The sequence below is a fragment of the Lissotriton vulgaris genome, chromosome 7 (genome assembly GCF_964263255.1).
Source record: "Lissotriton vulgaris chromosome 7, aLisVul1.2, whole genome shotgun sequence".
In the NCBI taxonomy this organism is placed as follows: domain Eukaryota; kingdom Metazoa; phylum Chordata; class Amphibia; order Caudata; family Salamandridae; genus Lissotriton; species Lissotriton vulgaris.
The window spans coordinates 658068661-658140749 of NC_141695.1; positions in this window are offsets into that span (position 1 = coordinate 658068661).

The window sequence follows — 72089 nt, forward strand, 5'->3', positions numbered from 1 at the left end:
TTACATTGGCTACTCTCCATGTTTTGATTTGCAGCTTTAAGTAATTTACTGAAAGACACTGATTTACAGTCCGGTAATGTCAAATATAGAAATCTTTCAGTATCTACATTAGTGCTACATGCATACATACAATTTTCACATTGATGTTCCCATTTATAACAAAGGCCAAAAATATTCCCTATGTCTACACCTTCATTTTCCAATACAGTAAGCATATACATTAGAAATTCCTGAGCATCTTGTTGGATATTTTGTGTAAATTGCGTAGTACCAGAACATACATCCAAAAGTTTACGAACATCAAAAACGCTTTGTATTTTACTTTTATCAGTTTTCGATTTTTCATGAACAGAAAACAACAAGGAACAAAATATTTTTTCCCGATTCTCCATAATTTGCTGTTGCAAACCTTCAAGAAAAAAAAACAACATTGACCACTACATTAGCATTGCAGTTGACACCAGAACTATTTTCAAACTGATAACCAACAATCTCTTCAAAAATCTCCTTTTTCTTTTTGTTGCAATTACAACATTATCTTTTTTCCATTCTCAACACCTTTAGTACAGATATTCTCATACCTTCTTTTTCGACCAAGCACACGCTTTTCAAATACTGTATATTGACCTGAATTAGGAGCATATGTTCTTCTTAACCTATTATACTCTTTGACACAGTTGGCATCTGCAGTAACCTTTGTATCATCAAAATCATTCAAAAACAAACCAGATAATGTTCTGACTCGTGACAAAGCAACATATGCCATACCCTCTTTAAACACAGTATTTCCAATATTCACCAAAGCACTGTCTACACTAAAACCTTGAGATTTATGAATAGTCACTGCCTACGCCAGAGAAACTGGAAACTGTTTTCTACGGACATTTAAATCTTTGACAAGCAAAAAACGAACAGAACAACGACCAATTCGTTTAACTTCTTCTATCTTATCAAATTTAGGGGGTTATTATGATCGCAGACGGACTTGAGTCCGTCCGCGACCATAAAGGAGGAGGGAACCTCCGCATGGCCTGCGGAGTTCCCTCCTGTGCAATTAGGATGTGACCACCACCCTGGCGGTCACATCCTCTATTTTTAACATTGCGGCGGGTGCTGCTTCACCCGTCGCAATGTTAAAAATGAAAGCTATGCATTTGCATGCACAAAGCGGCAGGCACCGCGCGGTGCCTGCCGCTCTGTGCACGCAAATGCAGGGGGGTACCCCACCCCCCCTGCACCCCTGGGGGCCCGCAACGGGCCCCCAAACAAGAATCCGTATGCCTTTGTACGGCGGGCATGCCACCGTGTAAATGCATTGAAAATCAGACATCCTAATATGCCTGGCGGTGTCTGAGAGACACCGCCACCATATTAGGCCTTTTCCGCAGCAGTTGTAACCCAACCACGGCGGAAAAGCAACGGACCTAAACCAGGACCCACCGGCCATCCTAATGTGGCGGTGGGTCTTTGGTGGGTCCACAGAGGATTTTCCGCATCCGCCGGGCCGGCGGTGGCTTCCGCCTGCCCAGCGGATGCGGAAAATCCTCCATCGTAATGTGCCCCTTAAACTTTAAGAATTTAATACCATCTTTATTTTGATAATTAACAAAATCCACAACTTTGCCCATTGCTCTGTTAACTAAAACTTTTTCCATGTCCAAATTACTCCTTAAAATGACTCGACAGTTTCTACATGCATATATTTTTTCTAAACCAGCAATTTTAGATATTGATGTTTCTAAAGAATCCAATTTTGTCTTCAATTTTTTGGCCAAAATAATAGTGATTTGTTCATGCTCTTTTTTATCATTGGCTTCCATTTTTATTATTTCTTCATTTTCCAGTTTCAAAAGTTGTTCATTGAATATAGAACACTCATGCAGTGTTGGCATTAAGCAGATTACATATTTCTTTTCTGCAATTTCTATGTATATTTTCTATGGAACTATATATTTATTTGGAAACAAACTGGAAAGTAATCGACTCCGCAAAGTTCGATGCCATAATCAGTCAGTAGTTCATTTCTCCTATCTTGGAGAACAGTTCCAGTACATCATTTGCCTGCCGCATATTTGTAATGAGTTCTTTGTATATAAAACATGACCAAATGTTCATGTTTCCAACACTACCCAGAGACTTACTGGTGTCTTTATGTGCAAGTGTTTTAACTACAGGTTGTCCTTTTAGAGGAGTCAGTTGCAGTAGATCTCCAAAAACTATGACGTGTTTCCCTCCAAATAACAAGTTGTGCTCTGTTAAAAGAATTTGCTGCATTTTTAAATGCACAAAGGCAAGCATTAAGTTTGATACCATGTTTACCTCAGCAATAATGAGAAGTTTAATTTTCTTCAAGACTCTTGAAACTTCATAACAAGCTTCTCCAGATAGCTTGTGGTATTCCAATTTGTTTTCATGCTCTACTGGTAGCATTAGAAAATGATGTAAAGTAATTCCTTTAATGTTGTGTGCTGCCAACCCAGTTGGCAGCACAAGGCAAATGCGACTCAGTTATTTTTGTAGATAACTTGTAATTACTTTAATTAAAAAACATTTTCCTGTTCCAGCTTGTCCACTCACGTACATTTGGATAGGTTGAAATGACGTGCATGAGCACTCTCTCTTCTCATGAAGTAATCCATGGTCAATCTGTTGTCTCAATTGCTCGTATATTTGTTTTTGCTCAATATTTAGCTGTTCTTCCAAGTTTGCTAAGTTTGTTACATCTTCTTGAGCTTGATGCATTGCTATTTCAACCTCATTCATTGCAACTACTGCTTCATTTTCAACAATTGGTTGTCCTAGTGGATCTTGACTCAGCGCAGCAGAACTTTGACTGCCTTGAGAACTGTCTCTAGCATTGTCAGCTGCAGTTGTAGCTTCTTGATCAATTTCATCGTTCAACATTTTCACATAATTTGCAAAAGCACTGCATTGTATGCTATCTTTACAAGCATTAAAGGAATCTTCATAGCTCTGGGAATCTCCAAGTAATTTCAGTTCTGAACGCCATGGTTTGAATAGTTGTAAAGGGCTAAATAGTAATATTCTCTTTTATCAGCAGTGTTGCAACTCAGCTTCCTGTGATTATTCAAATTTCTTTTTGTTTGTTTCACGAAACATCCTTCAGAACCAATGACTCAATATTTTCCATCATTGATCTTCTCTGTAGTATTCAGTTTAAAAGTGCAGTTTTGCAGCACTTCATAGAGACACATGTTCTCAAGATGATAACTTCTGTTTGGGTAATATGTGTCCAACATATTCGTTTTCAAAATATCTGTACTTTCTGGATCTTTTGCTGCTAAATATTCCATTTCTTGTACAGATTTCAGTACTCGATTTAGCATTGCTGCTAGACCTAGACTCACATAAATGATTGTTGTAGATTTGGAGTATTGACTTGCAGATGATAACCGATTTGAGCATTCATATGCTCCGATTTCTCAATGCAATACCATCTTCAAACTGAAACTGTATAATTTCTTACTTAGAGTCTTCTCATGAGAAATCTCTTCCCACATTTCTTTCAATTCCGTCTTTTCTGATTTTGTAATATAAGATGTTACATATCGAGCAACAGCAATGGAATTGTCCGCAACATATTGAATATCCTTGTTAGCATTCCACATGGACAAAAAAACTGGGTTGTAGTCATTTATGTATTTTGACTCTTCATTTCTTCTTAAGTTGTAGGTATTTTTTGGAGACTTTCTTGTGATAGTATGTCGCAAAGATGACATAAAACTGTTCACTATTCCTTTCGATACTACAAGACGTTGAAATCCAAAACGACATTTGGTGTATAACTTGTCCTTAGATTTGTACTTTCATCAACAGTATTTTCCACATCGGTGGCTTTGGGATCATAACACTTGTGCTCTTAAGCTGTTTTCTTCTGTGCTTTTGGGTACAGCACATGTTGCATATTGTTCAATAAAACTCAAACCAGTAGTATCTGCATCTTTTCTAAATTTGGGAGCATCCTAAATCCATAACAGCATATGTATATGAAGAGCACCTTTTGCTTGATACTCCTTTCTCCAAAAGAAATACACAACTTCTCCAATAGGAGGATTTTTTATTGCAGATAAAAGACATCATAGCCTCAAATCTATGATTGAAATACCAGCATACATTAACAGGATCCAAAGAGCACAATTCTCCAGGTGTCTTGTATTCAATTTTTTTTAGTTTCTAAGTTCCTTAGCAAACATTTCAGTTCTCCATGATGACGGTACCAATAGTCATTAGTCCACGCTGACATGCCATCAAATTAATGAGCTGAGAGTCTAGATTATCATCTCCCTGGTGCACTTTATCCATAAAATATTTTGCAGATACATTTTGCAGATGTATTTCACTTTTTAGAATATGATTGACTGCATATGAAAGTCCAGACAAGTCACTATCAAACAAAAGATGAAATATATATGGGATACATTGTCGAAATCTTGGATCTTCTGCATACAACCATTATGTCCGGTATTCAGATGCAGAAATCTGCACAGGACGTTCATCATATTGTCCTCCTTTTCCAGTTCGGAACAACTGTGGAAAACAACAAGCTTCCAAACTCTCTTCCCATACACTCATGGGACTTCCTTTTGCTTTTTTCATTCAGAACAAATCAATAGTGTTCCCCATTACTTCTTTTGAATGAAGTACATGCACACTGTAATGTTCATAGATTTCTTCACATCTTAACATATTCACATTTTCCACTTGATGTTTCAGTATCTTCCATTAAAACTATTTATTCTTCTCCTATATAAACATTCTTATAATATGTATTGTTTTTTTATCAAATACAATGTTGCCTTTTGCACTTTCCTAACATCCACTAACTCCTACCAGATTTTCTTATTCTTAGTCGGCACACCATTAACAAGAATAACTAGTGGTTCACTTTCTACACTCTCTACACCAATAGTTTCAATATTTTTCTTTAAATCTAATGGTAAATACACAACTCTTCCTTTAAATGCTCTTTGTAAATCTGAAGGAGGCAATTTACCTGTTTAAGGCTTCAAACAAACAATAGCCTGAACAATAAGCTGAAACGGGTGCACACATTGAATGAGAATAATAGACTCATAGGTGTTTAAATCTATCAGTTCTGGAGGTATAGCCACCAACTCTAGATTATTATGAACCCATACAAATGCCCCCACGGTCCCAGCCAGCTCCCTGCATCCTTCGGGAGCCGGCATTGCTTTTCCTCAGGGGGAGCAGCTAACACGCTGCTCCCCCTGAGGAAAAGAAATCTCCTTTTCTATTTGGAAGAGAGAGCCTCTCCACCCTTTTTAAACAAGCCCCCGGGGGTGGCGGTCTCTGGGGCTGCCGGAGGGTTACCGTGAACCCACACCCCGCATATATTAAGTTTCAGCCCCGGGGTGTGGTGGTCCCCTGGGCAGTATGGGGGGAATTGGGACCCTCCCCACACTATTGTTTTAGAAATGCCCCTGGGATTTGGCCCCACAGTGGCAAATTAAAATATTTAGTGGGGGAGACCACATTTCCTTTTATTTTTATCGGATGCGCAGATCCTACGCGCATCTCGTGATTTAAAAAAAATAAGTAAATAAAAAATAATTTGACCCTGGGAGTCCTTGTGGGACCCCCTGAGCAGGCCTAGGAGGTCAGGGTGTGTCTACCCTGCCCCCTTTTTGCGTTTTGCACACATATTTCAGACTTCTTCAACCTCGCTTCTACCGAGGCATAAAATGGCTGCCAACAGTTCCTGGTTTTGAATGTTTACAACCGCTTGACAGCCAATAAGAATTGTACGCTTATGCTACAATGCCAATCCTCGCATAATCCGCTGATCCACTGCGCCCATAGATATATATGCACTTTTAAATGTAATTTTCTCAAAAACTACTGAACAGATTAACACCAAATAACCAAATGCACAAGTCTGACCCAAGGAGTACATGTTTGCCAAATTTGGTGTAATTCCGTTCAGCCGTTCGGGCTGTAGCCGTGGCTAAAGGTCCTATGGGAAATTGCTTGGGGAAAACATGTTTTGGGACCCCCTTTTTTTCGCCCCGCTTGAAGAATCACCCCCAAACGATCGTAACCACTATTTCCTGCTTCCAGAAAGGTTAACAATCAGTCTCGACTAGGTTATTGATTATAGTTATTCTTTATTCCCTCTTCTCTTTACTCGATTAACCTGATGATAGCTTATACATTGTGTATCATTTGTACTGACTTGACTTTTCTTCACTTATACCCATCGGACTATTGATAAACGCTAAGAAAGATTCATTTAGGTGGGTCATGGTTCTTATTATCTTTAAACATTTTCTTTTCTACTGGGTCTCACCTTGATAAGGTATCTACCAATCAATAACTGGCATACTGTACATATTGTGAGTGGAGTAGAAAAGAATAAAAAGTACAAAAACAATACTCCATTCATTCTCTCAGGTTTTTGGTTCAATTCTATTCTATTCTTCTTGGCTCTATATTCTCTTTAGTTTGACTCTGATTGTAGCCCATACTATTGATCATACTTGAACTGTTTCACTTAATTTACTGTTTGGGCATTGTTGTCTTTAAGAGGCTTTTTTGAGAGAATATTCCTTTGGTGGTGGCATATTTTGTCTTTTACACAGAACTGTATTTGAGCACGTTTCTTTTTCAACTTTGCAGCATGTCTACTAATGACATGATGTTTGATGTCTTCAGTTAGAAATGTTTAGTACATTTCTTTGATTATATAAAAATATTATCTTTGCAAAATCACTGTATTTATGTATACACATTGTTCTTGCTTGCAGCCTTGAGAAAGTCATTGTACTTACTGGGTACATAGGAAACACATGTTGGCTGTTTAAGATTTGATATTTGTTGGAAGAAAAATAAAAACAACAACATACATTGAGGTGGTGTGGACTGTTCATCTCATCTTCTGGAACTTTTTGGATACCTTGCTTTGAATAAATGACAAAATAAATAAAAAACAGTTTTTCCTTTAGATAACTACCTTATTCCGCTCCAGTCTTCTCCTGGCTACCATTGCTCCTTCCCTTCAAATTGCTTAGAGTATAGATTATGGGACACATCTGTATCTATTGGGCTAAAGAGGCTGCAAAAATGAGGGGCAGTAACGGATATAGGTTTGCTAAATGTTGCGATTGCTTGGTTTGGCCAGAGAGGGTTAAAGTTTCAGCAGTTGCTGGCTTTGGTTAAATCCATTGAGGATTCCCAAGCTGCTAACCTCATGATTGTGCACTGTATCAGCAATGACCTATGCACATTGACTGAGGTAGAGCTGAAAATCCTAATAAAAGAAACATTTTGCAGAACTGATGTCACTTTTACCTCACACTGTCTTGGTGTACTTTAATATATGTCAAAGACAGAAATGGAAGTGGTCAAATCAATTATGTCCATAGACTGACAAAGCCAGGAAACATGTTAATAAAACTGGTTCTATTTTCCTCAGAGACCATTGTATTTATTGGCTGTATTTATAACAACAATCTGTGTTTTGACATGCATGAAATATATAGAACTGATTGAGTGCACTTTACAGATGATGGAAGCAGGGTTTTTTAAAGTAACCTGAAACTCTGCATCCAGTCTTATGTATAGCAGCCATATACATACAACCAACACAACGGCTCTTGTCAGAGCCACCCTAGTACCTAAAATATTGTGATTTTTCTTTCTAAAAGTAATTTTTTCTTTAGTTTTGGGGGATCGTTGCGATGATGTTCTGATCCTCGCAGAAACATCGTGAAAACAGAAAACAAAAGCAGACATTCAATGACCACCAACATACCCAAAAATAATATGTAAAAAAATCCATTCTGAGCATTGCACTACACATATTACTATGTACATACTTCTTTCAAAGCATGTTTGAATTCATATTCCTTCTTTCAGGCTTATTTTCTGTTTTTGCGGTTATTCGGGATGTCACGATTATGTTGTTAACTGCAACGATCGCAACTTTTTCATAAAGTCTAAAACACATATATCCACACATATTACAGTATTTTATACAGTAGGAGTTTCTTACAGTATTCCCTAAAGTCATATTTGTCTAGAGAATTTATATAAAAACCATCTCTATAACCTATTTTCTGTATTTGCTGTGATGACAGAGATTGCAATGACATCGGTAATTGCGATTCCCATGGCCACATTGCAAAAACGGAAAACAACGGCAGACTTTCAAGAGCCACCAACACATCCAAAAATATTATGTAAAAAATCGATTATGAACATTGTCCTACACATATTACTGTATACATACTTCTTTCAAAGCATAATTAAACTTATATTTTTCTATTAAGTTTCTTTCAAAACCATCTTTTAGACCTATTTTTCGTTTGCAAGGTTATTCAGGATGTTATGATGATGTTGTTAACCGCGACGATCACGCCTTTACCATAAAGTGAAAATACATATGTGCACATATATTACAGTATTTTACACACTTGGGGTTTAGAACTGCATACTTCAAATGCATTTTTTTCTAGACCAACCGTCTCTGAAACGTATTTTCCGTTTTCGCAATGAGGCCTTGAGATTGCGATGACATTGCTAATCGTGATCCCCTCTGATACAACATAAAAGCAGAGAGCAAAAGCAGGAATTTAAAAGCCACCACCACATTAAAAGATTATAACTATATAAGTAATTCTACCCATCACACTAGATGACTCACTATATAAATAACCCTCTAAAAACATTTATCAAAATCTCAATATCTCTATAAAAATACATACGAATGATTTATTGATTTTTTTTATATTTCCACCAATATGTGCTACAACGTTGATAGTCACAATGTCTCCGCGATGGTACACAGGGGATCATGGTTGCTGCATTGTCGTGAATATTGTGCACAATTCAAAAACTCAATTTTGGGCACAAAACTTGTGTCCCTGACACCCCCATTTATCAACCATGGCGTCAGTGTATCTCCACCCTGACAATTGTGTGGGCTTTCACACAAATGTTTAGCCCTGGGAACCATTCCTGATAGCTAAAATGGTGGCCAAAACTTTCTGTTTAGGTTCCTTCCAGCCAGTCAGAGCATTCCCTTTGGAGTGTGCATTCACAATTCATTACAAAAGCACTGCAAAAAATTCACAGCCAGTGATATCACTTTAGTTGTAAACTTACATTTCTCTACAACGACAGAATGGATTTACACCAAATAAGCAATGAGTACTTCCTTCAACTGACATTTACTTCCCTCCCCAATTTGGTGTAAGTCCGTTCAGTGGTTCGGGCTGTAGGTTCCTATGGGAATTAACATTACAAACACAACCTCATTTTGCACCCCAAATTCTCAGTCCCCACTGTACTGATCAACCCCAAACTTTCCATAACAATAGTACCCACTGTGACACTTTTGGGGGGAAATTTCTAGCAGATTGGTCAAACGACACCAAAGTTATAGCCAAGTCAAACAAGCATTTGCAATGCAATAGGTCACGCATTTACGCGAGACCTATTGCATTGTAAATGGTAGGCATCCCAGACAACGGGAGGGAGGGCAGGCAGGGGGAAGAAGGCACAGACATCGGGAGGGAAGGTAGGTGGGGGGAGAAGGCACAGACAATGGGAGGGGGCAGGGGGATATGGACAACAGGAAGGCGGGCGAGGAGGATAAGGCAAGGACAACGGGAGTCCGGGCGGGGGTGATAAGGCTTGGACAATGGAGGGCAGGCATGAAAGAAAGCATGGCAATGGGAGGGACGCAGGTGTAAAGAAGGCACAAAAGCATACTGTGCCTGCAGTAGGAGAACCTCATTAAAGAAAATAGTGCTCACAGTCTAAATACGTACTGTGTAACAAGCAAAGTAAAGGAACCAGTCACCATAGGAGGTGACAAATGAAGAGGAGGCGATACTAAGGAGGGACTAACAAGTCTATTGATGAATCAGAAGCGAGCATTTAGGAAGGACAATGATACAAGCCAATAGCAAATATGGGTAGAGAGTGGGCAGGGCTTCTATTTCCTACTCCTCTACAATAAGTCTTGCAGAGCAGCACATGCACGCTGGCTCTAGGCTCGACCTAAAATTGCTTTTCCTATGGAAACTAGGTCCTAACAATAAATACCTACTGGCTACAGCCAGTAGGTAATATATATATAGATATCTATATATATATATATATATATATATATATATATATATATATATATATATATATATATATATATATATATATATATATATATATATATATATATATATATATATATATATATGTATGTATGTATATATATATATAGATATCTATATATATATATATATATATATATATATATATATATATATATATATACATATATATATGTATGTATATATATATATATATCATTTCATTTTCCAATCTTTATTTCGGCCATTTGGCCATAAAAGATAACAATACACATATACAATCATAATAAATCAGCACATTTACAATATAAAACATTGGAATAAGTATTGCTAAAAATACCTTAAAAACTGTAAATCTTAAAGTTAAGTGGAAACCAGCGTCTTTAAAATGCGATTACGGCTGTGCCAGATATTGGTGAAAAATGTTGCCAGAGCAAACACAGTTGGGCCTGAGACATCAGATTTTAAAATCCTGTACATTGGGGCATATTCCCTGCAGCCCATATTTCTTATCAGTGGCAGAAGCCAGTATTTCCTTGCAACCCTGTAAGCTGGGCAGAAAAGGGCCACGTGTAAATCAGTTTCCTCCGTGGCATCACAGGCCGGACACTGCTTGGTGGAAGGGGGTGATGACCAGGAGCTAGTAAAAGATCGAAAGGGCAGCGTACCGTATCTCCATTGGAGGAAGAGCTTTCTGGCAAGCACTGGGGAAATGGCGTCCAGAGCACCCTCAAACCTATATAGGTCCTTACTTTGTACAAATACAGAGGATAGTGACCCTTCAGCCTGACTATCTAGGGCCCTAACTCGTTTTTGTTCAAAGTATGCATTGGCCAGGGATCTTTTAGAAATATTTAGTGCAGCGCTGGCAGGATCAGTCCATAAATCAGAGAACCCTAGTTCCATACAAATGTTCTGGATGTATTTTATCCAGGGGATCCGAAGCGCTTTTGGGTGGGTCAATAGTTCCAACAGCTCCGCCCTATAGGCTGCAAGATTGTTACTACTCCACAGCCTACGCCAAAAGGCTATGGGTCTCAAACCTATTTCTTCGGCTATTGGTCGTAGACCCAGATCAAGCCTCAGGGGAAGGAGCGGGGTGCTGGGCGGGAGTGCGGCTATCTGTCTGATGAAATTATTCTCTGTTAATGACAGACTACGGCAGGATGTATGTCCCCACAGTTCCGCCCCATACATGGTCGCTCCCCTGGCCTGGACCTTGTATATCTGGATGAGTGACCCCAGCGGACGGTATGAAGAACCATTCATCATCCGGGCAATACCCCCGGTAGTTTGTATCAATTTGAGGTTTGCCCTACTCTGATGGGATCCCCAAGACATGGTTTCGTTAAGAGTCACACCGAGGTATTCAAAGGTGGAGACTCTCTCGAGACGTGCTGCTCCTAATATCGGGTTCGGCCGCAGTTTTTGGCTCGGATTCAAAACCATGAACTTGGTTTTGGCCGCATTAATTTCCAACCCCCTGTCAGTGCAGAAGGCCACAAATGAATCGAGGATCCTCTGTATCCCCATAGGGGTTTTAGATAGCAGCAGGGTGTCATCTGCAAACATAATTGCAGGCACCCTGTTGCCATTCAATTTGGGGGCATCAGTATAGTCAGTGGCATTCAGGTGGGTGATTACCCCGTTGACGAAGAGGCAAAACAGGGTCGGTGCCAACACACAACCCTGTCTTACCCCCCGGTCAACGGGGAATCTTTCAGTGAGTTCCCCGGACCTTCCACACCTCACTCGGGCATAATTGTTGTGGTGTAGCCTCTGCAGGATTAATAGGATGTCCGGGGGAACGCCCATCTCTGCCAGGACTCTCCAGAGTTTCCCTCTGGGGACCAGATCGAAGGCGGCCCGTAGGGCCACAAAAATTGTGTAGAGACTGCCGCCCTCGAGTACTGCTGTCCTCCAATAGATGATGTTCAATCTAAAAACCTGGTCCACTGTGGAGACCCCCTTCCTAAATCCCGCCTGGTAGGGACTAAGGACACCCACCTCCTCTGCCCATATATATATATATATATATATATATATATATATATATTCACTGAAAAAACCATAGGTTATAGACCATATATAGTTAGGGATTAGCATTTAAAAAACCTTATTTTATTTGCACAAAACCATTGAAATTCCATATATAGTTAGTTGCACTAACTATATATCGCGGACCCGCAATCCACTGCTAATGATGTCACATATTACATCATTCATGACATGGTCAGTGACATCACTGATGACATCACTGATGACATCTCAAATGACATCACTGATGACATCACTGATGACAACACCCAGTGACTGTATGTTTCTGTAAAGTTAAAATATGTCTTACATATTGAAGAATGAGTGGATGTATAAGTGTCTGGATGAAGGATTTAGTAGGTGCATGACTGACTGTATGAGAGAATGATTAAATGTGTCTCACTGAGTGTATGGGTTAGTGATTAAAGTGTCTTAATTTGGCAATCATTATTTATGTTGTTCTGTAAACTGCTGCATGTTTAAATCAGTAGCTATATCAGTAACTATATGGGTTATTGAATGGTTGCCCAAGTATTTGTATGGGAGACTGAGTATGTGTGTGGGTGGCTGGGAGGTGTATAACTCTGTGCATAGATGTGTGAGCAGTTGATTCCCTAGGTGTATGGGTTCAAAAGTGCATGTAGAAACAGCTGTATGGACAGTTGACTGTGTGCATGAGTATATTGGTGAGTGAATGGATATCTCAGTGCTACATGTCAAAGTAAGTACATATGTAAAACACACTCCATGTGAGAGTTGACATATATAAATAACTGAACATAAGAGCCAGTGAATGTGTGAGTGGCTGTATGAATCATTGTGAACTTGTATCAAGGATTGTATAAGAGAGTAAATATGTGTTACTATATGTTTGAATAAGTAAGGTGTGTATAACTGTATAGTTGAGGAAATGGAGATGTGATTGATTCTTTGCATGACTGACTAGGTGTGTGAGTAACTCCATGGATGTGTGACAGTCTGTGAGTGCCTGTTTACACTGAGTGTATCTAAGGTTATATTAGAGTCTGAAGATGTATTATCACATAAATGATATCATCAGTGATGTAATCAGTAATGTCAAATGAGATGTCAGTGATGTCATCAGTGATGTCATTTGAGATGTCATCAGTGATGTCATCAGTGATGTCATTTGAGATGTCATCAGTGATGTCATCAGTGATGTCACTGACCATGTCATGAATGATGTAATATGTGACATCATTAGCAGTGGATTGCGGGTCCGAGATATATAGTTAGTGCAACTAACTATATATGGAATTTCAATGGTTTTGTGCAAATAAAATAAGGTTTTTTAAATGCTAATCCCTAACTATATATGGTCTATAACCTATGGTTTTTTCAGTGAATTTTCAAGGTTTTGTAAATGCAAATTCCTAACTATATATGGTCTATAACCTATGGTTTTTTCTGTGAATTTCATTGGTTTTTTAATAGCTAATATCTATAGCTGTAAAATATATTCTTTATTAAGTGACGTATCACGTAGCCCGTGAGACGCCTCATGATGCATCGCATAACCGTGACGTATCGTCTCTGCAGCGCAAACCAAACCCAAAACGTAAGCGCGCCAGAACACGCTTAAAGATATATATATATTTTTTTAACCTTAATTAGACAAAATCCACACATGCACATATCACAAACGTTCAAAAAACACAATATGTCGGACTCCCGTTACGCTGCCGGTTAGCTGCCCGGTTAACGTACCAGGAAGCACCTTTACCGCGAAAAATCGCAATTTTTTTTTCTTATGCCCCGCAGGGAACTTTAATAGCCCCCTCATCAATCCTAGGGGTTCAGGAGGGGTCTGCCTTACCCCTTTCATTCATTTACACCTTTTTTTTTTTCCACCTCTTGTCTCTCGATCCTACCGAGAGACAAGATGGCGGCCGCTCCGGACTGTTTACAATGTTGACAGCCAATCAGCTACTCCTCAGACTCCCGTTACACTGCCGGTTAGCTTCCTGGTTAGCTGCCCGGTTAGCTGCCCGGTTCGCGTACCAAGACGCGTCTCTACGGCGAAAAAATCGGATTTTTTTTTTTTTTTTTTTGGGGCCCCGCGTGGCTCTATAATATCCCCCTCATCAATCCTAGGGGGTCAGAAGGGGTCTACCTTGCCCCCTTTCCTTCATTTCCCCCTTTGTTTTGGCCTCCTCTTGTCTCTCGATCCTACCGAGAGACAAGATGGCGGCCGCTCCGGACTGTTTAGAATGTTGACAGACACCGGAGAGCCAATCAGCTTCGCTTCGCAAAGTTCCGATACGCGAAAAGTACGCGAACCGGAGCGCAGCCCGGAGCGCTGTTACAGATATATATCTTGTTTTAAACGTTAATTTCTCAAAATCCACTGAAGCACATATATTGAGACCTAGCAAAGGCACATCGGGCTAACAGTCCCTACAATTTTGCCAAGTTTCGTGGAAATCCATTCAGCCGTTCGGGCTAAAAGTGAGGCCAACCGCCCTATGGAAATTAACATGGGAAAAACGCGTTTTGGGACCCCCCTTTTTTCTCGGCCCCCCCTTGACGGACCCCCCCCAAATTTCCAGGAGCTGCTCAGAAACAAAATGTGCCATTTTCCTGAAAATTTCAGCCAATTCCGTCCACAAACGCCAAAGTTATTAGGCATAGAATTTTCAAAAGTTCCATAGAGAAAAAATCCTAACTATATATACCTACTGGCTATCGCCAGTAGGTAATATATATATGTATATATATATATATATATATATATATATATATATATATATATATATATATATATATATATATATTACCTACTGGCTGTCGCCAGTAGGTATATATAGTTAGGATTTTTTCCCTATGGGATTTTTGAAAATTCTATGTCTAATAACTTTGGCGTTTGTGGACGGAATCGGCTGAAATTTTCAGGAAAATGGCACATTTTGTTTCTGAGCAGCCCTTGAAAATTTGGGGGGGTTTCGTCAAGGGGGGGCCGAGAAAAAAGGGGGTCCCAAAACGCGTTTTTCCCATGTTAATTTCCATAGGGCGGTTGGCCTCACTTTTAGCTCGAATGGCTGAATGGATTTGCACGAAACTTGGCAAAATTGTAGGGACTGTTAGCCCGATGTGCCTTTGCTAGGTCTCAATATATGTGCTTCAGTGGATTTTGAGAAATTAACGTTCAAAAAAAGATATATATCTGTAACAGCGCTCCGGGCTGCGCTCCAGTTCGCGTACTTTTCGCGAAACGGAACTTTGCGATGCGAAGCTGATTGGCTTTCCGGTGTCTGTCAACATTCTAAACAGTCCGGAGCGGCCGCCATCTTGTCTCTTGGTAGGATCGAGAGAGAAGAAGAGGTGAAAAACGAAGGGGGAATTTAATGAAAGGGGGCAAGGTAGACCCCTCTTGACCCCCTAGGAATGATGTTGGGGTTATTAAAGGGTCCCGTGGGGAAAATAAATAAAAAATGATTTTTCACGGTAGAAGCGCTTCCCGGGCTGCGAACTGGGCCGCAAACTGGTAGCGAAACGGGAATTCGCCATTTTGTGTTTCGTTTTAATTAAATTACTAGGTATAAGGGGGTGCGGGAGACGTATCCTGATCCCTTATGTTTTCTGAGGGTGGCCGAGGAGGCTCATATATGTTGATACATGTCTTCCAGCGGCTGTGCGTGAGCGTTTTTTTTCTTTTTTGCTGCGTGACGTCTGTTAACGTTCGATTCGATGGAAATCAGGAAGTGTTGACCACCAATTTGTCACTGCGATAAAATATTTTGTTATAAATGAATCCTTATTGATAAACATTGTCTGCGCCATCTTGCCTTTTTTCCAATGCCACAATTTTGTCGTGCACGGCAGCCATTTTAGATGCCTTGACCAGACCCACTCTCTGCACGCCGTCGATTCTCAGCACGGCTCCCCACCCTCGCAATCATCTCCCCCACGCACTGGTCACCCCCGCTCTCTCTCTCATGCATGGGCCATAAACTTCCCCCCATCTGCGCTGCTCTTCCCTGAGAATCACACTCTGTGCCCGCCCGACACCTCCCTTTCACCCTATTCACTACCGCACCCTCTGACACTCCTCTTCCTCTGTGTCCGATTGTCCAGGCCGGTCCCAGGCTATCACCTAGCCCTGCGGATGTAGTTTATGGCCCCAGCTGTAGAGAATCCAGACATGCCAACCCTCCCGATTCAGGCGTGAGACTACCGATTTCAGTGCTAGTCTCCGGCCTCCCGATTCCTGCAAGCAAAAACCCGATTCCTCGGGGGTTTCAGCTGACAGGGCTTGGTATTGTGTTACGTGCTAATTCTTCCAGGAAACGTCAGAGGGCCGATGCAGGGGCTCTAGAAGGGGTGATAAACCATTTAAGTCTCATTAACAAGCGCATGGTCTTTTAAAGATCTGTGAAGTACTCGGGGCGGCGGTGTGTGTGTGCCCTCTTTCAGGAGCGGGCGGGGGGGGGGGCACTGCCAGCAACTTGCCAGGCCAGGCAGTGTTCAACACTTGCATCACCCTTTCTCTGCCTGCTATTGCGCTCCATGCTTCGGAAAGGTAAGAAAAAGAACGTGCATTTGAGTTTGAAATGTCCGATTCTGTAGCAGCACACTTCCAAAGCCCACACATGACAATAACCCGATTCAAGGCCCCATTCACCCGATTTTTTAAAAATATATAGCACTCCAAGAAAGTAGTAGGATTATAAAACTTTATTAACTTATAAATATATAGAACGCAACAAAAACTGTAAATACATTTAAACATTTTTGGGAAAAAAGAAGCAACAATGGTCAGTAGCTGTCTTTTGTGCGAATAGTCCCAAGGCAGCACAACGTGCTGAGTTCTGGACGGCACCCAGGTGATGTTACCTGGGTGCCGCACTGGTTTTTGGTTTCCTACAATGCAGCTCAGAAAAACAGCGTGGGGCGTCCCGGGTGGTGCGGGGGAGGCCTCGTCAGTAGCGGTCTGTTGTGCGAATAGTCCCAAGGCAGCAGAACGCGCTGAGATGTGGATGGCACCCAGGTGATGTCCAGTAACTTGCCTCACTGGTTTTGGTATCCTACAATGCTGCTCCGAAAAACGGCGTGGGGCGCCCCGGGGGGGGGCGTGGGGGAGGCGGCGTGAACGGGCCTCCCCAAGTGGAGGCTTGTCTGCTGTACTGGGGCGCCCCTTTACCGTTTCAGTTGCCATTCCTCCCGCTTTTGCTACACTGTGCCTCATCCTCCATTCAGCTGTTTATCGCCTGCTCTTGCGGCTACAGCGTCTCGCTCACCATGTAGTTGAGTTGCGCCCACTCTTGCGGTGCAGAGATAGGCGGCTGCCATAGGACTCTTAAAATGGCGGACGGCTCTTCGGATTTGGGCCTGGTCCACTAAAATGGCCCTGGGACACCTTGGAACTCGGACGCTTGCCCGCTGGGGCTTGGGCTCCATTCTCGAAAGCGTCCCCTCAGCCGTGAAGATTCTACAAAAGTCTTGGGGGCCCTCGACTCCTGCAGGCTTCCGGTGGGGAGCGGCTGCCATGATTGCTCGCGGAATGACCACGACGGAGCCACGAGATGGTGGTGCTTTCATGCTGACGCCAGCTTCAGTCTGAAACATCCAGAAACAAGGTGGGGCTTTCATCGTTTGGGAAAAAAAATGTTCTAAACCAATGAAAAGTGTTATTTTTAGGTCATATGACCAAGCCTTCCATCATTAGGAAACCAAAAGTAAAATGAACCAATGAAAAGTTTTATAAACAAGTCACATGACCTGTTATGCGGCATAGGGCTACAAAAAGCGTAGAAAATCCGTTGGCACGTGAGGCGGCGTCAGTAGCGGACCGATGTGCGAATAGGCCGAAGGTAGCACAATGCGCCGAGATCCGGATGGCACCGAGTTGTGTCCAGCAAGTTGCTGCACTGGTGTGGCTATCCTACAATGCTGCGCCGAAAGTCGGCGTGGGGCGCCCCGTTGGCCTGTTGTGGTAAATTTAAATTACCTATACTTAATTTATGCGGTAAAGTTCAATAAGAATAACTCAGTCAAAAATAAGAGACAGAATCCGTGGTATTTGAGGTTTTAAAAGGGGTTTTATTCCTTAGAAAGGAATTGGTTTAAACCAGGCAATCATGTTCCATCACCATGAAGGTTTAGGAAGGGATAGACAATACTTTATTGACAGGTTATCATATATATAGTCAATGCATTACAGTAAAGACATATGCAGGAGGTGTAACAGCTGAAAGAAACGAGATAAAGACATATGTACGTAACAGAAGGCGTGCATGAAGGCGTACACGGAGGTGTGTGCTAGACAACGTCACATGAAACGTATTACAAGTGGGTGGATCCATAAGTGAATCCTGCAGTGTCAGCAGAAATATGAGGCAGAGATGCGCGCGCAGCAGTATGACGTGTGATTGACGTGAAACTGGAGGGTGAAGGGGACTTGACATTTAGCCCTACATGAGGAGACAGAAGTCTGGGATGTCAGAACAACCTAATCCCAAATCATATCTAATATCTTGTGTTTGAGGAACTGTATTATCTGTAAGGAAAGGTCTCTCGGGCAGAGGCTATTCTATACTGACTGCTAGTGCGTGCATATGCGACTACGTGTCTACATGAGATGTGAGGGGCCATGGGCCTACCATGGTAACGGAAGCTATGAATTACTTGCATGGAGACAGTGAGGCCGGGCCCTTTGCTCTGCAGCTGGGAAGGATGTTTTCGTAAACCACTAGACAGGAATGTATTTTCGAGGAGCGGAGCAGATAACTTGAAGGTTGAATACAGTCTTGGCAGGCAATGCAGGCCGAGCCTGGCACAGCTCGCCGCGCAGGGAGTAAGTCAAGGGTCAGGAAGCAGCAGACTGCGGCTTTCAGAGACAGAAGGCAGAAAGAGGCTCGATGGCAGAAATCAGGGCCTAACTCGCCAGAGCTAGAAATCATGAAAGTGCACCACATAAAGACGTTGGCAAGGTACACTTAGGAACAGAATATCTGACCCATTCATGGTGGATCTGAAAGAGGACATGTTAACGTTGGACGCAAATGTATTTGCGTCTTCATAGCTGGAAGTGGAGGGAACATACATGTACTTAAGGCACGTACATGGAGCCGGTGGGGTCTACGATAGGGGACACAACTGACCATAAAATTCATACTACCTCATTCCCTCCTTGTCCCCTACGGACCCTTCATGATATATCAATCCTCATTAATCTATCAATCTGTTCATGTAACATCATTTGCTCTTCTTTCTTCTTATGGCGTTTTGAATGAGGACTTGAATGAGGAATACATGATGTGGCGCACAAGCCGCAAACTGCTGGCCCACATTGCAGACATAGGCAGCAACTGAATACTATGAGAAGGCCAATACCTAGGAAGGATAGAACTTTCCATCCCCAGGCTGACAACGTGGTCCAGAACCAACCGGACCAAGTCCAGGTGCCTGGATTCTGGTGTATCAGACTTGCAATCTTGTGAAGGCGAGTGATGGCTTTATATACTGATGGCGCGTTTTCTGGAATGAAAACACAGCAGCTCGACCCGATGACCTTACAGGCTCCGCCCCTATCGGCCAGGATGACGTCAAGGACGAGACGATTTTGAAGAACAACAATCCGTATAGCAGACTGCTCCTCTGTTAAGTTACTTAGGGCGGAAGTAGCTTCATTCACTACTGCTTCGAGGGTTCTGGTTAATTTTCGTATCAATTTACTATTGGAGACAGTACCTAAGTAGGAAAAGAAACCTTTATTGAAGTCTGTGTATTGCTCCCATGCCGTTTCAGTGTAGTCGACAATCGGGAGATCTCTCTGTGGTCTATTGTGTACTAGATGGGTGTTTCTATGATAATCAGGAGGGGCTAGGAAAACGGGTGGCAGAAGGAATGCAATGTAACAGGTGCCATCCCAGTCTAGAGGTAAACGTATATATGCGGTATGACCACAAACGAAGTAAGAATGACGTGAAGCTTTAAATGTAGACTTGCCCTTATCACTGAATTCGATCACAGTAGTACATTTACTATGACCCAGGTGTACTGAACCATTCTTTCTGACACATAATTCACCTTTGACTGGTAGTACGGACATAGCAGGTAAGACGGGTTTGGTTTCGGATTCAACATTCAGAATCATGAGGTTAAGTGTAAAATTACCTAATCCATATAGTTCCTGTCCTTTTTGGAAGACCCTCCTTGTCAGGGAAACATACATTATGTAGAACTGTGTTCAGATTTCCCCATACCCAGTTGCCCTGGTAAACTACGGAATCAGAATCTAAGGAATTAATTAAACTAAACCATGCACCACACGAACCATTATGTGTGAACGGGTACGGAAAAAGAGGCAGAACTCCCTTGTATTTCTGATAGGGAGGGAGCCGGCCACATATCCAACAATTGGTAGCATTGCTGGTCTGATGGGAATGGTGTAACATACTAATGAATGTGTTGTTGCGCAGCGCAAGTCGGTAAGATAACTCGTGCGGGGGCAGTTCACTGAAAGAGTGCTCGGCAGTGACATTGAAGGGAGGATGTGCACGCTTGAAAATAGGGTAGTAGATATGCAACAGTATACTTGCAGCAATAATCAGAAGGCTTAGAAAAAACATAATCAATAGCGTCACAATGCAGTGGCTGCGAAGAGATTTACAATATTCACGTTTCTTGAGCTGTTTCTGTCTATCTCTCTCTCTATTGGGGTCTAGGGGATACATGTCAGAAAACTCGTTCAACCGATTCACCTAGGGGAGGACTTAAACAATTAAACTGTCTGACTTGCTAGACCTCAATTTAAGTCTGTAATTCTGGGAAGAAGTTTTCTCGACCAGGGGGAGTTTCGAGTCAGTCTGTGGAGGAGGGCCGGGCGGCTGAGAGTTCAGATCTGGAAGCAGTCCATGAAATTTCTTAATATGACTCGAGTGAAGCCAGCCCTTGCGGCCCTCGACTTTCACTGCAGTCCTTGTGGTTAAAAGTACTAATTTAGGCGTCTGCCAACGGGGCTCCAGCGGACTTCTTCGGTCGAAGTTCCTGATGAACACGTAATCGCCGGGGACCACTTCATGGGGCTTCACCCCGGTGTTGTCGGGAAAAGCTGCAGCTACCTGTGAACGACAAGATTGTAGTGCAGACATCAAGGAGGCAAGGTAATCGGTCAGCATAATACAGTCAACATCAGTTATTTTTCTAGGCAAAGGCGTCCCCCACATATTCGGTGGCCTACCAAAGACCACCTCATACGGGGATAGCCCTGTTCTGGAGTGTGCGACCATTCGTAGGTAAAAGAGCGCAACTGGCAAAGCTACTATCCAGTCGACTCCTTTCTCTCTACAGATCTTGGCAAGGCGAATTTTCAGAGTCTGATTATGACGCTCCACGAGGCCTGCTGCCTCGGGATGTCGGACACAATGGAACTTCCATTGGTAGCCGAGCAGGAGGGATACTTGCTTCATTAACTCGGACGAGAATGGCTGACCGTTATCGGAGTATACGACGCGGGGCAAACCATATCTGGGGAAGAATTCACGAACCAGCTGTTTGGCAGTGGTCGGAGCAGTGTAATCTGGGACTGGATATGCTTCTGTCCAACGGGAAAGTGCACATACAACTACGAGGACATATTTGAATCCTCGACAACGTTCCATCTGGATATAATCCATCTGGAGGACTTCAAAAGGGTGCTCTACAGGGATGCTTTTACCTGGGTTGAATTGACAACAAATCATGCAAGTACGCACTTTCTGTTTGGCTGCTGCTCGTAAATGTTTATTGAACCAGATGTTTTGAATACTGTCTAACATGGCTTTTTCTCCTAAATGTGCAGGACTATGTACTGTGTTAATGATTACTTGGACCATAGAGTCGAGGAGAAACCATGTAGATTTTCCCTTCGTCATCCATCCTTGATCTGTCTGGACCCCTCCTAGTTCAGTCCATTTCTTGATTTCGTCTGGTGTAGCATGTGTCTGTATGTCAATTACATCTAGAGCGGGATCCCTAACTGTCATGCAATGTGTCGGTGTCTGGACTATTGTCTTTGTCAGGTCGGTTGTGTGAGTCTGAGCTGTATGTTTGGCTGTTCGGTCTGCTAGGTCGTTACCCTGGGAAATGATATCAGTGACTTTTGTATGTGCCTTGCACTTCATGATCGATATTGCTGTAGGCAGATGTATTGCATCTAACAGAGTTTGAATAAGGGGACCGTGCTGAATTCTGGCACCGTGAGAAGTCAGATAACCTCTCTCTCGCCACAGGACACCGAAGTCGTGTACGACTCCGAATGCATAGCGTGAATCTGTGTATATGTTAACTCTCTTGTTTTTAGCTTGAATACAGGCTTGAGTCAGAGCGATGAGCTCTGCTGCTTGAGCTGACAGGGTGTCAATACAATTTGTTTCTATGACTTCAGTTTCTGTCGTGACTGCATAAGCGGCCACTAATTCTCCTGTACTTGTTCTCATACATGAACCATCCACATAAAGTGTCAGGTCTGGATCTGGTAATGGAGTGTCTGTCAAGTCTTGTCTGGGTTTCGTCGTGATAGTAATGACTTCGATACAATCATGTGCCAATGGATCTGTCCCACTTAATGGCAAAAGTGTAGCAGGGTTTAATGTGTTGCAACGTCTGATTTCTATGTGTGGCTGAAACAATGTCAATTCATAACCTGTCAGTCGTGCTATAGTCAAGTGCTGGGTCTGTGTTCGGTTTAAAAGAACTTCCACGGAGTGTGGAACTTGTACTGTCAACTGATGTCCTAACACTATAGAATCACTCTGTCTAATTGCTAGAGCTGTTGCTGCTACTGATTTCAAGCACGCAGGCAAAGCCTGGGCTACTGGGTCTAATGTGCTAGAAAAATAAGCACACGGTTTGTGTGATCCTGCTTGTTCTTGCGTCAGCACTGACAATGCAGTACCTTCACGTTCTGTGACAAAAAGTGTAAAAGGCTTGCTGTAACATGGTGTCGCTAAAACTGGTGCTTGACATAAGGCTTTCTTTAAGTCGTCAAAAGCTTTTGTATGTTCCTGAGTCCAAGGGAGGGCAGTCGAAGACGCTGCCTCCTGGGTTGTCAACTGTATGAGTGGCTTTGCTAGAAATGCGTACTGAGGAATCCATTGTCTGCAGTAAGAAGTGAGGCCTATAAAGGCCCGTACCTCCTTTTGTGTCTTGGGTTGTGACATGTGTACAATCAACTGAATGCGGTCAGGTGTTAGCTGTCTCCCCCCTTTGGACAGCAAGTGCCCAAGGTAAACAACTTGCTGAACACAGAATTGCAGCTTCGAAGGGGACACCTTGTGTCCCTTGTCAGCCAGGAAATGCAAAACCGTCAATGATGCTTGTTCACATCCAGGTTCGCTGCGGGCGGTGATCAATAGATCATCGACGTACTGTAACAGGGCAGTGTTATCAGGCATGTGTATACTGTCTAGTTGTCTTTTCAGTGCTTGGCTATAGATGCTGGGGCTTTCTGTAAATCCTTGAGGTGCGCGTGCAAATTTGAAGCTCCGTCCATTTAAACAGAATCCGAAAAGGTATTGGCTTTCCGGGTCAATGGGGACACTAAAGAAGGCGTTCTTCAGGTCAATTACAGTAAAGAACGTTGCTTCGGAATCAATGGCAGTTAATAGAGACGAGATATCAGGGACCACAGGATACTGTGGTACGATGCATTTATTCAATTCGTGCAGATCGATAACTAATCGATAAACTGGGGGTGCATTTGGATCAGTACGTTTAAGAATTGGAATGATGGGGGAATTACATACATTGGAGTCGGTTTCTACAACCACTCCTTGTGCAATGAGCTCGTCAATGATTTTCAGTAAAGCCGCTACAGCATCTGGAGGTAACTTGTATTGTCGAATTCGTGCCAAGACTACTCCTGGTCTGAGTGTGACTCGATACGGTGTAATGTGCATACAACCTACATCAGTGGGACCTTGTGCCCATAAATGTGCAGGAACATTCTGTAATCTGGGATCAATATCTCTCAACACATAGTGACCATTAAAGTCACGTAGAAACAGTCTTACTCCTTCCGGAGAACAGCAGATAACAGCTCCTAGAGCTTTCAATGTCTTTATACCTAACAAGTTTTCTGGACATGATTTCGTTAGTAATAGATCTGTTGTACGTGTCAATGGACCAACTGCAAGGGGAAGTGGTTGCGCTACTTCATTAATAATAGGCTTTCCTGAAAATCCAGGGGAAACATTCTGCGAGCCTGAGAGGGGTGCCCCTGGAACTTCGTTGTGACTAATAGTTGTCCTGCTTGCCCCTGTATCAATTAAAAACTTTCTGTCTTTCTCTAATACTTGACTATGTACATAAGGACCCTCTTGATCTACAGGAACCTCGATAAGAGGCAAGCCAACTTCCCTCTCTAGGCTGTTTCATGTGTATCGCTGATAGTCGGGATAATCGTTCTGTGCATACTGATACATCTGTTGTGTTGAATGTTGTGTGGCGGCAATGGGTTGTGGCTGTGGTACCGCTACTGTCTGTTGTGAGGCTTGCATAGGCTGGATATTCTGTGGTACTTGTTGTTGGACCTGGTCCTGTCTAGGAGGACGCGGTCTCTCTTTAGTTTTACCAGTAAGTATATTATGTTTCAAAACTGCACAATCGTTTATATAGTGATCTGGCTGTTTACAATAGTTGCATATCCCTTTAACAGGAGCTGTTGAATTATTGGACTGTGTCGTGCCCTTTTTCTGACCGTCAGCTGGAACTGACTGAGCAACTAACATTTTCATTTTCGTGTCTTTCATACGTCTTTGTTCGTGATCATGTTCTTCTCTAATTCTGTTCTGGTGGTACTGTAACATTTGTAACATTTGTGAAGGCGTATTTGCTTGCCATGTGCTCTCGACTTTCAGAACACGATTCTTAACCTGGGGCAGAGAATTTTCAACCAATTTAGATACAAAAAGATGTGGATATGATTCGCTACTTGGTTTCAGGCCACTATTAATAACAAAACATTTCTCAAATCGGGAATAAAAATCACTAGTGTCTTCATCGGGTTTCTGTTTGCAGGCTGAGATTGCATCCCAGTCTTCCTTTTTCGTTGCTAACAGACGTGGCAATACTTGTACTAACAATCCTGGTAATGCTTTAGTTTTGTCCCCGAGCCCTAGGCCTGGGGTTCTAGTATTTTCTTCGTTCTCCAATGCAGCCCGATCAATCTTTGCCTCTCCCACCTCCCATTCTTTTTCCTTGAGTTTCTCGTAAATACCGGCAGGCAATAATACTTTTAATATTTTCATGATGTCGGGATAGGTGTAATCACCCATGAGTAACATGTCTTTTATTTCACGGTGAAAACCTGCTGGATCTTTGTCATGGCTGGGCACTAGTTTTTTCATTTCTAATAATTCCATCTTTGTTATGGGCGTGTACACAAACACGCGTCTAAAGGTATTATCATCCTTCTTGACCGGATGTACTTCTCGCAAGGGATTCTGTCTGTCTATGTAATACATTTTTCTGTCTACGGGTGGAGCTGGATCAAACTGCGGACACAGGAAGGCACTATATCTGTGCCGATGTTCTAGAATTATTTTAATTAAGTCGGTACCTAGACCTCTCCATCTATTCATGAGTAGTTCTATCAATATATCAGGTAGGGGACCTGGATCAGAATGTTGGCTTTTATACAATATAAGGAGATGCTGAATCATGTATATTCCGGCTAATTTCTGTTCATCAGGAGAAAGATTTAAAAAGGTTTGTGCTAATGCGTCATCATTATATTTATCAGAACTGTCAGCCCATTGTACTGCTGACCTGGCTAATTCTTGTTCATCCATAGAATTGAGTACATGGTACCCCATTCGTTCTTGAAGTATTTTATCGGTAGCCTGAAATAAGTGTTCAGGCGTCTTCGGGTTTGACATGGCAGCCTGAAAAAGTCTCTTACTTTCTGGGCGTACCGGACGCATTGAATTATTAAAGGGCCTTCCCTTACCTACATAGGCTATCATTTCTCTAGCTGGTAACTCTAATGATCCTGTTGTCGTTTCTGGTGTTTCCTCCTCCTCCGAGGATTCAGTCTTATCTGCATCTACCTCTCTTTCGGGCCGTGGTCTTTCATGTATTTGTTCTACTGCTTTTCGGATCCTTCGGTACATATTTTCTATACTACTCTGTTTATCGTGTTTTCTGTCTGCTATATTCTGACCCCATTTATTAAGTGCTTTCATTTCTTCCTGGTCTACACCAGGCCTGTCTTGGTTTCTTATCAAGCAGTTTATGAAAAAACGTAATATCATTTTCTGAGTGTCAACTTTCTGGTATGCCATGGCATCGCCAATACTTTCAGGACCTTCCCCCGTCTGGACAAAATGATATATTTTGTCTAAATGATCAATCATTCCTGGTAATATCATTAAATAGTTTGCAACTCGTCGTAGACGTACTGATGATAGCATCATTCTGTCATCTTTACCGGGTACCGGATCATATCTACAGTCTGTATGAGGCTCATTAAGTATGTCGTAACCCGCTGTTTGGGGTGTACGTTGGTGTGCTAAGTCCCTATAAGTCAATCGATGTGCTGGTGGTGGCGTTTGAAAACCTCCTGTGGCACCTCCTGAGGTGCCAGGTCCAAAAGGGTTTGTTGGGTGAATAGCAGGGGGGAGAATAGGCGCGGGAAGAAGCGGAGGAATAAGCGGAAGAGGTGGAGCGGGAGGAGGAGTATGTCGTTGCAGAGGTGGCGGTAGATTATCTCGGGGTGGAGTGCCGTCAGCAGGTGGTGTGCGTGGCGGCGGAATATTAACATATTCGGGGGCTACATCGTCTAAATAGGAAGAAAGGAAAATGTCCGTTGCGGTCTTGTGGTATAATTTTGTCGGGAGCAATGGAGGTGGCAGGTCTTTTGGTACTTCCGGGGTGGCCTTAGGTAAACCCTCGGCCAGGAGAGGATACATACCATTCATAAGAGTGTTTCGTTGTCTGTCTACTTGTTCTGCTTTTACTCGTATACCTTCCTCAACTAATACATTTTCTCGGGCTTTTTCGGAATCCTCTCTACTTTTCTCTGCTTTTCTGAGTGCTTTCTCTGTGCGTCTATGCGATTCTTTACGCCATAATTCAATGGCATCTTTCTGTGACTGCCTGGCTTTCTTTTTCCATAATGCTTCTTCTACTCTCATGATGCAATCGGCATCCCATGTCCCTGCAGCGGGCCATTTCTGATTCTCTGCTAAATCTTTAGTGTAATCCACCCATAAATCGAGATATAATACAGCGTCTAAGCCGTGCTTGTGGTACATAAAGTACCCTGGAGTGTCCCTAGGTGGAATGGGAACAGCTTCCTCTAGTATCCCTTTTCTAGTTCCTATCTGTCTCAGTTTAGAGAATAGCGGCATGTCTTAGCCGTACTACTTGATACTTGATACTTACTTGGACTTGGACACAATTAATACAATAACCACGATAATGCAGATCGGACAATCATTCATACCACAACATTAAAACACATTTAATACATTTAAAAACGAACAATAATAATTAGAATAAAACTAACTACCTTCATACTCGATATACTGCTAAACAGTACAGATACACTGCTAAAACAGTGCAGACCGTGGCTGTGTACCCAACCCCGTCTTGACCGGGCACAAATTAATGCACTTGTCTAGATGCGTCCCCAGCAACGGTACTCACCGGGAAGCACGGAAACAGAAGGCCTCGGAAACTCGACACTGGACTGGACCGGACTGGACTCGACTGGACTGGACTCGTGACGTAGGTACTTCGGAACTTCGGAACTGGTGGGCCTCTGAATACCTCGGACTTTGTTCTCTCAGCTAGGCTCTGGTCGGGATCCTCCGCACTCCTCACCGCCTCGTCTGGGTGTCGATCGCAGCCTCAGTCACCTCCGTTGGCCTGAGGGAGATACAGGAAATCCTGCGGGTACGCGTAGTTGTCCGTCCGGCTGTGGCAGGGCACCGGGCCTGCAACGTACCTCCGGCGCGTGGGGTGGGGGAGGGGTCCCTGTTCGGGCGCCAATTATGTGGTAAATTTAAATTACCTATACTTAATTTATGCGGTAAAGTTCAATAAGAATAACTCAGTCAAAAATAAGAGACAGAATCCGTGGTATTTGAGGTTTTAAAAGGGGTTTTATTCCTTAGAAAGGAATTGGTTTAAACCAGGCAATCATGTTCCATCACCACGAAGGTTCAGGAAGGGATAGACAATACTTTATTGTCAGGTTATCATATATATAGTCAATGCATTACAGTAAAGACATATGCAGGAGGCGTAACAGCTGAAAGAAACGAGATAAAGACATATGTACGTAACAGAAGGCGTGCATGAAGGCGTACACGGAGGTGTGTGCTAGACAACGTCACATGAAACGTATTACAAGTGGGTGGATCCATAAGTGAATCCTGCAGTGTCAGCAGAAATATGAGGCAGAGATGCGCGCGCAGCAGTATGACGTGTGATTGACGTGAAACTGGAGGGTGAAGGGGACTTGACATTTAGCCCTACATGAGGAGACAGAAGTCTGGGATGTCAGAACAACCTAATCCCAAATCATATCTAATATCTTGTGTTTGAGGAACTGTATTATCTGTAAGGAAAGGTCTCTCGGGCAGAGGCTATTCTATACTGACTGCTAGTGCGTGCATATGCGACTACGTGTCTACATGAGATGTGAGGGGCCATGGGCCTACCATGGTAACGGAAGCTATGAATTACTTGCATGGAGACAGTGAGGCCGGGCCCTTTGCTCTGCAGCTGGGAAGGATGTTTTCGTAAACCACTAGACAGGAATGTATTTTCGAGGAGCGGAGCAGATAACTTGAAGGTTGAATACAGTCTTGGCAGGCAATGCAGGCCGAGCCTGGCACAGCTCGCCGCGCAGGGAGTAAGTCAAGGGTCAGGAAGCAGCAGACTGCGGCTTTCAGAGACAGAAGGCAGAAAGAGGCTCGATGGCAGAAATCAGGGCCTAACTCGCCAGAGCTAGAAATCATGAAAGTGCACCACATAAAGACGTTGGCAAGGTACACTTAGGAACAGAATATCTGACCCATTCATGGTGGATCTGAAAGAGGACATGTTAACGTTGGACGCAAATGTATTTGCGTCTTCATAGCTGGAAGTGGAGGGAACATACATGTACTTAAGGCACGTACATGGAGCCGGTGGGGTCTACGATAGGGGACACAACTGACCATAAAATTCATACTACCTCACTGTGAGGTCGCGTCAGTCAGTGGGGGCTGTGCGTCTCCCCCAAGATGGAGGCTCCTCGGCTGCAGTGGGGCGCCCCTTAGCGTTTCACTCGCCGTCCAACTGAGTTGCGTCCGCACTTGCGGCTACAGTAGGCCGAAGGCAGCACAGCGCGCCGAGATCTGGATGGCACCGAGGTGGTGTCCAGCAAGTTGCTGCACTGGTGTGGCCATCCTACAATGCTGCGCCGAAAGACGGCGTGTCCAGCTGAGTTCTGGTCACTCTTGCGGTACAGTGACTCGAACGCGCCGAGATCCGGATGGCACCGAGGTGGTGTCCAGCAAGTTGCCGCACTGGTGTGGCCATCCTACAATGCTGCGCCGAAAGACGGCGTGTCCAGCTGAGTTTCTCCCGCTCTTGCGGTACAGTGACTCGAACGCGCCGAGATCCGGATGACACCGAGGTGGTGTCCAGCAAGTTGCTGCACTGGTGTGGCCATCCTACAATGCTGCGCCGAAAGTCGGCGTGGGGTGCCCCGTTGGCTTATGAGGTGATGTCAGTAGTGGACCGATGTGTGAATAGGTCGGAACCAGCACAAGGCGCCAAGATCCGGATGGCAAGTCCTGGATGTTGAGTGCCATAGTTGAGGGTTCTGAGCAGTGTTTGTTACACTGTCTGAAGCTTATTTGCACCTGCTGCAGCTTCACTATTGCCCTGGTGTGGCCAAAGATCGCCCATGACATAGGCGGCCGGCTCCCGAGGTCCGGCGGAACTTTTTTCCTTTTCCTTTCTGCATCTTGTCACACAATCCGTTTGACCTGAAGACACGACCAGGTCCCTGAATGTGTGCAGGGGGACGCTATTGATTGAATCAAAATGGCGGCTTCACACAAAGCTGAGTCAAGCGTTGCTGTTGATGCTATACAGACAAAAATTGGTTTTCAGTTTGTACATTCTTCAGGATTTTTTTTTCAATCCAAGGCTGATTGAGAGTTTGTAGAACAATGGCTTCAGATTTTCAACATACTACTCTTCAACATTCTTCCTAAATGTAACAATGTGAGACTCACTAGGAGAACGGCTGTTTATCTTTCCTTTCAAAATGCTGCCAACAATATTTTCTGAATGGAAGACACCATTTTGTAGCATAAAGGGCCGAAAGGGGTTCTGGTCTGGCCGATGGTTGGTGGAGACATTTTGACTATATCTTGGACCTGCCCGGCCTCGCCCAAAATGGCGCCGGTATAAATGGGACTCGTAAACTCCTTGTTGTGTACTGGTTGAACAACCTTGATATCACGAGATATGAATGCAGTTTTGATGCTCATGGCGGGCGGGGACGAGAATTGATTGAATATTTCGACATCCCTATTGATATTAAGTTCTGATGTGTTATTGATTACTGTACTATTGAAAGTTCGAATTAACGTCACCCATGGTACTTGCCCGCAAATGTATATCTAGATAATTTTTTTGTAAGTGGCCCTGTCGTATTTTAATTACAAAATGTACGTCCACCGATTCCGCAACTGTTAGACACCTTAGTTCTTGCAACCTAATGGCCCGCTCGTTACGTTCCTCTACAATGTAAATGTCTCCTTATCATATACGATTTCAGTTTGCTCCGTGGCCGGCCCACGTGGTTATAGGCCCGTATTTGTATACTGACATTTTCACAATAAAGGTTTTTAAAACAAAACATGGTAGTAGTATTTACATTGGTAAAGTTTTTACTTTTAGTCACTGTTTTCGAATCAGTAAAAGGCAAGTGAAATAAAGCAGTCCAATTACATGACGGATAAAAGGTATATTACGTAGGAACGCAGTAAAGATAAATGGTCAAGGGCAGTTGTGTTTTCCACTCCTGCAACATAAAGTGATCGATAAGAATCTGATAATCAGGCGTATCGGCGACTAAGACAGCAGGCCGAGCCTCTTTTACTCAACGGCTCCGTCATGGGACGAAGAAACGCCCTTTTTCTCGAAAAAGGAATATATTTTACTTGCAGGATAGTTGTAAATTTTCCGGGAAAGTACATTAGCCTGGAACATTATAACATATATGTTTAAAAAAAAATAATGTTCGAAACCAATAAAAAGCGTAATTTTTAGGTCATATGACCAAGCTTTTCATCATTAAAATAACAAAAGTAAAATGAACCAATGAAAAGTTTTATTAACAAGTCACATGACCTGTTATGCTTACGTTACGCGCTGCGCCCCGGATCGCTTCCGGGAAGCTGCGCTTCGCGCACCGGAGCACTCCCGGGTGCGCTAACGCGGCGTGTCATATAACGCATTACGCGACAACGTAGATCAAGAATATAGTCAAAATGTCTCCACCAACCAGCGTTCGGAACACAACCCCTTTCAGCAGTCCAAAAAGTTCTGTTAAATGACAACAGAGGGGACAGGCAACAAGAACCATCAGTCAAAGAGGGGAGGGCAAGTTCTTCCCTACCGGGTCACGTTGGGGCACTACCGGAACTGATCGAATTGGTAGTCTACAGTGTTTCTGGATGTTTCAGACTGAAGCTGGCGTCAGCATGAGAGCACCACCATCTCGTAGCTCAGTCGTGGCCATTCCACGAGCAATCATGGCAGCCGCTCCCCACCAGAAGCCTGCGGGAGTCGGGGGCCCCCAAGACTTTTGTAGAATCTTCAAGGCTCAGGGGACGCTTTCGAGAATGGGGCCCAAGCCCTAGCAGACAAGCGTCCGAGTTCCAAGGTGTCCCAGGGCCATTTTAGTGGACCACGCCCAAATCTGAAGAGCCGGCCGCCATTTTGAGAGTCCTGTGGCAGCCGCCTATCGTTGCATCGCAAGAGCGGGAGCAACTCAACTACATGGTGAGCGAGACGCTGTAGTCGCAAGAGCGGGCGGTAAACAGCTGAATGGCGGAAGAGGCACAGTGTAGCAAAGCGGGCGGAATGGCAACTAAAACGGTAAAGGGGCGCCCCACTACAGCGTGTCTTCAGGTCAAACGGATTGTGGGACAAGGTCCAGAATAGAAGAGTCATCAAAAGGCAAAAAGTTCCGCCGGACCCGGGGAGCCGGCCGCCTATGTCGGGGGCGATCTCAGGCTACACCAGTGCTATAAGACTTGGGGAGGGGGTCGGAGCCAAGCGTCTTCTCCGAGTCCGTGCCATCACACCGCCCCTCAGGGGCCTCCGTCAAGCGGTTTAGGGAGGTACCATATCACATTGTTTTCAAATGCAGTCCGGTCCACAAACGACCCTCACTTACTTTGAGAATAGTGAAGCTGCAGTAGGTGCAAATAAGCTTCAGACAGTGTTACAAGCGCTGCTCAGAACTCTGAACTATGGCACCCAACATCCAGAACTTATGCCATTTGAGAATGGCAGTGACATCGAAGCAACTCAGGGACCAAAACCATTAACGTACTTTCACGTATGAAAATCTTACTTGGGGAGGGGGCAGGAGCCAAGCGCCCCCTCCCAGTCCGCGCTACCACACCGTATGTTGAAAATCTGAAGCCATCGTTCTACAAACTCAACCAACCTTGGATGGAAAAATATAGAAGAATGTACAAACTGAAAACCAGTTTTGGTCTGCATAGCATCAGCAGCAACGCTTGCTATCAGAGTGCATGAGTTTCATGCTCGATCGATTGAGCTAGCCGGATCGGGCAACAAAAAGTATAAAATAGTTATGTAAATAGTTATTTAATAAAATGTTTTACCCTGTTACTTTGCTGGTGTGTTGTATATATTTTTAATATTTGCATAGGGTTTGTTGTTATTTTGGGCGGGGTGGGTGACGGAGCCGAGCTGTCTTGCAGCCCTCATGGTGTGGAGCTCAGTTCATCTCACTATTTTCGTATTTCTCATGAAGGGTTGTTCCTAATGTTTCTATTTTAGCGAGGTCAAAAAGAGATCCCATTAGTGGCCTATTGATTTTGCTCGATTACTTTTATTTTTTTACACGATTTTTCACTATCTGCAAAGACTAAACAGAGTATTGCGACTTTGTGCTTGTTTGTAAATAGAGAATGAACCAAAGAGAATCAATTGTAAAACAGTAAATGCTTGGATAACAATCAATCAAATGGATAGGGAAACAGGCATGACGGATTACAACGAGGCAAAGGCCTGCGTTAACTACCCTTCACTATCTGCAAAGAGAGAGTACTACTAAGAGAAAAGAGGGGAGGGGGGGGCAGCGTTCAAAGCACATCAGCGTGCATAAACACGAAAAAGTTTTTACCTATCACGTACTTGACATTTGACAGCTTTTGATATTTGCTATTAAAAAACCATTGAAATTCACAGAACAAACCATAGGTTTTAGGCCATATATAGTTAGGAATTTGCATTTACAAAACCTTGAAAATTCACTGAAAAAACCATAGGTTATAGACCATATATAGTTAGGAATTCGCATTTACAAAACCTTGAAAATTCACTGAAAAAACCATAGGTTATAGACCATATATAGTTAGGAATTCGCATTTACAAAACCTTATTTTACTCACTCAAAACCATTGAAATTCCATATATAGTTAGTTGCACTAACTATATATCGCGCACCCGCAATCCACTGCTGATGATGTCACATATTACATCATTCATGACATGGTCAGTGACATCACTGATGACATCACTGATGACATCTCAAATGACATCACTGATGACATCTCAAATCCATCACTGATGACATCACTGATGACATCTCATTTGACATTACTGATCACATCACTGATGATATCATTCATGTGATAATACGAAGAACCTCTTCAGACTCTAATATAACCTTAGATACAATCAGTGTAAACAGACACTCACAGACTGTCACTCATCCATGGAGTTACTCACACACCTAGTCAGTCATGCAAAGAATCAATCACACCTCCATTTCCTCAACTATACAGTTATACAAACTTTACGTATTCAAAGATATACTAACACATATTTACTCTTTTATACAATCCCTGATACAAGTTCACAATGATCCATACAGCCACTCACACATTCACTGGCTCTTATGCACAGTTATTTATATATGTCAACTCTCACATGTACTGTGTTTTACATATGTACTTACTTTGACATGTAGCACTGAGATATCCATTCACTCACCAATACACTCATGCACACAGTCAACCGCCCATACAGCTGTTTCCACATGCACTTTTGAAACCATACATCTAGTGAATCAACTGCTCACACATCTATGCACAGAGTCATACACCTCCCAGCCACCCACACACACACTCAGTCTCCCATACAAATACTTGGGCAACCAATCAATAACCCATATAGTTACTCATATAGCTACTTATCAACACATGCAACAGTTTACAGAACAACGGACATAATGATGCACAAATTAAGACAGTTTAGTCACTAATCCATGCACTCAGTGAGACACATTTAATCACTCACTCGTACAGTCAGTCATGCACCTACTAAATCCTTCATCCAGACACTTATACATCCACTCATTCTTCAATATGTAAGACATATTTTAACTTTACAGAAACATACAGTCACTGGATGTTGTCATCAGTGATGTCATCAGTGATGTCATTTGAGATGTCATCAGTGATGTCATCAGTGATGTCACTGACCATGTCATGAATGATGTAATATGTGACATCATCAGCAGTGGATTGCGGGTGCGCGATATATAGTTAGTGCAACTAACTATATATGGAATTTTAATGGTTTTGTGTGAGTAAAATAAGGTTTTGTAAATGCGAATTCCTAACTATATATGGTCTATAACCTATGTTTTTTTCAGTGAATATATATATATATATATATATGTATATATATATATATATATTACCTACTGGCGGTCGCCAGTAGGTATATATAGTTAGGATTTTTTCTCTATGGGATTTTTGAAAATTCTATGTCTAATAACTTTGGCGTTTGTGGACGGAATTGGCTGAAATTTTCAGGAAAATTGAACATTTTGTTCCTGAGCAGCCCCTGACAATTTGGGGGGGTTTCATCAAGGGGGGGCCGAGAAAAAAGGGGGGTCCCAAAACGCGTTTTTCCCATGTTAATTTCCATAGGGCGGTTGGCCTCACTTTTAGCTCGAACGGCTGAATGGATTTGCACGAAACTTGGCAAAATTGTAGGGACTGTTAGCCCGATGTGCCTTTGCTAGGTCTCAATATATGTGCTCTAGTGGATTTTGAGTAATTTAGGTTCAAAAAAAGATATATATCTGGGCGGAGCCTAACCACACATCTGATCTGATTGGCTGTCAGCACTTCATCCAAGAAGTGTTGGCAGCCATCTTGGGACCAATATACATGATAGCACCTCATTAAAAAGCATTGTAGTTAATAGAGGGTTTTAGGACTTTAGTTACATTATAAATCATTTGTTGATGGTACCATACTCGTTTTAGGAATTGTGGTGGGTTCTAAGGTGATTTTACCATGTGAAAAAACCTTCTGCTGTGATATCATGAATATTGTTTGAAAGAAAACTAATATCTCATGATTTTCCCACAGTGGTTTGGAAGGGGATCTATAAGCTAAACTGAAAGCATATTTTCTGTAAATTCACATTATCTTTCTCAGTCATGTGAAAATGAAGTCTGACATTCTCAGGAAAACATGTACATCCAACAAGGACAGAGACTGTCAGTTGATTCCTTTGTGTTCTACTGCAGCCTCCTAGAGTGTTCTAAAGAACAACTAGAGCGCTAACAGTCCTACTTATTACAAAGGTATGGCACACCTGAAGCCATCTTGATTGGAATAAAGTGGTAACTCTTAAAACATTTAATTTAAAAAGAAACAACATGAGGGGGTATATTTTGCCATAGAAAGTATGATTAGTGCTGCAGAATGAAAAATTAGGGCACATTTTGAGTGACTTCTCAAATCCTTTTCTATTTCATTAAAACATTCTGACATGCAGTCTCCCAAAATGGCCACCAGAGACAAAAGAGCCCAAATGTAGCCCAAATATCACCCAGATGTAGCCCAAGTATAGCCCAATGACAGAATGTCCCAGAGTGTTCTAAAGAACAACTAGAGCGCTAACAGTCCTACTTATTACAAAGGTATGGCACACCTGAAGCCATCTTGATTGGAATAAAGTGGTAACTCTTAAAACATTTAATTTAAAAAGAAACAACATGAGGGGGTATATTTTGCCATAGAAAGTATGATTAGTGCTGCAGAATGAAAAATTAGGGCACATTTTGAGTGACTTCTCAAATCCTTTTCTATTTCATTAAAACATTCTGACATGCAGTCTCCCAAAATGGCCACCAGAGACAAAAGAGCCCAAATGTAGCCCAAATATCACCCAGATGTAGCCCAAGTATAGCCCAATGACAGAATGTCCCAGAGTGTTCTAAAGAACAACTAGAGCGCTAACAGTCCTACTTATTACAAAGGTATAGCACACCTGGAGCCATCGTGATGGGAATAAAGTGGTAACTCTTAAAACATTTAATTTAAAAAGGAACAAAATGAGGGGGTATATTATGCAATAGAAGGTATTATTAGTGCTGCAGAAAGAAAAATTAGGGCACATTTTGAGTGACTTTTCAAATCCTCTTCTATTTCATTAAAAAATTCTGACATGCAGTCTCCCAAAATGGCCACCAGAGACAAAAGAGCCCAAATGTAGCCCAAATATCACCCAGATGTAGCCCAAGTATAGCCCAATGACAGAATGTCCCAGAGTGTTCTAAAGAACAACTAGAGCGATAACAGTCCTACTTATTACAAAGGTATGGCACACCTGAAGCCATCTTGATTGGAATAAAGTGGTAACTCTTAAAACATTTAATTTAAAAAGGAACAAAATGAGGGGGTATATTTTGCCATATGAATTATGATTAGTGCTGCAGAAAGAAAAATTAGGGCACATTTTGAGTGACTTCTCAAACCCTCTTCAATTTCATTAAAAAATTCTGACATACAGTCTCCCAAGATGGCCACCAGAGACAAAAGAGCCTAAATGTAGCCGTAATATCACCCAGATGTACCCCAAGTATAGCCCAATGACAGAATGTCCCAGAGTGTTTTAAAGAACAACTAGAGAGCTAACAGTCTTACTTATGACAAAAGTATGGCACACCAGAAGCCATCTTGATTGGAATGAAGTGGTAAGTCTGAAAACACTCAATTTAAAAAGGAACAACATGAGGGGGTTAATTTTGCCATAGAAAGTATGATTAGTGCTGCAGAATGAAAAATTAGGGCACATTTTGAGTGACTTCTCAAATCCTTTTCTATTTCATTAAAACATTCTGACATGCAGTCTCCCAAAATGGCCACCAGAGACAAAAGAGCCCAAATGTAGCCCAAATATCACCCAGATGTAGCCCAAGTATAGCCCAATGACAGAATGTCCCAGAGTGTTCTAAAGAACAACTAGAGCGCTAACAGTCCTACTTATTACAAAGGTATGGCACACCTGAAGCCATCTTGATTGGAATAAAGTGGTAACTCTTAAAACATTTAATTTAAAAAGAAACAACATGAGGGGGTATATTTTGCCATAGAAAGTATGATTAGTGCTGCAGAATGAAAAATTAGGGCACATTTTGAGTGACTTCTCAAATCCTTTTCTATTTCATTAAAACATTCTGACATGCAGTCTCCCAAAATGGCCACCAGAGACAAAAGAGCCCAAATGTAGCCCAAATATCACCCAGATGTAGCCCAAGTATAGCCCAATGACAGAATGTCCCAGAGTGTTCTAAAGAACAACTAGAGCGCTAACAGTCCTACTTATTACAAAGGTATAGCACACCTGGAGCCATCGTGATGGGAATAAAGTGGTAACTCTTAAAACATTTAATTTAAAAAGGAACAAAATGAGGGGGTATATTATGCAATAGAAGGTATTATTAGTGCTGCAGAAAGAAAAATTAGGGCACATTTTGAGTGACTTTTCAAATCCTCTTCTATTTCATTAAAAAATTCTGACATGCAGTCTCCCAAAATGGCCACCAGAGACAAAAGAGCCCAAATGTAGCCCAAATATCACCCAGATGTAGCCCAAGTATAGCCCAATGACAGAATGTCCCAGAGTGTTCTAAAGAACAACTAGAGCGATAACAGTCCTACTTATTACAAAGGTATGGCACACCTGAAGCCATCTTGATTGGAATAAAGTGGTAACTCTTAAAACATTTAATTTAAAAAGGAACAAAATGAGGGGGTATATTTTGCCATATGAATTATGATTAGTGCTGCAGAAAGAAAAATTAGGGCACATTTTGAGTGACTTCTCAAACCCTCTTCAATTTCATTAAAAAATTCTGACATACAGTCTCCCAAGATGGCCACCAGAGACAAAAGAGCCTAAATGTAGCCGTAATATCACCCAGATGTACCCCAAGTATAGCCCAATGACAGAATGTCCCAGAGTGTTTTAAAGAACAACTAGAGAGCTAACAGTCTTACTTATGACAAAAGTATGGCACACCAGAAGCCATCTTGATTGGAATGAAGTGGTAAGTCTGAAAACACTCAATTTAAAAAGGAACAACATGAGGGGGTTAATTTTGCCATAGAAAGTATGATTAGTGCTTCAGAAAGAAAAATTAGGGATCATTTTGAGTGACTTCTCAAATCCTCTTCTATTTCATTAAAAAAATTCTGACATGCAGACTGAAACATGCACTTTGAATACCAGCAGCAGACGTCCCTGGTGAGCAGTAGCTTTACTACAGTGATCTAATGTGCAACTAGAGTGCTAACATTCAGAATTTATGGCAAATGTGTGACACATCTGAATGCCTTCTTGATGGAACCAAAGTAAACAAGCATTGAAAATGCAATAGCTCTCGCCCTCGTTTAAGTTAAAGCCATTCTGTTTGTAATGAGGTGGCTTTTTAGCTTTGCTTTTATTAGTGTTTTTTCAACTTTCATGTAAATAACATGCATCTGTATGCATATAAGTATATGTATGCATGCATTTATGTTTGTATTTATATAGATATACAGATGATATATGTTTATATATGTATGTATATATATATATTCACTGAAAAAACCATAGGCTATAGACCATATATAGTTAGGAATTAGCATTTACAAAACCTTGAAAATTCACTGAAAAAACCATAGGTTATAGACCATATATAGTTAGGAATTAGCATTTACAAAACCTTGAAAATTCACTGAAAAAACCATAGGTTATAGACCATATATAGTTAGGAATTCGCATTTACAAAACCTTATTTTACTCACACAAAACCATTGAAATTCCATATATAGTTAGTTGCACTAACTATATATCGCGCACCCGCAATCCACTGCTGATGATGTCACATATTACATCATTCATGACATGGTCAGTGACATCACTGATGACATCACTGATGACATCTCAAATGACATCACTGATGACATCACTGATGACAACATCCAGGGACTGTATGTTTCTGTAAAGTTAAAATATGTCTTACATATTGAAGAATGAGTGGATGTATAAGTGCCTGGATGAAGGATTTAGTAGGTGCATGACTGACTGTATGAGTGAGTGATTAAATGTGTCTCACTGAGTGCATGGGTTAGTGACTAAACTGTCTTAATTTGTGCATCATTATGTCTGTTGTTCTGTAAACTGTTGCATGTGTTGATAAGTAGCTATATGAGTAACTATATGGGTTATTGATTGGTTGCCCAAGTATTTGTATGGGAGACTGAGTGTGTGTGTGGGTGGCTGGGAGGTGTATGACTCTGTGCATAGATGTGTGAGCAGTTGATTCACTAGATGTATGGTTTCAAAAGTGCATGTGGAAACAGCTGTATGGGCGGTTGACTGTGTGCATGAGTGTATTGGTGAGTGAATGGATATCTCAGTGCTACATGTCAAAGTAAGTACATATGTAAAACACAGTACATGTGAGAGTTGACATATATAAATAACTGTGCATAAGAGCCAGTGAATGTGTGAGTGGCTGTATGGATCATTGTGAACTTGTATCAGGGATTGTATAAGAGAGTAAATATGTGTTAGTATATGTTTGAATAAGTAAAGTTTGTATAACTGTATAGTTGAGGAAATGGAGGTGTGATTGATTCTTTGCATGACTGACTAGGTGTGTGAGTAACTCCATGGATGAGTGACAGTCTGTGAGTGTCTGTTTACACTGATTGTATCTAAGGTTATATTAGAGTCTGAAGAGGTTCATCGTATTATCACATGAATGATATCATCAGTGATGTGATCAGTAATGTCAAATGAGATGTCATCAGTGATGTCATCAGTGATGTCATTTGAGATGTCATCAGTGATGTCATTTGAGATGTCATCAGTGATGTCATTTGAGATGTCATCAGTGATGTCATCAGTGATGTCACTGACCATGTCATGAATGATGTAATATGTGACATCATCAGCAGTGGATTGCGGGTGCGCGATATATAGTTAGTGCAACTAACTATATATGGAATTTCAATGGTTTTGTGTGAGTAAAATAAGGTTTTGTAAATGCGAATTCCTAACTATATATGGTCTATAACCTATGGTTTTTTCAGTGAATTTTCAAGGTTTTGTAAATGCTAATTCCTAACTATATATGGTCTATAACCTATGGTTTTTTCAGTGAATATATATATATATATATATATATATATATATATATATATATATATATATATATATATATATATATATATATATATATATATATATATATATATATATATATATATATATATATATATATATATATATATATATATATATATCCAAAACACCTCCTCCCAAGGAAAGAGTGAAGGCCACACAGGGGACGTTCAGGAAACACTTTATTCGAGTAAAACGGCATGATGCATTTCGGCCAACACTGGCCTTCTTCTGATGCCTTAATGTTCAGGCGGCTTTTAAAACACCAAAATATACAAGTCCTGCCACTTCCCCATTGGTGGGGATCCGCTCCGCCCCCTTTCCTCATATTAGCTCACCAGACCGCAATTTGTAGAAACTGCAGGTCCCAGGATGCACCTGTAATCCAGGTAGGTGCTGCACGGGGGAATTCTGTCCATAGTTGAATGGCGGGTACAGGACAGCAAACGGTGAGTAAAAATGCCAATATCCTGTATATGTTCACTGAAAAAAACATAGGTTTCACACCAGTTATAGTTAGGAATTAGCATTTTAAAAAACTATTAAATTCACTGAAAAAAACATAGGTTTGACACCAGTTATAGTTAGTTGGAAATTTTACTGACATAAAACTATTGAAATTCCCACATTATAGTTAGTTGGACTCACTATAACTTGCGCGCCTGCAATGCACTGCTGATGATGTCACATATTACATCACTCATGACATGGTCAGAGACATCACTCATGACATCACTGATGACACCATCCAGTGAATGTGTGTCTTTCTGAAAAATAAATATGTTTTCTATATGTATATGAAAAAGGTCGATGTAAGAATAAATGTTTAAGTAAGTGTCTAAATGGATGTTTTAAAAAAAAATGATTGGTTAACTGGCTTATCAAGTGTATCTTAGTGAATACATATATTAGCGAGTAATGTTTAAACATTTAAATATATGTATCAGTGTTTCACTTTGTGTATAAGTGGCTGCATAGGTTGGTGAGTAGCTACATGTGTGTGTATATGAGTTATTAGATGTTTTTTTAGTATCAGTATGAGTGTCTGTATGGTTTGGTGGGGGTATTACTTAGCACATAGATGCATCAATGACTGACTCACTGTATGTGTTTTGAAGACAGCATATGTGCAGGACTGTATGGGTGGATGAGTTTGTATATGTGTGTGTTAGTAAGTGAATGACTGTCTCACTAGTGTCTTTATCAGTAACTACATTTGTTTTAATCTAGTATATGTGAGTATTGATGTATATAAGTGAGTATATGTGAGAGTGAGAGATTGTAAGAGTTCCTGTTTAAATAAGTATGTCTTTCTATAAGTGATTGTTTTAGAGAGTTAGTATGTATAAGTTTCCTTAGAAGTAAGGTGGTAGTGGGTGTATAGCTGTATAAGCAAATAAATGGATGTTCAATAGTTTATTTGCATGTGTGAGTATGTGTGCGAGTAACTTTTGGATGACTGTTGTTGTGTAACAGGATGTATAGGTGTATCACTACATATGATGAGTGAGTATATGTATGAGTGACTATATAGAACTGTTGGTGAATGAGTGGATGTGTATATAGTTGGTTGAGTTACTGAATTGGTTGTTATAACTGGTATGGGTATCTCCATTTTTTTGAAAATGTTAGTTTCTATTTTTGAATGTGTGTTTCAAGGATTACATTACACTGAAAGGAGGTCTGTCACTCTGTCACAAGGAGGGACTATAACTGGTGTCAAACCTATGTTTTTCTCAGTGAATTTAATAGGTTTTATAAATGCTAATTCCTAACTATAACTGGTGTGAAACTTATGGTTTTTTCAGTGTATTTCAAAGGTTTTTTAAATGCTAATTCCTAACTATAACGATTGTGAAACCTCTGGTTGTTTCACTGAATTTCAAAGGTTTTTTAAAAGCTAATTCCTTTCTATATCGAGTTTCTAACCTACGATTTTTTTTTTAATTTGCTGTTTTGTGTAAGTATTAATTATTATTATTTATTTTTTTATAATAATATTTTTTAAATGTTTTTTTATTAATCATTTTTTTCCTGGGGCGCTCTGGGTGCGCGCACCGGTAAGCTCTCCGGAAAGCTCACCCAGAGCGCTACTTGCGTTTGTGTAAAAAAATATGAATGAAAAGTAAATAATAACGCAAGACATTTAGTACCATACATATAAAAGCAGTATTTTTGAATAAGGAAATGAAAATGATTTTGCATTTTTGTGAAACTATTAAAACGTCACTTAGGCGCGCTGCCTAAGCGTGTCAAGTCTTGTGACCTTAAAATAACACTTTTCATTGGTTCCTAACAGTTTTTTTTACAAAGAATTAAATCCCCACCCATTTCCTTCACTTCTTCTTTCACTTTTGTGACTGAAAGACCTGCCTTTTTGCTCTCGGTTTATTGTTGGATATCTTGGATTATCATGGCTGCCAGACCATCCAGAAGTGAAGATGACTCCAATGAATTCATCGATGAAGAGCCTCCTCAGCCAAAAGTCAAAGAACATTTCATCTGGAATTTTTTTTCCATACCTGATGACCAGAAGAAGGTAAATGCTCCAAAAGTGAAGTGCAGGATATATCACACAGTCCTGTCACGGGGTGACTCCACTAAAAAATATTCTTTTGAGCAGTTTCCATTCCCTGTTTTTGTTTTTGTTCTAAAAAAAAGAAAAAAGAAGAAAAATAAAGTGCTTTTCAGAACTACCTCCAATTCTCATCAAAGAGCTATATTCTTCAAAAAATGAACAAGAGTAAGTGAAGTGGAGTGCATTGATAAAGGAAAGGAAAATGAGTAAGAAAGAACAGAAAGGTATGAGAGGAGAAAGGAAGTGAAGTAGGGGGACTGAAAGAAGGTGAGTGTTGGGAAGGAAAGTAAGGAGAAGGAGAGTGAACATAGGGAATGTGGATATTCAAAGAAAATGTAGAAAAGGAACGGGGGTGTGGAAGGGTAAGAAAAGATGCATTGCTGGAGTTGCATCATTTTTGTGACACACTCCAGCAATGCATCACTTTTGCGCTTACAGATATGTCTGAAATACTGACGTATCTGTAAGTACTTGCGACATAATACGTCATATATTTAATATGACGCATGACTAGAAGACTGAAGGCCTCATTTATGAGGTCATACGTCACTTTTACGCCACCGGTGCGTCACTTTTTGTGACGCACCAGTGCTGTTAAAAAATGCACCTTATTCAGTCATATTTACAAAGTGACGCATCTAGGTAGATGCGTCATTTTGTAAACCCCTGCGCCACATTATACCTACGTCAGGTGTAATGTATACAAAAGGGATGAATTGACGCAAGAAAGGGTCGTAGAGGTGACGCAGTGAAATCTATGAGATATCACTGCGTCACTTTTATGATGCTGTTGCGTCCAAATCTTGTGCCTGTTTCACAGCAGGCGTAAGACTGATGTAGGCCCTTTCACATTGGCCTGGCCCCATGTGAAAGGATGCATTGCTGGAGTTGCATCATATTTGTGACACACTCCAGCAATGCATCACTTTTGCGCTTACAGATACGTCTGAAATACTGACGTATCTGTAAGTACTTGCGACATAATACGTCATATATTTAATATGACGCATGAGTAGGAGACTGAAGGCCACATTTATGAGGCCATGCGTCACTTTTACGCCAACGATGCGTCACTTTTTGTGACGCACCAGCAGGGTAAAACATGCACCTTATTGAGTCATATTTACAAGGTGACGCATCTAGGTAGATGCGTCACTTTGTAAACCCCTGCGCCACATTATACCTACGTCAGGTGTAATGTATGCAAAAGGGGCGTATTGACTCAAGAAAGGGTCGTAGAGGTGACGCAGTGAATGAACTGGGTTTTCCTAATGCTACGCTCTCCGGTGCGCGTACCCGGCGCTCCCCCCAGGAAAAAAAAAAATGTTGTTTGACCCGCGGGGCCCTTTTATGGCCCCCACATCAAACCTAGTGGGTCAGGGGGGGTCTACCCTACCCCCTTTTGCTCATTTCCCCCTTTGTTTTTGCCACCTCTTGTGTCTCGATCCTACCGAGACACAAGATGGCGGCCGCTCCGGACTGTTTGGAATGTTGACAGACACCCGAGAGCCAATCAGCTCTCCGCTTGCGAACTCGCGTAGCGCGCCCGGTGCGCGTACCGAGGCGCGCTTATAGATATATATATTTTTTTTAACCTAAATTACTCAAAATCCACTGGAGCACATATCTTGAGACATAGCAAAGGCACATCGGGCTACCAGTCCCTACAATTTTGCCAAGTTTGGTGGAAATCCATTCAGCCGTTCGTGCTAAAAGTGAGGTCGGCCGCCCTATGGAAATTAACATGGGGAAAACACGTTTTGGGATCGCCCTTTTATCTCGGCCCTCGCTTGACGAATCCCCCCTAAACTTTCAGGGAAGGACCGGAGCGCCGCAAGGCAATTTTGAGGAAATTTTCAGGCAGATTGCTCAACCGGCACCAAAGTTATTCCCAATAGAATGTTGCGATTTGCCTATTGAAAATAATCCTAACTATACCTACCTACTGGCGACCGCCAGTAGGTAATATATATATATATACAAAAACTCAGACGTTTGGAATCAAAATTGATAGTAAGATTCAAGACTAAGATTCCGATTGGTTTAAATGGGGACAAAGAACTGTATGTACACTTATAAATAAACTACAAATGCCTGGGAAAGACAATAGAATGACAAATATGAATCATGCATATATTCTATCCATTGGAAATATTGATGTATAATGTCCATAACAGGCATGTATGGGATAACAATACAGTGAGAATGATATAAGAAATATCTGAGAATAGGACATTTTTGCTAAGACCTAGCGCATTTGACTGCTCTTTGTAGTACTTTTTGGACTAAATATAATTATTGAGGGATCATGATTGACTTAAAGTATGGTAAATTATTGTTCAATTTTTGCACTGCCAGTAATTAAAAATGTATATTTTGATTATCGATTTCCTATACCAACAAATAAGCCAGTGAATAGACAAGAGTGAAAAGCACTCAGCTATCACTTATGTATATATGTATATAAACATATATACGAAACTTAGAAGAAGACAAATTCTTCTATCTAACAGGGCACTCAGCCCTCTAAAGATCATTTAATCTTGATCTAATCTGGAAACTTGTCAGAACTCGTGGCTTGTTAAAAAGGTACAAGGAAAATGATAAATGGTTTTATCAGAACTGAGCACAATACTACCCCTCCCACAATGCATCCTAATTGTTAAGTGGGCCAGGAGGGTATAAATAACAAAAAGTAAAGACGGACTTGTTACTACCGTGATTAAGAACATTTATTGTTCGAAACGCGTAGGTGAGGAAGATTTACTGAGCTGGATTAAACTGCTTTAATCATCCGAGAAGAGTGCGGTGTATTGTTTGAATTGCATAAAATAATTTACGAGTCTTTACCTTGACTCGTCACCTGCACCAGCTGGTCGGCCGCTCCTTCTCCAACAAGGGACATTTGCTTTTGAAATATATATATATTACCTACTGGCTATCGCCAGTAGGTATATATAGTTAGGATTTTTTCCCTATGGGATTTTCGAAAATTCTATGTCTAATAACTTTGGCGTTTGTGGACGGAATCGGCTGAAATTTTCAGGAAAATGGCACATTTTGTTTCTGAGCAGCCCCTGAAAATTTGGTGGGGTTTCGTCAAGGGGGGGCCGAGAAAAAAGGGGGGTCCCAAAACGCGTTTTTCCCATTCATTTTTCCATAGGGCGGTTGGACTCACTTTTAGCTCGAACGGCTGAATGGATTTGCACGAAACTTGGCAAAATTGTAGGGACTGTTAGCCCGATGTGCCTTTGCTAGGTCTCAATATATGTGCTCCAGTAGTTTTTGAGAAATTAACGTTCAAAACAAGATATATATCTGTAACAGCGCTCCGGGCAGCGATCCGGTCTGCTTACTTTTCGCGAAACGGAACTTTGCGCGCAGAAAGCTGATTGGCTCTCCGGTGTCTGTCAACATTCTAAACAGTCCGGAGCGGCCGCCATCTTATCTCTCGGTAGGATCGAGAGAGAAGAAGAGGTGAAAAACGAAGGGGGAATTTATTGAAAGGGGGCAAGGTATACCCCTCTTGACCCCCTAGGAATGTTGTTGGGGTTATTAAAGGGTCCCGTGGGGAAAATAAAAAAAAAATGATTTTTCACGGTAGAAGCGCTTCACGGGCCGCGAACTGGGCCGCAAACTGGTAGCGAAACGGGAATTCGCCATTTTGTGCTTCGTTTTAATTGTTTAGAGACAAAAATTATCGCCGCACATCGGCCACAATGCATGAATATCGCTGAAAAGTCAGCGTTATTCATGCATTATCCAGCAAATGCTCTTAGCCATGTTATCCACCTTCCATTGGATAACATGGCTAAAAACTGCTCTGTGCGTGAGCTTTTTTTTTTTTTTTTTGCTGCGTGACGTTTGTTAACGTTCGATTCGATGGAAATCAGGAAGTGTTGACCACCATTTTGTCACTGCGAGTAAATATTTTGTTATAAATGAATCCTTATTGATAAACATTGTCTGCGCCATCTTGCGTTTTTGTCCAATGCCACAATTTTGTCGTGCACGGCAGCCATTTTAGATGCCTTGACCAGGGCCACTCTCTGCACGCCGCCGATCCTCAGCATGGCTCCCCACCCTCGCAAGCATCTCCCCCACGCACTGGTCACCCCCGCTCTTTCTCTCATGCATGGGCCATATACTTCCCCCCATCTGCGCTGCTCTTCTCTGAGAATCACACCCTGTGCCCGCCCGACACCTCCCTTTCACCCTATTCACTACCGCACCCTCTGACACTCCTCTTCCTCTGTGTCCGATTGTCCAGGCCGGACCTAGGCTATCACCTAGCCCTGCGGATGTAGTTTATGGCCCCAGCTGTAGAGTATCCAGACATGCCAACCCTCCCGATTCAGGCGTGAGACTACTGATTTCAGTGCTAGTCTCCCGCCTCCCGATTCCTGCAAGCAAAAACCCGGGGGCATATTACCAACAACTAGCGATAATTTTTGTCTCTAACTTGTTTAGAGACAAAAATTATCGCCGTACATCGGCGAATTTTATCGCACATAAACCTTGCTATTAGCAAGGTTTATCGCAAATGCGATAAAAAACGGCCGCAATGCATGAATATCGTTGAAAAGTCAGCGATATTCATGCATTATCCAGCAAATGCTCTTAGCCATGTTATCCACTTCCCATTCCACATGGCTAAAACTGCTTAGGGCAGGTGTTAGGTTTTGGAGATATTCGCGCTTAGCGCGAATATCTCCAAAAGTTGGTAATAGGAGATAGCGATGGTAAGGGACTGTTTCCAGTCGCTAAAATCTTGGCACGCCCACTTTGCATGTCATTAGTGATAAATATCACTGATATGCAAAGCGGGGCCCAAGATGGTCGCTATCTCCTTTTAGCTGTCACTAACTGGTGTTAGCGACAGCTTGGTAATAGGGAGATAATTTTATCTCTTTTTTTTTTGGCTTTTAAAGCCCAAAAATGCGGAAATAAACCCCCTTGATAATATGCCCCATGATTTCTCGGGGGTTTCAGCTGACAGGGCTTGGTATTGTGTTACGTGCTAATTCTTCCAGGAAACGTCAGAGGGTCGATGCAGGGGTTCTAGAAGGGGTGATAAACCATTTAAGCCTCATGAACAAGCGCATGGTCTTTTAAAGATTTGTGAAGTACTCGGGGCGGCGGTGTGTGTGTGCCCTCTTTCAGGAGCGGGCGGGGGGGGGCACTGCCAGCAACTTGCCAGGCCAGGCAGTGTTCAACACGTGCATCACCCTTTCTCTGCCTGCTATTGCGCTCCATGCTTCGGAAAGGTAAGAAAAAGAACGTGCATTTGAGTTTGAAATGTCCGATCTTGTTGCAGTACACTTGCAAAGCCCACACATGACAATAACCCGATTCAAGGCCCCATTCACTCGATTTTTTAAACATATATAGCACTCCAACAAAGTTAGATTTTAAAACTTTATTAACATTTAACTATAATGAACGGAACAAAAACTGTAAAAACATTTAAACATTTTTCACCCAAAAAAGCAACAATGGTCAGAAGCTGTCTTTTGTGCGAATAGTCCCAAGGCAGCACAACGTGCAGAGTTCTGGACGGCACCCAGGTGATGTCGCCTGGGTGCCGCACTGGTTTTGGGATCCTACAATGCTGCTCCGAAAATTGGCGTGGGGCGTCCCGGGTGGGGCGGGGGGAGGCCTCGACAGTAGCGGTCTGTTGTGCGAATAGTCCCAAGGCAGCAGAACGCGCTGAGATGTTGATGGCACCCAGGTGATGTCCAGTAAACTGCCGCACTGGTTTTGGTATCCTACAATGCTGCTCCGAAAATTTGCGTGCGGCGGCCCGGGGGGGGGGGGCGTGGGGGAGGCGGCGTGAACGGGCCTCCCCAGGTGGCGGCCATCCAGCTGAGTTGCGCCCGCTCTTGCGGCTACAGCGTCTCGCTCACCATGTTGTTGAGTTGCTCCCACTCTTGCAGTGCAGCGATAGGCGCCTGCCACATGACTCTTAAAATGGCGGACGGCTCTTCGGTTTTGGGCCTGGTCCACTGAAATGGCCCTGGGACACCTTGGAACTCGGACGCTTGCCTGCTAGGGCTTGGGCTCCATTCTCGAAAAGCGTCCCCTCAGCCGTGAAGATTCTACAAAAGTCTTGGGGGCCCCCGACTCCCGCAGGCTTCCGGTGGGGAGCGGCTGCCATGATTGCTCGCGGAATGACCACGACGGAGCCACGAGATGGTGGTGCTCTCATGCTGACGCCAGCTTCAGTCTGAATGATCCAGAAACAAGGTGGGGCTTTCATCGTTTGGGAAAAAAAAATGTTCTAAACCAATGAAAAGTGTTATTTTTAGGTCATATGACCAAGCCTTCCATCTTTAGGAAACCAAAAGTAAAATGATCCAATGAAAAGTTTTATAAACAAGTCACATGACCTGTTATGCGGCATAGGGCTACAAAAAGCGTAGAAAATCCGTTGGCACGTGAGGCGGCGTCAGTAGCGGACCGATGTGCGAATAGGCCGAAGGCAGCACAACGCGCCGAGATCCGGATGGCACCGAGTTAGTGTCCAGCAAGTTGCTGCACTGGTGTGGCTATCCTACAATGCTGCGCCAAAAGACGGCGTGTCCAGCTGAGTTGCGGTCACTCTTGCGGTACAGTGACTCGAACGCGCCGAGATCCGGATGGCACCGAGGTGGTGTCCAGCAAATTGCCGCACTGGTGTGGCCATCCTACAATGCTGCGCCGAAAGACGGCGTGTCCAGCTGAGTTGCGGTCACTCTTGCGGTACAGTGACTCGAACGTGCCGAGATCCGGATGGCACCGAGGTGGTGTCCAGCAAATTGCCGCACTGGTGTGGCCATCCTACAATGCTGCGCCGAAAGACGGCGTGTCCAGCTGAGTTGCGGTCACTCTTGCTGTACAGTGAGTCGAACGCACCGAGATCCGGATGGCACCGAGGTTGTGTCCAGCAAGTTGCCGCACTGGTGTGGCCATCCTACAATGCTGCGCCGAAAGTCGGCGTGGGGTGCCCCGTTGGCTTATGAGGTGATGTCAGTAGTGGACCGATGTGTGAATAGGTCGGAACCAGCACAAGGCGCCAAGATCCGAATGGCAAGTCCTGGATGTTGAGTGCCTCAGTTGAGATTTCTGAGCAGTGCTTGTAAGACTGTCTGAAGCTTATTTGCACCTGCTGCAGCTTCACTATTGCCCTGGTGTGGCCAAAGGTCGCACATGACATAGGCGGCCGGCTCCCGAGGTCCGGCGGAACTTTTTTCCTTTTCCTTTCTGCTTCTTTTCCTACAATCCGTTTCATCTGAAGACACGACCAGGTCCCTGAATGTGTGCAGGGGGACGCTATTGATTGAATGAAAATGGCGGCTTGACACAAAGCTGACTCAAGCGTTGCTGTTGATGCTATACAGACAAAAATTGGTTTTCAGTTTGTACATTCTTCAGGATTTTTTTTTCTATCCAAGTCTGATTGAGAGTTTGTAGAAAAATGGCTTCAGATTTTCCACATACTACTCTTCAACATTCTTCCTAAATGTAACAATGTGAAACTCACTAGGAGAACGGCTGTTTCTGTTTCCTTTCAAAATGCTGCCAACAATATTTTCTGAATGGAAGACACCATCTTGTAGCATAAAGGGCCGAAAGGGGTTCTGGTCTGGCCGATGGTTGGTGGAGACATTTTGACTATATCTTGGACCTGCCCGGCCTCGCACAAAATGGCGCCGGTATAAATGGGACTCGTAACTCCTTGCCCGCAAATGTATATCTAGAAAATGTTATTGTAAGTGGCCCTGTCGTATTTTAATTACAAAATGTACGTCCACCGATTCCGCAACTGTTAGACACCTTTGTTCTTGCAACCTAATGGCCCGCTCGTTACGTTCCTCTACAGTGTAAATGTCTCCTCATCATATACGATTTCAGTTTGCTCCGTGGCCGGCCCACGTGGTTATAGGCCCGTATTTGTATACTGACATTTTCACAATAAAGGTTTTTAAAACAAAACACGGTAGTAGTATTTACATTGGTAAAGTTTTTACTTTTAGTCACTGTTTTCGAATCAGTAAAAGGCAAGTGAAATAAAGCAGTCCAATTACATGACGGATAAAAGGTATAATATGTAGGAACGCAGTAAAGATAAATGGTCAAGGGCAGTTGTGTTTTTCATTTCTGCAACATAAAGTGATCGATAAGAATCTGATAATCAGGCGTATCGGCGACTAAGACAGCAGGCCGAATCTCTTTTAATCAACGGCTCCGTCATGGAAGGAAGAAACGCCCTTTTTCTCGAAAAAGGAATATATTTTACTTGCAGGACAGTTGTAAATTTTCCGGGAAAGTACATTAGCCTGGAATATTATAACATATATGTTTTAAAAAAAAGAATGTTCGAAAACAATAAAAAGCGTAATTTTTAGGTCATATGACCAAGCTTTTCATCATTAAAATAACAAAAGCAAAATGAACCAATGAAAAGTTTTATTAACAAGTCACATGACCTGTTATGCTTACGTTACGCGCTGCGCGCCGCGCCTCGGATCACTTCCGGGTGCGCTAACGCGGCGTGTCATATAACGCATTACGCGACAACGTAGGTCAAGAATATAGTCAAAATGTCTCCACCAACCAGCGTTCGGAACACAACCCCTTTCAGCAGTCCAAAAAATTCTGTTAAATGACAACAGAGGGGACAGGCAACAAGAACCATCAGTCAAAGAGGGGAGGGCAAGTTCTTCTCTTCCGGGTCATGTTGGGGCGCTACCGGAACTGATCGAATTGGTAGTCTACAGTGTTTCTGGATGTTTCAGACTAAAGCTGGCGTCAGCATGAGAGCACTACCATCTCGTAGCTCCGTCGTGGCCATTCCACGAGCAATCATGGCAGCCGCTCCCCACCAGAAGCCTGCGGGAGTCGGAGGCCCCCAAGACTTTTGTAGAATCTTCACGGCTGAGGGGACGCTTTCGAGAATGGGACCCAAGCCCTATCAGGGAAGCGTCCGAGTTCAAAGGTGTCCCAGGGCCATTTTAGTGGACCAGGCCCAAAACCGAAGAGCCGGCCGCCATTTTGAGAGTCCTGTAGCAGCCGCCTATCGCTGCACCGCAAGAGCGGGAGCAACTCAACTACATGATGAGCGAGACGCTGTAGTCGCAAGAGCGGGCGGTAAACAGCTGAATGGCGGAAGAGGCACAGTGTAGCAAAAGCGGGCGGAATGGCAACTGAAACGGTAAAGGGGCGCCCCACTACAGCGTGTCTTCAGGTCAAACGGATTGTGGGACAAGGTCCAGAATTGAAGAGTCATCAAAAGGCAAAAAGTTCCGCCGGACCCCGGGAGCCGGCCTCCTATGTCGGGGGCGATCTCAGGCTACACCAGTGCTATAAGACTTGGGGAGGGTGTCGGAGCCAAGCGTCTTCTCCGAGTCCATGGCCATCACACCGCCCCTCAGGGGCCTCCGTCAAGCTGTTTAGGAAGGTAACATATCACATTGTTTTCTAATGCAGTCAGGTCCACAAACGACACTCACTTACTTTGAGAATAGTGAAGCTGCAGTAGGTGGAAATAAGCTCCAGACAGTGTTACAAGCACTGCTCAGAACTCTTAACTATGGCACCCAACATCCAGAACTTATGCCATTTGAGAATGGCAGTGACATTGAAGCAACTCAGGGACCAAAACCATTAACGTACTTTCACGTATGAAAAACTTACTTGGGGAGGGGGCAGAAGCGAAGCGCCCCCTCCCAGTCCGCGCCACCACACCGTATTTTGAAAATCTGAAGCCATCGTTCTACAAAGTCAACCAACCTTGGATTGAAAAATCTAGAAAAATGTACAAACTGAAAACCAGTTTTGGTCTGCATAGCATCAGTAGCAACGCTTGCTATCAGAGTGCATGAGTTTCATGCTCGATCGATTGAGCTAGCCGGATCGGGCAATAAAAAGTATAAAATAGTTATGTAAATAGTTATTTAATAAAATGTTTTACCCTGTTTCTTTGCTGGTGTGTTGTCTATATTTTTAATATTTGCATAGGGTTTGTCGTTATTTTGGGCGGGGTGGGTGACGGAGTCGAGCTGTCTTGCAGCCCTCATGGTGTGGAGCTCAGTTCATCTCACTATTTTCGTATTTCTCATGAAGGGTTGTTCCTAATATTTCTATTTTAGCGAGGTCAAAAAGAGATCCAATTAGTGGCCTACTGATTTTGCTTGATTACTTTTATTTTTTTACACGATTTTTCACTATCTGCAAAGACTAAACAGAGTATTGCGACTTTGTGCTTGTTTGTAAATAGAGAATGATCCAAAGAGAACCAATTCTAAAACAGTAAATGCTTGGATAACAATCAATCAAATGGAGAGACAAGCAGGCACGACGGATTACAACGGGGGCAAAGGCCTGCGTTAACTACCGTTCACTATCTGCAAAGAGAGAGTACTACTAAGAGAAAAGAGGGGGGGGGGCAGCGTTCAAAGCACATCAGCGTGCATAAATACGAAAATGTTTTTATCTATCACGTACTTGACATTTTAAAGCTTTTCATATTTGCTATTAAAAAACCAATGAAATTCACAGAAAAAACCATAGGTTATAGTGGATATATAGTTAGGAATTTGCATTTACAAAACCTTGAAAATTCAATGAAAAAACAATTGGTTTTAGGCCATATATAGTTAGGGATTTGCATTTACAAAACCTTATTTTACTCGCATAAAACCATTGAAATTCCATATATAGTTATAAGCGCTAACTATATATCGCGCACCCGCAATCCACTGCTGATGATGTCACATATTACATCATTCATGACATGGTTAGTGACATCACTGATGACATCACTGATGACATCTCAAATGACATCACTGATGACATCACTGAAAACATCTCATTTGACATGACTGATAACATCACTAATGATATCATTCATGTGATAATACCATGAACCTCTTCAGACTCTAATATAACCTTAGATACAATCAGTGTAAACAGACAGTCACAGACTGTCACTCATCCATGGAGTTACTCACACACCTAGTCAGTTATGCCAAAAATCAATCACACCTCCATTTTCTCAAATATACAGTTATACACACCTTACTTATTCAAACATATACTAACACATATTTACTTTACTCTCTTATACAATCTCTGATACATGTTCACAATGATCCATACAGCCACTCACACATTCACTGGCTCTTATGCACAGTTATTTATAGATGTCAACTCTCACATGTACTGTGTTTTACATATGTACTTAATTTGACATGTAGCACTGAGATATCCATTCACTCACTAATACACTCATGCACAGTCAACCGCCCATACAGCTGTTTCCACATACACTTTTGAATCCATACATATAGTGAATCAACTACTCACACATCTATGTACAGAGTCACACACCTCCCAGCCACCCATACACACACACTCAGTTTCCCATACAAATACTTGGACAACCAATGAATAACCCATACAGTTACTCATATAGCTACTGATCAACATATGCAGCAGTTTGTAGAACAACAGATATAATGATGCACAAATTAAAACAGTTTAGTCACTAACCCATGCACTCAGTGAGACACATTTAATCACTCACTCATACAGTCAGTCATGCACCTACTAAATCCTTCATCCAGACACTTATACATCCATTCATTCTTCAATATGTAAGACATATTTTAACTTTACAGAAACATACAGTCACTGGATGTTGTCATCAGTGATGTCATCAGTGATGTCATTTGAGATGTCATCAGTGATGTCATCAGTGATGTCACTAACCATGTCATGAATGATGTAATATGTGACATCATCAGCAGTGGATTGCGGGTGCGCGATATATAGTTAGCGCTTATAACTATATATGGAATTTCAATGGTTTTATGCGAGTAAAATAAGGTTTTGTAAATGCAAATCCCTAACTATATATGGCCTAAAACCAATGGTTTTTTCATTGAATATATATATATATATATATATATATATATATATACATATATATATATATATATATATATATATATATATATATATATATATATATATATATATATATATATATATATTACCTACTGGCGGTCGCCAGTAGGTATATATAGTTAGGATTTTTTCCCTATGGGATTTTTGAAAATTCTATGTCTAATAACTTTGGCGTTTGTGGACGGAATTGGCTGAAATTTTCAGGAAAATGGCACATTTTGTTTCTGAGCAGCCCCTGAAAATTTGGGAGGGGTCGTCAAAGGGGGGCCGAGAAAAAAGGGGGGTCCCAAAACGCGTTTTTCCCATTCCTTTTCCCATAGGGCGGTTGGCCTCACTTTTAGCTCGAACGGCTGAATGGATTTGCACGAAACTTGGCAAAATTGTAGGGACTGTTAGCCCGATGTGCCTTTGCTAGGTCTCAATATATGTGCTTCAGTGGATTTTGAGAAATTAACGTTCAAAAAAAGATATATATCTGTAACAGCGATCCGGGCAGCGCTCCGGTTCGCGTACTTTTCGCGTAACGGAACTTTGCGATGCGAAGCTGATTGGCTCTCCGGTGTCTGTCAACATTCTAAACAGTCCGGAGCGGCCGCCATCTTGTCTCTCGGTAGGATCGAGAGACAAGAGGAGGCCAAAACAAAGGGGGAAATGAAGGAAAGGGGGCAAGGTAGACCCCTTCTGACCCCCTAGGATTGATGAGGGGGATATTATAGAGCCACGCGGGGCCCCAAAAAAAAAAAAAAATTCTGATTTTTTCGCCGTAGAGACGCGTCTTGGTACGCGAACCGGGCAGCTAACCGGGCAGCTAACCGGGAAGCTAACCGGCAGTGTAACGGGAGTCTGAGGAGTAGCTGATTGGCTGTCAACATTGTAAACAGTCCGGAGCGGCCGCCATCTTGTCTCTCGGTAGGATCGAGAGACAAGAGGAGGCCAAAACAAAGGGGGAAATGAAGGAAAGAGGGCAAGGTAGACCCCTTCTGACCCCCTAGGATTGATGAGGGGGATATTATAGAGCCACGCAGTGCCAAAAAAAAAAAAATCTGAGTTTTTCGCCGTAGAGACGCGTCTTGGTACGCGAACCGGGCAGCTAACCGGGCAGCTAACCGGGAAGCTAACCGGCAGTGTAACGGGAGTCTGAGGAGAAGCTGATTGGCTGTTAACATTGTAAACAGTCTGGAGCGGCCGCCATCTTGTCTCTCTGTGGTATCGAGAGACAAGAGGTGGAAAAAAAAAGGTGTAAATGAATGAAAGGGGTAAGGTAGACCCCTCCTGAACCCCTAGGATTGATGAGGGGGCTATTAAAGTTCCCTGCGGGGAAAAAGAAAAAATAATTGTGATTTTTCGCGGTAAAGGTGCTTCCCGGTACGTTAACCGGGCAGCTAACCGGCAGCGTAAAGGGAGTCCGACATATTGTGTTTTTTGAACGTTTGTGATATGTGCACGTGTGGATTTTGTCTAATTAAGGTTAAAAAAATATATATATATCTTTAAGCATGCTCTGGCGCGCTTACGTTTTGGGTTTGGTTTGCGCTGCAGAGACGATACGTCACGGTTATGCGATGCATCATGAGGCGTCTCACGGGCTACGTGATACGTCACGTAATAAAGAATATATTTTACAGCTATAGATATTAGCTTTTAAAAAACCAATGAAATTCACTGAAAAAACCATAGGTTATAGACCATATATAGTTAGGAATTTGCATTTACAAAACCTTGAAAATTCACTGAAAAAAACCATAGGTTATAGACCATATATAGTTAGGGATTAGCATTTACAAAACCTTATTTTATTCGCACAAAACCATTGAAATTCCATATATAGTTAGTTGCACTAACTATATATCGCGGACCCGCAATCCACTGCTAATGATATCACATATTACATCATTCATGACATGGTCAGTGACATCACTGATGACATCACTGATGACATCTCAAATGACATCACTGATGACATCACTGATGACATCTCAAATGACATCACTGATGACATCACTGACATCTCATTTGACATTACTGATTACATCACTGATGATATCATTTATGTGATAATACATCTTCAGACTCTAATATAACCTTAGATACACTCAGTGTAAACAGGCACTCACAGACTGTCACACATCCATGGAGTTACTCACACACCTAGTCAGTCATGCAAAGAATCAATCACATCTCCATTTCCTCAACTATAGAGTTATAGACACCTTACTTATTCAAACATATACTAACACATATTTACTCTCTTATACAATCCCTGATACAAGTTCACAATGATTCATACAGCCACTCTCACATTCACTGGCTCTTATGTTCAGTTATTTATATATGTCAACTCTCACATGGACTGTGTTGTACATATGTACTTACTTTGACATGTAGCACTGAGATATCCATTCACTCACCAATACACTCATGCACACAGTCAACTGTTCATACAGCTGTTTCTACATGCACTTTTGAACCCATACACCTAGGGAATCAACTGCTCACACATCTATGCACAGAGTCATACACCTCCCAGCCACCCACACACATACTCAGTCTCCCATACAAATACTTGGGCAACCGTTCAATAACCCATATAGTTACTGATATAGCTACTGATTTAAACATGCAGCAGTTTACAGAACAACATATATAATGATTGCCAAATTAAGACACTTTAATCACTAACCCATGCACTCAGTGAGACACATTTAATCATTCTCTCATACAGTCAGTCATGCACCTACTAAATCCTTCATCCAGACACTTATACATCCACTCATTCTTCAATATGTAAGACATATTTTAACTTTACAGAAACATACAGTCACTGGGTGTTGTCATCAGTGATGTCATCAGTGATGTCATCAGTGATGTCATTTGAGATGTCATCAGTGATGTCATCAGTGATGTCACTGACCATGTCATGAATGATGTAATATGTGACATCATTAGCAGTGGATTGCGGGTCCGCGATATATAGTTAGTGCAACTAACTATATATGGAATTTCAATGGTTTTGTGCGAATAAAATAAGGTTTTGTAAATGCTAATCCCTAACTATATATGGTCTATAACCTATGGTTTTTTCAGTGAATTTTCAAGGTTTTGTAAATGCAAATTCCTAACTATATATGGTCTATAACCTATGGTTTTTTCAGTGAATATATATATATATATATATATATATATATATATCACAATCCAGCCGGTAGCCGTGCCATAGATGCAAGCACAGAACTCAGCGCATAGACATATATATATATATATATATATTCACAAGAAATTAAATAAAGACACCGCACTCGTCTCGGGTCTGGTTGAAGCGTTTTAATCGAGCTCAGAAAAACTTCCTTCACCTACGCGTTTCGAACAGTAAATGTTCCTGATCACGGTAGTTACAAGTCCGTTTTCACTTTCTGTTATTTATACCCTCAGTCCCACTCAGACAGTTAGGAGGCATTGTGGGAGGGGTAGTTCTTACTTGGCTTTGTTAGAGCCATTATCGAATTCCCAACATAGGTATAAGCCATGTGTTTGTGTATCTAAGGCATTTACTTTTAAAAGCCTGTTCATTAAAGACACTGGAGATTTTCTCCAGATCCTCATGGAAACGGAATGGCAACCCACATACTTGCTAGCCACAATCGATGTGGTATCGCTTTACATATCATTTGAACACCAACTGGGCTTACAAGCTGTCGCATATTTTCTCAAACAACGACCAATTGGGGAACTCAATCATACAACCATGCTTTTGGAAATGATAAAAACATGTCTAACAAACAATGTGTTCCTCTTCAACAACGGAGTCTACTCTCAGAACCGTGGAACTGCTATGGGAGTTTCCTTCTCTCCAAGCTATGCTAATCTCACCATGGGATGGTGGGAGAAACACATAGCTTGGAGAGAAGAAAACGATCCATTTACCACCAAAGTGGTCTTATGGTTGAGATTTATTGACGATCTCTTCCTACTGTGGAAGGGCACAAAACAAGAACTGCTCCAGTATATAGCGATCTTGATATAGATATCTATATATATATTACCTACTGGCGGTCGCCAGTAGGTAGTTATAGTTAGGATATAGTTTCCATAGGAAATCCGCAACAATCTATTGGGAATAACTTTGGCGCTGGTTGTTGAATCTTTGCAAATTTCTCAAAGAAGATGGCCCGCTCCCCTCCGCTCCTTCCCTGAAAGTCTCTGGAAGATTCGTCAAGCGGGGGCCGAGAAAAAAGGGGGGTCCCAAAACATGTTTTCCCCATGTTCATTTCCATTCGACGATTAGGCATGGCTACAGCCCGAACCGCTGAACGGAATTACACCAAATTTTGCAAAATGTTAGAGTCTGATTTGCAGATCGCCCTTTTGTTTAAATGGTGTAAATCCCTCCAGTAGTTGTTGAGAAAATCGAATTTGAAAAAAATTATATATCTATAAGCGCGCACCGTACGCGTACCGTGCACGCACTGTAAGCGTACGTGCGTGAACCTTTGCGCGCGCGAGCTGCATGCTGATTGGCTGCCAATGTCTGTCAACATTCCAAAACAAAAATTGTTGCCAGCCATCTTGTGCCTCGGTAGACTAAGGCACAGGAAAGCAGAAAAACAAATGTGTAGAACTCAAAAAGGGGGCAGGGTGGAAGCACGCTGACCCCCTAGGCCTGCTCAGGGGGTCCCACAAGGACCACCAAGGCCCCAAAAAAAATTTTTTTTTTTAGATCACGGGGTACGCTCACCGTACGCGTACCTCGCTTAGGTACGCGTACGGTGCGCGTACCCAGTGATTTAAAAAAACAAAATTGGGGGTCTTTATGGGACCCCCTGAGCAGGCCTAGGGGGTCAGGGTGCTTCTACCCTGCCCCCTTTGCGTGTTTTCCACATTTGTTTCACTGCTTTCTTGTGCCTTGGTTCTACCGAGGCACAAGATAGCTGCCAACACTTCCTGGTTTGGAGTGTTGACAGACAGTGGCAGCCAATCAGCATGCCTTCGCGAGAAAGCAGGACGCTCATTGGCTGTCAACACTTCTAACCAGGAAGTGTTGACATCCATCTTGTGCTAGGTAGAGCGAGGCACAAGAAAGCAGAAAAACAAATGTGTAGAAAAAAAGGGGGCAGGGTAGATACACCATGACCCACTAGGCCTGCCCAGGTGGTCCCACAAAAACAAAAAGGCTCAATTTTCTTTTTACAAAAACCTGGTCTGTTTTTTTTTAAAATAACCCCCCGGGGGGATCAAATCACGAGGGTATAGTGATAAAGAAGTGTGGGGGGTCCCCAATCCCCCCCACACTGCCCCGGAGACTGCTGCCCCCGGGGCAAAGCAATGCAGCCCACTGGCGCATACTGGAGGTTCCAGGTGGGCTAGTTGGCCCACAGGGACCCCCAGTATGCAAGGGGAATTAGTTCCTCCTCTGCAAAGGCGCCAGGGGACTGCGTTGCAGAGAGGTGTAAAAAAGGGTGTGGCCTATTTATACCTTTCTGCAACGCAGCCCCCTGGCACATACTGGAGGTTCCAGGTGGGCCAGTTGGCCCCCAGGGACCCCCAGTATGCAAGGGTAATTAGTTCCCCCTCTGCAAACACGCCTGGGCGCTGCGTTGCAGAGAGGTGTAAAAAAGAGTGTTGCCTCAATACACGTCTTTGCAATGCAGCCCCCTGGCGCATACTGGAGGTTCCAGGTGGGCTAGTTGGCCCCAAGGGACCCCTAGTATGCAAGGGGAATTAGTTCCCCCTCTGCAAATGCACCCGGGGGCTGCGTTGAAGAGAGGTGTAAAAAAGGGTATGGCCTCATTACACCTTTCTGCAATGTAGCCCCCTGGCGCATACTGGAGGTTCCAGGTGGGCTAGTTGTCACCCAGGGACCCCCAGTATGCAAGGGGAATTAGTTCCCCCTCTGCAAACACGCCAGGGGGCTGCTTTGCAGAGAGGTGTACAAACATTTTTTTTTAATTTATATTAAAAATATGTAATGTAATTAAAAAATAATATATCTAAAAATAAAAAAATTATAATAATGTAGGAAATCAGTATAAAAAATATAAGAATTATTACGTTTGAAAATTATCATTTAAAAAACCTTTGAAATTCACTGAAGAAACCATAGGTTTCAGGCACGTTATAGATAGTAATTAGCATTTAAACAACCTTTGAAATTCACTCAAAAAACCATAGGTTTCAGCCATGTTATAGTTAGGAATTAGCATTTAAAAAACCTTGCAAATTCACTGAAAAAAACATAGGTTTCACACACGTTATAGTTAGGAATTAGGCTTTTAAAAACCTTTGAAATTCACTGAAAAAAACATAGGCTTCATACCAGCTATAGTTAGCTGGTCATTTTACTCATACAAAACCTATGAAATTCCCCTGTTATAGTTAGTTCAGCTAACTAAAACTTTTTCAGTGAATATATATATATATATATATTCACTGAAAAAACCATAGGTTATAGACCATATATAGTTAGGGATTAGCATTTAAAAAACCTTATTTTACTTGCACAAAACCATTGAAATTCCATATATAGTTAGATGCACTAACTATATATCGCGGACCCGCAATCCACTGCTAATGATGTCACATATTACATCATTCATGACATGGTCAGTGACATCACTGATGACATCACTGATGACATCTGAAATGACATCACTGATGACATCACTGATGACAACACCCAGTGACTGTATGTTTCTGTAAAGTTAAAATATGTCTTACATATTGAAGAATGAGTGGATGTATAAGTGTCTGGATGAAGGATTTAGTAGGTGCATGACTGACTGTATGAGAGAATGATTAAATGTGTCTCACTGAGTGCATGGGTTAGTGATTAAAGTGTCTTAATTTGGCAATCATTATTTATGTTCTTCTGTAAACTGCTGCATGTTTAAATCAGTAGCTATATCATTAACTATATGGGTTATTGAATGGTTGCCCAAGTATTTGTATGGGAGACTGAGTATGTGTGTGGGTGGCTGGGAGGTGTATATAGATGTGTGAGCAGTTGATTCCCTATGTGTATGGGTTCAAAAGTGCATGTAGAAACAGCTGTATGGACAGTTGACTGTGTGCATGAGTATATTGGTGAGTGAATGGATATGTCAGTTCTACATGTTAAAGTAAGTACATATGTAAAACACACTCCATGTGAGAGTTGACATATATAAATAACTGAACATAAGAGCCAGTGAATGTGAGAGTGGCTGTATGAATCATTGTGAACTTGTATCAAGGATTGTATAAGAGAGTAAATATGTGTTAGTATATGTTTGAATAAGTAAGGTGTGTATAACTGTATAGTTGAGGAAATGGAGGTGGGATTGATTCTTTGCATGACTGACTAGGTGTGTGGGTAACTCCATGGATGTGTGACAGTCTGTGAGTGCCTGTTTACACTGAGTGTATCTAAGGTTATATTAGAGTCTGAAGATGTATTATCACATAAATGATATCATCAGTGATGTAATCAGTAATGTCAAATGAGATGTCAGTGATGTCATCAGTGATGTCATTTGAGATGTCATCAGTGATGTCATCAGTGATGTCATTTCAGATGTCATCAGTGATGTCATCAGTGATGTCACTGACCATGTCATGAATGATGTAATATGTGACATCATTAGCAGTGGATTGCGGGTCCGCGATATATAGTTAGTGCATCTAACTATATATGGAATTTCAATGGTTTTGTGCAAGTAAAATAAGGTTTTTTAAATGCTAATCCCTAACTATATATGGTCTATAACCTATGGTTTTTTCAGTGAATTTTCAAGGTTTTGTAAATGCAAATTCCTAACTATATATGGTCTATAACCTATGGTTTTTTCTGTGAATTTCATTGGTTTTTTAAAAGCTAATATCTATAGCTGTAAAATATATTCTTTATTAAGTGACGTATCACGTAGCCCGTGAGACGCCTCAGGATGCATCGCATAACCGTGACGTATCGCCTCTGCAGCGCAAACCAAACCCAAAACGTAAGCGCGCCAGAACACGCTTAAAGATATATATATATATTTTTTTAACCTTAATTAGACAAAATCCACACGTGCACATATCATAAACGTTCAAAAAACACAATATGTCGGACTCCCGTTACGCTGCCGGTTAGCTGCCCGGTTAACGTACCAGGAAGCACCTTTACCGCGAAAAATCGCAATTTTTTTTTCACCCCCCAGGGAACTTTAATAGCCCCCTCATCAATCCTAGGGGTTCAGGAGGGGTTTGCCTTACCCCTTTCATTCATTTACACCTGTTTTTTTCCACCTCTTGTCTCTCGATCCCACAGAGAGACAAGATGGCGGCCGCTCCAGACTGTTTACAATGATAACAGCCAATCAGCTTCTCTACGGCGAAAAAACGGAATTTTTTTTTTTTTTTTTTTTTTGGGCCCAGCGTGGCTCTATAATACCCCCTCATCAATCCTAGGGGGTCAGAAGGGGTCTACCTTGCCCCTTTCCTTCATTTCCCCCTTTGTTTTGGCCTCCTCTTGTCTCTCGATCCTACCGAGAGACAAGATGGCGGCCGCTCCGGACTGTTTACAATGTTGACAGCCAATCAGCTACTTGTCAGACTCCCGTTACACTGCCAGTTAGCTTCCCGGTTAGCTGCCCGGTTCGCGTACCAAGACGCGTCTCTACGGCGAAAAAATCGGATTTTTTTTTTTTTTTTTTTTGGGCCCAGCGTGACTCTATAATATCCCCTCATCAATCCTAGGGGATCAGAAGGGGTCTACCTTGCCCCCTTTCCTTCATTTCCCCCTTTGTTTTGGCCTCCTCTTGTCTCTCGATCCTACCGAGAGACAAGATGGCGGCCGCGCCGGACTGTTTAGAATGTTGACAGACACCGGAGAGCCAATCAGCTTCGCATCGCAAAGTTCCGATAAGCGAAAAGTACGCGAACCGGATCGCTGCCCGGAGCGCTGTTACAGATATATATCTTGATTTAAACGTTAATTTCTCAAAATCCACTGAAGCACATATATTGAGACCTAGCAAAGGCACATCGGGCTAACAGTCCCTACAATTTTGCCAAGTTTCGTGCAAATCCATTCAGCCGTTCGAGCTAAAAGTGAGGCCAACCGCCCTATGGAAATTAACATGGGAAAAACGCGTTTTGGGACCCCCCTTTTTTCTCGGCCCCCCCTTGACGAAACCCCCCCAAATTTCTAGGAGCTGCTCAGAAACAAAATGTGCCATTTTCCTGAAAATTTCAGCCGATTCCGTCCACAAACGCCAAAGTTATTAGACATAGAATTTTCAGAAGTCCCATAGGGAAAAAATCCTAACTATATATACCTACTGGCTATCGCCAGTAGGTAATATATATATATATATATATATATATGCAATAATCTATCTCCTCGAAGAAAAGAAGTTGGATCGCACCACAAAACCTTTTTACGATGTTTTAAGGCATTTTATTCCAAAGCATTCCAAACACCAACGCGTTTCGATCTCCCACTGAGATCTTGATCACGGTGCCGCTCTTCTCTTACCACTGGATTATAAAGGTCATGTTTTTCATTACGACCCTCCCCCCTTCCAGGCAAGGCATTCTGGTCAATGTGGTGCTATTTACAACTAACAGTGAATATTTTAAAACAAATAAAAAACTCTGAACAAATTAATATACAATGTTGCAAATTAAGAATTAAATATAACATAAATAACATGTTTATGCTGAATGTTAAATTCACATTAATAAAGCTGATCTATGGCATGCTCTGCTCATGTTTTCTAGCAAGATTTCAAATCACATTTATATTTCTCATTGCATTTACACTAGCTAGTTTTTAATTAATGCCTCCAGTGGCAAAAGAACCTTATCAACATCCGTCCAATAAATTGTTCATTTTAACTCTAGCCATAATCCCAAAGTCTTTCTCATGCCAATCAATTATATGATTTCATACGTGTACTATCTTTTCTTTTCATCTCATTACATAAACTTGTTTTGCACCAAAATAAATGTTAACTTTTTGTACATATAAACGAAGATGCACATTTCTAGACACGATTGATATTATTCTGCCTGTTTTGCATAAGTTCATTCCAATTCCAGTAGGTTATTTACAGGTGTATATAGAATTCCTCACTCTGGTTCAGACCATACGGGATCAGGGTGCGTAGACTGATAATATATCTTGATTCTTTTTTCCTCAACATCAGTTCTCGGTTTCCTCCTCTCAGTGGTTTTTTTACTGTATCAATGCCATAGAGTTTTTAGATGTTTCCATTCACTGTTATGATGGGACTCCATGTGTTTGGCAACTGCATTACTTCTATCTTGATGTATAGTTGCCCTCATGTGTTCCAAAATCTTCTTTTTTAGTTCATTCTTTGTGCTGCCCACATATTTTAGTTCACACGGACATTTAATTACATAAACAACATATGGTGTTGTACATGTGATTAACTCAGCAATTTTCCAAGTTTTTCCATTGGCCAACATGATTTCCTGGGTTGGTTTACATATTTGACAAACCTTACAGTTGAAACATTTTTTGAAACCTTTTCCTCTCAACCATTCTTTTTTCTCTTCTTTGAAAAAATGACTCTTAGTTAGCCGATCTTTGAGATTTGGTGCTCTGCGGAATGTCATTTGCGGTGCATCACCCACAATGGGGCCAATGGTAGTATCGATTTTTAAGATATTCCAATTTTTCTTCAAAATGTTTCTGATTTGTTTGGACTCATTTGAAAAGGTTGTTATGAGTCTTATCACATCTTTTTCACTCTCTTCTTTTTGAACTGTTTGCAATAAGTTGTTTCTCTCCTTTTGGCTTGCTTTTACCCAACCTTTCTTTATGTGACTTTTCGAGTACCCTCTTTTTTCAAATCTTTGAAACATGGATCTACTTTGTTTGTCCCACTCTGATTCCTCAGAACAAATCCTCCGTAGCCTTAAGAATTCCCCATAGGGAATATTCTTAAACAAACACTGCTGGTGAAAACTGCTGGCGTGCAGTGTCGCATTGGTTGAGGTTTTTTCCTGTGTAAGGTTGTGTGTACCTCATTGTCTTTAATATATATTTCAGTATCCAAGAAATGTATTTTGTTATCACTCAGTTCATAGGTGAATTTAAAATTGGCAGATGATGAGTTGAGGACTTGGAAATAATCTTTGAAATCATTTTCTGAACCATCCCAAACAATTAGGAGATCATCGATAAAGCGTACCCATAGTATCACTTTATTCAACATGATGTCATTCTCTGCTTGCCAGGCCCATTTCTGTTCCCACCACCCCATGGTGAGACAAGTAAAGCTTGGGCTGAAGGAAAAACCCATAGCAGTGCCTTTCGTTTGGGCATACATTTCTTCTCCAAAATAAAAAATGTTTTGGTTCAGGCATAGTCTCATCATTTCTTCCAGCATGATATTGTGTTTTGAGTAATGTATGTTCCTGTCCTGAAGGAAGAACTTGTACTCTGCGATTCCCACCTCATGATCTATATTCGTATATAAGGATACAACATCCATTGATAATAATTTATAAAGACTACCGGGAACACCATTCAGCTGTCTCAACATGTCCGTTGTGTCTTTTATAAAAGAGCTTAACTTTGAAATATATGGTAGCAAGAAAAAATCCAAATAATTTGCTATTGGTTCAAAGAGGGAATCCATGGCGGACTCTTTAGGTCTTCCTGGTGGTCTAGTTCGATCCTTGTGTACCTTTGGCAAAAAGTACATTGTTGCAGTGACCGGGTCATCCACTGTAAGATATTTATGTTCATCAAAGTCAATCAGACCTGAGTCTAGTCATTCTTTTAGTTTCTTGTCCAGTGTTTCTTTCATTTGTTTTGTAGGATCATTTGCAAGTTTCTTGTAGTACATTTTATCCTGCAATTGGTCATGGGCTACTTTTGTATATTCCAATTTGTCCCATATGATAACATTCACGCCCTTATCAGCCATTTTGATTTCAATAGTCTTATCTTGACTCAGTGTTGTTAATGCTTTGCGTTCTTCACTTTTCAAATTATCCATGTAGCATTGTTTCTTCAGTTTGTAAATATCCTGGATCACTGCTTCATGGAAAATATCTACCTTATTACCCGGTGGGAATTGCAGATAAAAACGTGATTTCCCCTTTTTTTGAGACAAGCCAGCTCCAGATTGTGTACAAGTTTGTGTTAATGTCAATTCTTGTGATTCACTGACTGTGTCTAAATTCATCAATGTCATGTAACTTTCAGCATCTTCAGCCTGTAGTGTGCTACTTGTTGAATCTTTGGTTGATGGCGCAGGTTTCTTGGTGTAGTTTTCCTTTTCTGTATAAAGCTTGGCTAGCTTGATCTTTCGCACATATTTATACAGGTCTATTCTTGTTTGTGCTACATCTAAATGTATTTCGGGCAAAAATTCAAGCCTTTCTTCAACAATGTGCTTTCTGGTTCTGTAAGTTGACGACTTGATAAGTTGATGACCGTCAGTTCTTGTTCATCCTTTAGAATATTTTTTTCAGTCTCATACTGCGTGTGAGAGTTCCCACTCTTTCCCCGCCGGTTGCCCCTTCTTCCTCTCCTTGTTTGTTTCCTTGTGGTTTTCCACGGCCACGTCCTCTGTTTGGCGGCTGAAATCCTCTTGCTTGTTCCCACTGTCGTTGTTGCAGGACCAGCCGCATGTCCACTAAAAAAGACTGTTTTCTTGCTGATGTTATTTCTTCATCACTAAGTTCCACAGATACATTGGCTGACAAACTTTCTGAAGTGCTTGCATTGCTTGGATCATAGTTGTGTTGCTGTAAATGATCATATTTTCTCGCATATGTGAAAATTCGCCCTTCGCTATAATCCTTTTTGTCTCTCATAAATTTTAGACATTTGCGATTTTGTACTGAGTCCTCATGTGGTTCAATCTGTTTTTCTAAGTCTGTTTTAAACTTTTTTATATCCGTGTTAAATCAAGTGTTGCAATTTCTTTCTCAATTTCTTGTACTTGATTTTTAATTCTTTGTAGCGAGATTTCAATATGTTTGACTAATATATTCATTAATCCAAGTGACGAACAAAGTAAGTATTCACCCCATCCCTGTAGTAAATCAATACTAGAGTCTTGGTGGCTTGGCATTAGATGAATTCTCAAGCCTCTTGGCACTCTTTGCACTTCTATGTTTTTCTTTAGCGTGGTAACCTCCCACCATTTATTAATCTCTTTCTTGGATATTTTCTCCCAGTTCCTCAATTTCGTTTTTGCATCAGTCTTTTTATTTGTTTTAGGATCTGTTCCTTGTGTCCCACCTGTTTCAAAGAATTCAGGCTTATCTAACAGGGGATGTCTATATATATACTTCGTGCAAGCAACAATGGAGTGCCCGTTTGCTTTCATAAGGCCTGTGGAAGGTAACCTTGTTGTATTTTTGGTGCTCATGTCGGAACACAGACCTCTGCCGCTGGGGACAGGGATTTCTGAGGGGAGCTGTGATTCTGTGATTTAGATAGATAGATAAATAGAGAGACAGAGAGACGGAGAGATAGATGGATAGATAGATAGATAGATAGATAGATAGATAGATAGATAGATAGATAGATAGATAGATAGATAGATAGATAGATAGATAGATGGATGGATGGATGGATGGATGGATGGATGGATGGATGGATGGATGGATGGATGGATGGATGGATGGATGGATGGATGGATGGATGGATGGATGGATGGATGGATGGATGGATGGATGGATGGATGGATGGATGGATGGATGGATGGATGGATGGATGGATGGATGGATGGATGGATGGATGGATGGACGGACGGACGGACGGACTGACAAACAGACAGACAGACAGATTGATAGATAGATAGATAGATAGATAGATAGATAGATAGATAGATAGATAGATAGATAGATAGATAGATAGATAGATAGATAGATAGATATTTCTTTTTTAAAGCATACATATTTAATTCCCGTCCGCACATGAGAACAGTTGCTTATTAAATGCCTGAGAGGGTTCCCAAACTATGACAAAAAGCATTGGTCGGTCGAGCGCGTTTGGTTTTAAAAAATACATGTCAACACGCCACTTATTTTTTTATAGAGAAGGAATATCAGCAAGACTATAGATTGCTGACTGCTTGACTGCTGTTAAAATAACTCAAGATGATGCACTTGTAGTCCCCAACATGCAGCCTAATTGCTTTCATCTTAAATATGAATGATCTTTTGGGCCTGAGAGAGAGACGTCTTCCCTCTGAGCTCTCCACAGCGGAGCGGTTATTGATTTAAAATATTCTGCGCACTTACGAGGTTTTTCCGAGAGAAAACAACATGCTGTAGTTTACCTACCGCTGGGCAAGGCCACTTATGAACATTTTAAAGGCTATATGCTAATGATAGAAGCCAACCATGGGCTGCAAACAGCTCAAGCCCAGTGATGGGGAGAGCGGGGCTGTTGTTGCTGAAGTCTTCATAATGTCTGAAGATAAAATGATTAAGGAAAAGTAGTTGGATTATTCACGTAGCCAGCGAAGTGCTCGCGAGCCTGTCGCATTAGAGCTGTTTGATGAATATATTGCAGTGTATCAGTGGATGGGCTGTCAGAGGAGTGAATTGTGATGAATGGCAGCCCTCTCTTGCTGAAAAGACAGGCAGTAAATCGTGGCGAACTGAAAAGGCATTTTCATCTAATAAAACATTGTGGGTGGGGTGGGGCTTGGTTGATTCATCAGCATTTTGTCAAGGTCGTTTCATTATCAGACTTGTCAGGCGAAAGCTTTTTTATAAATAGGAAAGAAGAGAAAAAAACAGAGGTTCTTGAGAAACAGCATATTGTGCTAGGCCACTAGGAATCAATGGTATGGAGAAAGAAGCACTATATTGACATTCCGTCTGTTCTAAAACTAGAAAACAAATATACTCTTCATGAGGGACACTTCAAGGGCTATTAGCCCAATTCTCAGGCAACGCAGCAGCCACAAATGCTGCCCTGCGTGAGACGGAGAGAGCGGAAGAATGCCAAATCGACAGAGAAATAGCACACTCCTTGCCCCTCCCTAACGTTGGTGTACAACACACTGCACAGCACCACACATCCACCTGTGCACCATTTTATAAGCGTGTCTCCGTGAGTCTCACATACGTTTTGTGCTGGAAGGGTAGCTTTCCACTACAAAATAATTGTATTAGATTAACTTTAAAACTTTTCCTGCCTTGTACGTGTTCGTTACCGCGCAGCACTTATGGAAAGTCGTAAAAGAAATCAGAAATACAAGTATTTCTCCTTGATAGCACATATTTGAAATGGCTATTTTTTAATGCAAAACCCTGTATACTTCTTTTAGTAGATGGGTTTTTGTGTCACAAACGCCCATGCATCACTCATGGAGAAGTGTGGCTCACTGGTTAGAGCAGGCAGACCCTGAAGCAGAGGTCAGACCCGGGACCAGGATTCAATTCCCAACGCGGCAGGGTCTTGAGCTCAAATATCCATGGACTCGATAATTCTCGCTTCGTGCCTGACCTAATCATGGGTTCACACTCTGCAACTCTGGGCATTAAACTTGCTTAATCTCCAAACGGCCCCGGGATGCCTGGCTTTCACCTTGGGGATGCCCTGTAGGGGCTATCCCACATGGAAAAGCCAGGACGGGTTCCCAAGGCAAGCGCGGAGATACCCCTTCGGGGGTCGATTCAGGCGCTATATAAGAAACATAATAATAATCCTCCTTGGTTCTAACTTAGAACGAAACGCATTTCACTTTGCATTCCTTAGAACTTCTAAGTAATGCAACGTGAACTTCTTTTCGTTACTTTCAAGTGAATTTCCAGAGCAAAACAAGTTTGCACTGGAAAGTAAATTGGGGGAAAAGATTTTGCTACAATTTACGTTACTTTTTGTGACGCAAGCAGGCACAACATATTAGTTAATATACCCCTTTGTCTATTCTTCAAATTATTCACTAAACTTTATCTACAATGCTTAGAACCCATTTACTGGAAAAAATGCTGGGCTGGCAATACCCTGGGTATTGTCAGCCCAGCACGTGCTTAATACCAACAGCAACGGTTACTATTTTACTGGGTGATAATTACCACGACATTGTGAGTTTTATATCGTGGGAAGGGGGCTAAGGCAGTAAGGTTGCATGCTTTCTCCTGTTTCGATGTCAGCAAAGTCAGAATGTGCAACCCATGGGGCCCACAAATATACCGTGGGACATTACTCCTTTCAGTCATGAACAGGACTTTGCTCCCAAATAGAGTTTTGGACTGGAGAATGAAACCATATGCATTTCTACATTTAATCTTATAACAAAAGAGCTAGACTTTTAATATTATTTACAGCATTTGCTGTAAAAACTTGGAAAGGTTTATTAGTACGAAGATATTTTAACATTTTTATAAGGAAAAAGGTTTAAGATGTGGATTCACCTTCAATCTGCAAATAACTGGTGGTTAACGCATCCAGCAACATTCGTTACTGTCAGCTCTTTAATACACTTCTACAACTCCCCGGGCAATGTGCACCGTACAAACCGGGGAGCAATGTGTACAACCCTCTGGCGTCTCCCAGCAAAACTGACAACTCCTCGAAAGTGACATACTTACCCGAGGGACCGCACACCTGCACAACACCTATTCATGCCCCGGACCACCGAATGCTCTGTGATCCTATCCATTTTCTTGAAGCAAAGCTGTGA